This window comes from Pinus tabuliformis, chromosome 1_1 (assembly GCF_031772625.1).
Source record: "Pinus tabuliformis cultivar Carrire ecotype Pingquan chromosome 1_1, CPIR1, whole genome shotgun sequence".
NCBI classification, from domain to species: domain Eukaryota; kingdom Viridiplantae; phylum Streptophyta; class Pinopsida; order Pinales; family Pinaceae; genus Pinus; species Pinus tabuliformis.
The window spans coordinates 975,060,432-975,132,520 of NC_142297.1; the positions used below are offsets into that span (position 1 = coordinate 975,060,432).

At 39.0% G+C, this 72,089-nt stretch overlaps 1 protein-coding gene and 3 pseudogenes across 1 annotated transcript; 2 read left to right on the forward strand and 2 right to left on the reverse strand.

The window, feature by feature from the left end:
- Positions 1 to 12,880: 12,880 nt before the first annotated feature.
- Positions 12,881 to 14,872, reverse strand: LOC149217767 (uncharacterized; annotated as a pseudogene).
- Positions 14,873 to 14,961: 89 nt separating this feature from the next.
- LOC149217768 (uncharacterized) lies at positions 14,962 to 17,109 on the reverse strand (annotated as a pseudogene).
- Positions 17,110 to 17,135: 26 nt separating this feature from the next.
- Positions 17,136 to 19,583, forward strand: LOC149217769 (nuclear pore complex protein NUP107 pseudogene; annotated as a pseudogene).
- A 17,988-nt stretch (positions 19,584 to 37,571) lies between these two features.
- LOC149217770 (uncharacterized) lies at positions 37,572 to 38,376 on the forward strand. Its single transcript, XM_089391414.1, has 2 exons — positions 37,572 to 38,057; positions 38,140 to 38,376. Exons 1-2 carry the CDS (start codon positions 37,669 to 37,671, stop codon positions 38,240 to 38,242), a joined length of 492 nt encoding a protein of 163 aa, XP_089247540.1. The 5' UTR covers positions 37,572 to 37,668; the 3' UTR covers positions 38,243 to 38,376.
- Positions 38,377 to 72,089: the final 33,713 nt, after the last annotated feature.

The window sequence follows — 72,089 nt, forward strand, 5'->3', positions numbered from 1 at the left end:
CAAACAACATAGTAGAGTATGAAGCTTTGATTCTGGGCTTAAGCGCTGCTAAGGAAATGGGTATCAAAGGCTTGCAAGTGTTTGGGGATGCAAACCTCATCATTCAGCAGGTAAATAAAACATTCCAAGCAAAGCATCCAAGGCTGAAAGAATATAGGGATGAGGTATGGAGGCTTAAAGATTCTTTCAAAGTTTTCAGCATTTCTTTTATTCCAAGAATGAAAAACCAGCTTGCCAACTCCCTTGTTGTCTCTGCTAGCACGTTTGTTCCCCCTTTGCCTCCTAAATTGACATCTGAAGTTCAGGTAAAATACAAACCGTCCCTGCCAGACAATGTCAAGTATTGGAGGGTTTTTGAAGATGATGAGGAAATTAACAGGTTTTTACAAGTTGTTCAGGAATTTGCTGAAATGCACATCGACCAAGAAAATCAAAATGTGGAAGAAGTCGACCAGTCTAAGCTAAAAAGTGAAATCGGTAGAGAAAGCATCGTCCAGTTGCCCAATAATCACATACCAAAGAGATTGGTGCCTCTAGAGAAGCTTTTCGATCATAATGACGTGCCCTACAACTCGGCCAAAATAGAGAATGAGTCCACCGTTTGTAAACATAATATCGGGAGCCCAACCCATCCGAAATTCATCAATCTGTCTACTCATTTGTCTCCGCTCAGAATTCCGAGTATTGCTCCCTCATGAAGAAATTCACTGATATTTTTGCCTGGGAATACAGCAATATTAAAACCTATGACCCAGACATTATTCAGCATAGGATCCCACTGGAAAAGAACACCACCCCTTTTAAGCAGAAATTAAGACCCATCAGCCCTCTCTTACTGCCTTTGATTGAAAGAAATCAAGAAGTTGTTGGATGCCAAAATCATAATTCCCCTAAGATATTCGAAGTGGATAGCCAACCTGGTGGTGGTAGGGAAGAAAAATGGAGAAATCAGGCTTTGCGTCGACTTCATAAATCTGAAAAAAGTGCTGTAAAAAATATAATTATCGCCTGCCCAAGAGGGAACACTTGCTACAAAGAGTTTTAGGGGCTAGAGTCATGTCTTTCCTAGATGGATTTTTAGGCTGCAATCAGATTGTTGTACATCCTGAAGATCAGGGAAAGACCGCCTTCACTACTCCTTGGGGCACTTTCATGTACTCCAAGATGCCTTTCGGACTGATGAATGTTGGGGCTACCTTTCAGAGGGCCATGGACATAGCCTTCATGGGAGAGAAGGACAAGTTTGTCCTTATTTATCTTGATGACATAACAGTCTTCTCCAACAGCCACAAAGATCATTTACAACATTTGAAGAAAGTCTTTTTGAAGTGCAGACGGTTTGGAATTTCAGTCAACCCAAAGAAGTCACAGTTTGCTCTAGAAGAAGGCAAACTTCTGGGACATATTGTTTTTGTTGAAGGTGTGAAGATTGATCCAGCCAGGGTTCAAGCCATTCAGACATTGTCCATCCCAAGGTCGAAAAGGGACATCCAATCCTTCCTGGGTAAGATCAACTTTGTAAGGAGGTTCATTCCAAACTTTGCAGAGTTAGTAAAGCACATCACTTCCATGCTAAAGAAAGGATCGGAGATAAAATGGACAGCCACTTCAAGAAGCTCTTTTGAAGCCATCAAGCAAGCTATCATGGAGGCTCCCACTCTAATCAACCCAGATTACACTAAGGGGTTTTGTATCTTCTCTTTTGCCTCTTATGATACACTAGCAGCAGTCTTATTGCAGAAAAATGATGAAGGCATAGAGCACCCCATGGCCTTTTTCAGCAAAACTCTAAGGGATGTTGAACTAAGGTATGACCTTATTGAGAAGCAAGCTTATGCTTTCATAAAATCCTTGAAAGCATTCAGGATTTATATTTTGCATTCCAAAGTAGTTGCATATGTGCCCTCAGCCTCAGTGAGAGATGTCTTGAGTCAGCCAGATATTGATGGAAAGAGGGCAAAATGGATTGCAAAATTCATAGAATTTGACATAGAGGTGAAGCCCACTAAGCTTGTCAAAGGCTAGGGCTTGGCTAAGCTCATGGCCGAAGAAAATTGTAGCTTGTTAGACATAAATTTCATGGGTTTAACTTCAGATGATGAGCAAACAAGGGGAGCATCAGAAGAGCAAAAGCAGAATCAATCCATGGCTGAAAATCTAGCCACATGCGAATGGTATGCCAGCATAGTTCATTTCTTGCAGAAGTTGGAAGTTCCTCCAAGGCTTAGTTCAAGTCAAGCTCGTACCACTAGACTCAGATCAGCCAAATTCTACATTGACAAAAATTTGCTTTACTGGAAAGACCCATTAGGAATCCTCTTGAGGTGTCTAGATAAAGAACAATCTGTAGAGGTCATACACCAGTTTCATTCTAGCATCTGTGGTGGGCATCATTATTGGAAAACCATGGCTCACAAGATCTTGAGGGCTGGGTATTATTGGCCTACATTGTTCTCTTATGTGTTTTCTTTTGTAAAAGCTTGTGACAAATGTCAGAGATTTGTAGGAAGACAGCAGCTAAAATCTCTGCCCTTAAAGCCAATACATGTCAATGGTCCCTTCCAGCAGTGGGGCTTGGACTTTATAGGTGAGATTAACCCACATTCCAGTGGCCAACACAAATGGATCTTAGTAGCCACTGATTATTTCACCAAGTGGATTGAGGCTATACCCACTAAGAATGCTAATCATCAAATTGTCATAAAGTTCTTGAATGAGAATATTTTCACTAGATTTGGTTGCCCAACCAAGCTAGTCACTGATAATGCAATAGCTTTTAAGGCAAAAGAATTGATGGACATGGCTGAATCCATGGGCATTAAAGTGGTGCATTCTACCTCATATTATCCTCAAGGCAATAGTCTGGCAGAATCATCTAACAAGAGTTTGGTAAGGATAATCAAAAAACTATTAGAAGACAACAAAAAGAGCTGGGATTCCAAGTTGAAGTTTGCACTATGGGCTGACAGAGTTTCCATCAAAAAGTCCATAGCGAACTCTCCATTTAAACTGGTTTATGGCGCTGATGTTGTTTTCCCTATCCAGCTGATCCTCCCTGTGGCTAAGTTCTTGCAAGAAGAACAAGATGAAGAGAATGACTTAGTAAGAAGAATGAATAACCTAGTCGAATTACAGCAAATCAGAGAGCAGCTGGTTGAGAAGTCACAGGTCCATCAGAAGAAAATAAAAGGAACCTTTGACAGGAAGGCAAAAGTGGACAATTTCCAAGTTGGTGATTGGGTGCTCAAATGGGATGCATTGAAGGAAAAGAGAGGTAATCATGGCAAGTTTGACTCCTTATGGACTGGTCCTTTTGTCATCGCTCAAGTTCAGCGCAACAATACATTCATCCTGCACAATCTGGAAGGAGGAGACCCTTTTGGTAGCCCGGTAAACAGGCGGTTCCTAAAACTCTATTTCATTTAAGGCTCGAAAACCTTATTATTGTACATATGTTTTTTTTTTCTTTCAGTTTTTATGTTATGCTAAAATGACTCCATGCCCAATGGAACACTAGGGGAAGAATTTAATTTTGTTTTACAAGAAAGGCATTTCTCTGCAGTTCTTGAAACCTCACAGGGAGGCTTTCATCCCCAGAAGGAGCCAGTGTTAGCCTTGTTGGCAAATGGCCCAAAAAATGGATCCAAATATGCCCCAAAGTCTCCAAATTTGGTTAAAAGCATGCCAATGGATCCATATATGCTCTTGAAGCCTTCAAAAGCTTCTTAAGGACCATTCAAAGTCACCATCACATGCCAAGAGCCCTTGGAAGGGCGGAAATACACTATCGGGAGGCGAAAACACTCCAAAACCATGAAAAACCATGAAAAATAGTCCAAATCACAGCAACCGTTAGATCTGGACGATCAATGGCCCAAATCTAAGTGGCAAATCATAATCTGCACAGGCAGGTAGTGGCAATAGGTGCAAGACATCACCGATCAGTGATCGTCGATGATCGGGTCAGCACATCGCATCGGTGAATCGCAATCGGCGGAAACCAAGGGGCGAGGGCAACAGTGATCAGTGATTAAATGAGGACCGTCAATCGCGCGATCAGATCGACGACCCACATCGCATCGGCGGATCGCAGTCAGGGAGGCGAGTCAGAGGTTATCGACGCAGACAGTATGCAATGAGCGATCACGATCGACGATTCAACGTGGACCGTCGATTGCACATGCAGATCGACGGCCCACATCGCATCAGCGGATCGCAATCGGGAAAACCAAGGGGCACAGCCTTTACATGTATATGTGCGCGATGCGATAAGACCCGGACCTGATGGGTTTCAGAAGCAAAATGTATAATCTTTCACGTCTGCCAAAGCCCATTTTCAATGTATTTCGTTATATAATGAAATACAAAGGGGAACTCGGTAGCGCCGATAGCGATGAAGCCCGAACCCGAAAGGGTTCGAGAATGAAATCTATAATATTTGAAGTCCGGAGGGAGGCCTTTTTCATGTATTTCCTGTGTTTTTTCAAGTATTTCAAGGAACAAAGGGAACAAAGGGACCATGCCATTTGCGATAGGCGACAGCGACCCAAAGGGCGGACCCGATAGATATATATGCCATGTTTAAGGACTTTTGAAGTCTGAAACGTTGAAGGTTTGGCAGGATTTCTCACAGTTGCATCATTTCTCCGTTATAACAGAAAGCAGTCCCCGTTTGCATTTAGAAGATAACAGAGGCCCGAAGACCCATTCTATCACATAAACAAAGGTCGGGAAATAAATTCTGAGAGACAGAGGCCGAGAAGCAATCATGGGCATCGACAACACAGCTCAGCAAACAAACAGAATGATTGTGGGGCATCTCTGGCACGGTAGAGCTCCCAGACAGCGCAACAACTACCCAAAATATCTAAATGCGGTTATTCCTTTGTCGGAAGAGGAAAACCTTCGAGCCATGCCTGCCTATTGAGGGAATCAATCAGTTAAACAAGACAGAGGGATAGATTAAGAAACCTGAAGCCTCAAAAGGCTTAGGACCATTGTAAACAAGCTATAAATAGCTAAAAACAAGATGTAACACGAGTTCAACTTCTGGAGACTATTGAGACTTTGCTAATCAAGCTTCTCATCTTCATTCTAGCAATATATGTTTCTTTTACTATTATATGTTCAATTTCCATTTTCTCTTATGTTCCAAGCTTGCACTTGAATAGGTTGTTCATGTTTCTTCTGTGTCTAATGCCAGATAACTATCATCTTATCTCTGCGTTGATAAATTAGATTTGCAAGCTTCTTTTACTTCCTGTAGTTGGCCATTCATATGTGTTTATATATGTGTTTGCTAGTATAGTAGGTATTCTCCATCCATTCATTAAATATACAAACTATTGAGCATTAGTGGTCTACAGCCTTGTAAAGTTGAGAGTGTTCATGCATGTCTTGAGTAAAAACAGAGTTGAAATTGTTAGTTTGGCTTGATCCAAACCATCTTTCATTCCAATAGTTCAGAGAACAATATTGAAGATTATATGTTACCAGACATCTCCGAGCTGCAACCATAGGAGAGTTTCCTGGAGTGCTAACAGTGCCAAGCCTTTTGTCTCCTTTGTTCAACTGATTGGTGGAACTCTGCTAAAAACCTCGATTCATCCAACTCCATCAGTTGTTCCATTCTCTCTTTCAAAGCTGCATCATTTGTCATTTTGGTGGCCTGAGAGATAAAAATGCTCGGGACAATGAATTCTGCTGGTACTACTGCCTCTCTACCATATACCAATTGGAATGGTGTTTTCTTGTGTGTCCTCTTTACTGTCGTTCTATAAGCCCATAATGTTGCTAGTACCCATTCATCCCAATCGTCTCAGTTTGCTGACACAATTTTTGTCAGACCCCTCTCGAGTATTTTATTAAAGGCTTCAACTGTTCCACTGGCCTTGGGTGGTACGAGCTGCTTTTGTGATGTTGTACCATGAATTTATTCAAGAGAGAAGCAACAGTTTCATTAATGAAATGCGTCCCTTGATCACTGGTTAAGGTTTTTGGACATCCAAATATGGATATAATGCAATCAAATATGAATCTTGTTGTAGTATCGGTTGTATAATCCTTGACTGGATCTGCCTATGCCCATCGAGTAAGGTACTCTATAGTGGTTATGATGTATCTGGCATGGGAATGACGTGCTGGTGGCATGATATGGCCAATGAAATCTACTGCCCATTTCTAAAAGATTTGTACTATGTGAACTGGATTTAGGGGCAGTTCATCTGATGTGATGGCTTCTTGATTCTCTGAAAAACATCACAACTCTTTGCATATTCTTTAACGTCCTTGTGGATGGTAGGCTACCACAACCCAACTTGCAGTATCTTCCTTATAGTAGCTTTTCCCCCGACATGGCCTCCCGCAACCCCAGCATGACACTCCCATAGTACTTCCTGCCTTTCATGTTGAAGTAGACAGCATCGTAGAACTTGATCGAGGCCCAACTTGTATAGGTGTCTTGCATTAACTAATAATCTACCGCTCTCACTATTGTGTCACTTTTGCGTCGACGTGTATCCCTCCGGACAATATCCCATTGTTAGTAACACAACCTTCTCCTGTAAGTAGTCTGGAATGGATTCTATTATGAACAATTCAGCATCTAGAGGTTGGGCATCTAATGGTCCTTCATTTTATCCTGATTCTAACCTTGATAGATGGTCTGGTCCCACATTTAACCTTCCCAGTTTTATCACCACTTCGAAAGTGAATTCTTGGCACAATAGTAACCACTGACAAATTTTGCTCTCCAACACTGGCTTGTTCACTAGGTATTTTAAAGCTGAGTGGTCTATGAAGAACTTGAACGGTACCCCCAGCAAACAGTGCCTGAATTTTTGTAGGGAGTAAACCATTGCCAGTGCTTCCCTCTCTATTGTGTAGTTCTTCTCGGATGTTGACAGTTTCCTATTGGCAAAGTAAAATGGGTGATACATGTTTGTTTCTCTAAGTTGCACCAACACCGCTCCTAATGTTATTCCTAATGCATCAATATGTACGTGAAACTGCGTATTCCAATCTGGGCGCTTACTAATTTTTATTTCAATTTGTTGAGTGCCATTTGACAGGCCTTCGTCCACATGAAAGCTTCTGTCTTCTTCAATTGTTTCTCCATAGGAGCCGTAATTGAGGTATAATTTCAAATCAATCGACGGTAATATCATGTATGACCCAGTGATAATCGCAATTGATTTATGTTACTTGGTGGCTACATATTTACAATTGTCGCAACCTTTGTGGGATCTACACATACCCCATCTTTGCAAACAATATGGCCCAGTAATGTTCCGAATGGAATTGTAAAGATGAAAAATCTGAAGATTGAATGAGATTTGTAACTGCCTACACCTTTCAAACATGACCCGTAGTAGACTGACGTGTTTCTTTAGCAAACTGTACACCGCCAGTCGTCGATGTACACTTCTAAGAACATGTGAATATAATCTCTAAAGGTAGCTATGACAATTCATGAGGAAACCACTGACGCATTCTTCAAACCGAATGGCATTACATGATAGGTATATGACCTCCATTCTGTCATGAATGTTGTTTTCTTCTTATCTTCTTCTCCTATATGAACCTGATGAAAACATGAAAATCCATCGATGAAGGAATATGCCTCATTCCCCGCAACATTGTCTAAAACATCATCACTAAACAACATCGGGAATAGATCATGTAAACATGCATTATTAAGGCTCCTGTAATCTACACAGACTCTGATTTCCGTGGCATATTTCTCGTTCTGTATTACAATCGGGTTAATCCATTCCGCTTTGTCCACCAGGAATATAGGTCTAGCTTCTAACATTTTTTCAATCTCTTTCTTGACTTTCTCTTTCACTCTTGGGTTTAGCCTATATGGTTTGTGTTTCACTAGACGGGCATCTGGTTTCAACACGATCTTCATCTCTCTGATGTCCACTTTTATTCCTTTTAATTCAGCCACAAAGGCTACAAATAAGTCTTCGTATTAGCGCAACAGATCAAAAATCTCCCTAGTTGTCTGCTCTTCCCAATAATCTCTTATGGATGCCATCTTAGGTTTATTCTCTGAGCCAATGTTATGCTTCCGCAATTTCATTGAGAGCAAGTTTGTAGTGTCTCCTGAAGGGATTTCTTGAATATCCCATTCACCTTTCATTTCTTGAAATGTCAGGTGTCTAGGTCCTTCTAGATCATCCTCCTTTGGATCCGCATTTACTTTTCCACAAGACATATATTCTGGATACCCTACTTCATAGAAATAATGTAGGAATTTCTCTTCCCATAAATGTCCTGGAGTAAATAGGATCCTTTTAATGGCATACAAGGTTTCAGTCATGCGTCGATCACTATCTTTGAATGAGAAATTGTTGCTGAATTGGCTAGCCATGATATCCCAATATGTTGTCTGTCTACAAATTTCCTCCTGTATATACCATGCTTGTGGGATTGTACCTAAGGTATGTATGAATAAATGCACCCAGAGTTCCTTCAGTACTTTCTCTTTTTCCCATTTCTCTGTGCAGTCCTCTAAATTTTTTCTGGGATCTGAGTTTCCTCTATACTTCACCTTGTCATGCAGCAGGTCTCCTTCTTGTCTAAACCTCTCTCTCATGGCTCGCTTGATAGTCTCCCATTCATGCAAAGTGTTGCAATGCACTTTCCACCACCTTGTCCGAGGTGGCATGTAACGCAATATCTAATAGTGGGACTTTGTGATATTCTCTTATGTTTCTGTCCACTTTATTTAAAAAAGTGTCTACTAATTCAATGTCATGGAAGGTAGGATAATTTCTTACCTCTGCCCCAATCTAGTTTATCTTGCATATCTTGGTGCAACGTCTGGTATCAATCTCGTATCCTCCTTGTTTCCATGCATCCGAAGCGGCTTCTGAACCAACTTCTAAACTTTGTATGCTCCTCCAACTGACCGATCCTCCTACTATGGGATTTATGTAGTCTTCTCTTTTTCCTGTTGTTATCCTGTACAACTGATCTAACATTCCCGACTCATCTCGGTCATCCACAGGTTCCATGAACCTTAGTCCTTGATATGGATCTAGCGGTTGTATTACCTGCATTCCTTCTACTTCAAATATCATCAACTCTTTCTTTAGGTCGATGATAACATAGTTCTCGTATGCCCAGTCGATACCAAGAAGTGTTGGGTACAGGTCCTTATCACCCATTATATCAATTACTTCAAATTCAGTATAATTTTTTACCCCTGCTACATCCACTTCTACATATTCCAACCTTCCAATGGGAAAGATGCAATACTGATTCACCATCCGCAGTTGTATTGGTGAATATTTAAGTTGCAGCTTCCCCAGTGCTTCCCATGTCTTTTTGGGTAGAATATTTACATCTGACCCCAGATCTAACATTGTATCCTTAATCTGGAATCCTGCGACTTGAGCATCAATCTAGAATTCTCTACTGATTCTCTTCTTGTTTTGTCGTACCCTTCTCGAATGTCTTTCCAGTAGGTTTTCCAATATGGTTTCCCCCTTTTCTTCGTCTTCTGGTAATACTTCTTTCAAACTCCTACGCAACTCCTTTAACATTTGTTCATTATCAACAATCTGCAAAAACAGCCTAAACCATTCTTCAATTGGTCAGGTGTTACCTGTTATGTGTGAGTCATGTTTCTTGTCTCCTTTTATCTCTACTAACCCATCAAATAACTTGGCCGCTTCCTAATAGTATTGCTTTTGTTGGGTGGGGTTGTATGACCACTTTAGTGATGCTACCTGAACAATTGAAGGTTGGTCTACCATACCCCAATCATCCCCTGTCTTCTTACCCCCTATGGTAACTATATTTATATTAGTTATTGGAAGCAATTCAGCAGTTCGTGGTTCTTAATTGATCAAATTAGTCCCTCTCTATCTAGTTCTTTCTTCCCACTTTGCGATCAACTTGGGACAATCTTCAGTGGCATGTGCATCGACCCTACATTATGAACACCAAGGCCTTCTTGGGAGCGAAAAGTATCTGGAAACATGTCCCTCCTGATCACAATTGTAACACCTTACAGGTCCTCTTCCCCTTGTTCTTCCTCCTCTCATACCTCCTCGTCGTCCCCCACGACCATATTCATTGATTTTGAAGGTGGATCTATCTAGTCGCTCTGCTAAGGCGTCTAATGCTCAACATTGGTTAGTGTGGTGCATTGTTGATGTGCAGAATTCATAGTAACTATTGTTAGGTACGTTGGAATACTTTTGTAGTATTGGACATACCCACAGAAAATGTCCATAGTTCCTACAAACTTCACAGTAGTCTTGTGTGTTTTAGCCCGGGAAATCTCCTTGTGATCCCACTGCCGCAACTCCTGCTATTGGCGGGGCCCCTAATGATCTTGCAATTCCCCTTGAACTATTTGTGCCTCTCAGCCTCAGGCATTCAGTCGCCACATGGCCTTCCACCAGGCAGTGAGTACACCATACATTGGGTCTTACTGGTCGAATTGGTTGTAGGTCCTTTAATTTCTTTGTTAGACTGGTGATTTGATTTTGGAGGCCCATGATCAACGGTTCTTGTGATACCATCCCTCCTCGATACTCATGTGGGTATCCTGCCATGGATTCTATGTGTGACACTTGTTCTAAAGCATCTTGAAGAGTTCCAATCTTTTGTTGTGTCAATGGTGTTCTTGTAAGGGGTAGGAGCGCTTTGATGAACCAATCCCTCTGGTGATTGGGATCTATGGTATAGCTTAGCTTTCCAATAGAATCCTTAAACCTCAGCATCAATTTCCAACCAATATCTCCTTTTTTCTTCATCTCCCATAGTTCGAACAATCCATGTTAATCTATTTGCGACACCTTAAACTCTTGAACGAAGCCTCTCTTAATATCATCCACTGAAGGATTCTGGTTTTGTTCTACCCATTTGATAAACCATCTTAAAGATATTTCTCTTAATGTGGTCGGGAACTCGATTGACTTTACATTACCCGGTGTTTGGCGTGCTCGCCATATAGCTTCACACTGATACTAATGTTGTTCTACGTCTTCATTCGCTCTACCAGCAAACTCAAGATATATGGTAAAGGACCTTGCCATGTTGATTCAGGTGTGTGCTAGGAGCACAAATCCTTGGTTTCCAGGTTGTTGAGATCCTTGTAACCCCAGATTACTAACACTACTATTAGATGTATTACAACTTGCTTTGTATTTTTCATGCACACTGTGTACTTGTATTACTTTAATCAACTTGGCAACAATTTTGTCAGGGTTTTTTTAAAGCACCAGGGGAAGGCCAGGGTAAACACTACTCAAGCTTTGGGGATTCTGCTGCTGAACTCTAGCTGACGTATCATCTTTGGCGAACAATATTCTCATCGCATCACACATCTCACCTTCTGTCTCCTCCTCGTAGTTGTCATGAAAGCTTCCTTCTGACATCTTCCCTGCAACATGTAAGGGAGAGTCCCTATCATTCTCCTAGCTCCTATTTGTCCAGTCGACATCCCTTTCTTGTTCTACATCTTTCTCCATACTCTTTCCTTCTTTCGGGTTCCCTGACACCACTCCTACTTGGTGGGGTCCCATACGTCTTTTCTTCAGCACTTGTACCACTCTTTCCTACCACTTCTCTGCTAGTAGTACTCTCCTTTGCACCCTAATATCTCTAGCTCTTTGCAATCCTTCTATGTCCATTCCTTCAGCAGCATCTACATTTCCCCAAACGGTAGCATTCTCCCCTTAGGCCCTTCCCCCAATACTGGGGTTTTACGCTACCATAGTTTCTCTAGGTAAAGGTAACAATCCTTCTTCCACCATCAACATCTTAATCCAGAAAGGGATTTCATTCACTAGTTTCCCTCTTAACCCTAATCTGAACATTGTGTCCGCCTTTGAAAAGGACTGACAGTTTTTTGCAGCAAATTCAACTATGTACCCTTCTACAGTAGTCTGTACCCAAAAGTCTACTGCCCTCGTTAGCTCACTATCCAAGTGTCAAAGTGTTGCGAGGTCTGCGAGAACCCAATCGTGACAAGCTGACATAACTCCTTCTAGTCAACTCTTTACTTTCAGCCTCCTCAACCAGTTATACAAGTCTTATGAAAACTTACACCAGAAGATCTCATACTGATCACTCACAGCCTCTGATAGGTTGGCTTCGACAAGTAGCTTGCTCTAATATAAACCGATCTACTCTGTTATCCCACCAATCTCGAATCTCCTTCTTAAATATCCTTTACACCATATTCCAAACCAGTTCTTGAGATTTCAATGCCCGACAAAGAAACCATTTATTGGCACAAAAATGTCATTAGGGAAAGACCCTGGTTTAGGTACAAGGGGCCAACAAGGAACCGTTGTAGTCTAGGACAACACCGACATTTTCACCCTACCCCAAGGGATAAGGAGTCTCGCCTGAGGCGTAACGTGACAGAGACTAAGAAGGGTTTAAAAGGATATCAAGGATGACCCAACCATTACTCTATGTACAACTTAAAGCATACATTCATCATGAAATTATATCGTTATAGAGATCACATTCATATGAGGAAAGACCTTCAACATTAAAAACTTTTGAGCAGGCCCATAAATCACAACATTACACACAGATAATACTATGCAACTGGTCCAAGTACTCATTCATATTAATTCAACAAAAGATCCATTACAACACACATTCAACATGAAGCCATGAGAAAATACATAAAATACTGTGACCACAGAATGTTCCATATTTCAGATCGAACCCAACCATGGTCTTCCTGCCACTACTCTGTCTTCTAATCGGGTTCTTCTGTGTTCCAGACTCCCTTAGATGCCAACCTTCTTCTTCATGTTGTCTCTCATTTTATCTATTCCTCTGTTGCTTGAATTGCCAGTTTCGTTCGGATGTCTATCCCCTCAATTGTTTCTGCTTGTTCCTAACACTTTGCTGCAACTGTCCCATGATTCCATGGTCTTGCTCCCTTTCCCAGTTGTCTTTGCTGAAACTTGACCGTTGCTCCCTCCACCTGTTTTTCCCTCTTCATATTTTCAAAACTTTCAAAATTTAAAACGAAAGCCCCAACAACAATTATGAGAAATGAAGAGTTTTCAATACGAAAGACAACAAGGAAAAGTTGACAGTCACCAAGTGCAATCCACCTAACAAATATTTGAATTTTGAATAAGGAGGCAACTGAAAACACAAATTCATGAATACAATCCTTCACTGGGATAAGAAACTATGTGCTGACCAAATAATAGATACAATTGCAACAAATTCCAAGAACTTAGATTTACCTTGACCTAGTTTATTCAGCGTAGCTGACCATTGCTTTGATGATTTTTTGTAAGAAGCAAGTACTCTTTCCATCTGCAATCCAGTGGAATAAAATATCAGTAAGTAATAAGTTACCCTAAGTCATAACAAAAATAAGAAAAATAGCTTATTGGCATTAAAAGACAAGTATATGCTAGAGTTAAGAGTTAACAACAATGCCAACTTACAACATTCCTACTAGAAGAATGCATTGACAACAACACTCTCTCTAAAAGATATAAATCTACAACCTTATATTCTGGCAATGTTAGATGTGAAACTAAGGCCAAAGTCAATCAGGACTTGTTTCAAAAACATTATAATTTACAAATATCAAATATTCATTTTCCCATAACATCATATATTGCAAAGATAGTTTAACATGCTAAACATAAAAGACAAGCCAAATTATTATGTGTTATGTACTGGCATCAACTGAGAAGAATTTCCAAGCCGCTAAAGACAAGTTGTATATGCATTGAGATTGAACAGATCTAAGGAAACTTCATTTTTCTCTTAGAAATCCAAGAAAAATAGAATTAACAAATTGTGCATGTCTTTGTGGTTTGTAAACACAGATTTGCATGTAGTTAAAATGCAGTAAAGTTTGTAATTTCATTAAACAATTTTCATAGTTTAGGATAAAAAACAATGCCTACAACCGACCAAGGGAAAGATTTTTCCAATCAATGTATTCGAATTGGAAAAAAGGCATCATTCAAAATAACTTCATACCAATTGTTATTGATTAATTATCATATTTGACATTGTCAGATCACCATGCACCAAACCTCCATCATGTAAAAGTCCAACAACTCTGCCTATCTGTTGAGCAATATCTCCTATTTGTTCCTCTGTAGTTACAAAGAAATCAAGGATATTTCTTGTTTAGCTAAGACAAACATAAAATTACCGGCATAGGGGATCAAAGGAATACCAAATAAATTGGAGCTAAATCAAATTAAAAATGATTATTCCAAGCTAGCAACGACTATCCTTAAATTCACAAGATAGATCATATTGCATTTTAAAATGATTAGAAAAACATACCATAGCCAGGAAGTGATCCTGATTGCAAAAGCACTTTTTTCATAGATAGACCCTCTATATATTCAAATGTAAGGGTGTGAAGCTTATAATCCAGGGCAAAAGGAGTGGGAGTCGCAACTCCAAGATTTCTAGCCTTCGCAATGTAATGTGCTTCCTAGAATCACATTTTTATAAGGATCCCACTCACAACCACCTTAGGCATTATGCAAAATAATCTATCTCCTTATAGCCATGAAGTAAAGATAGAACAGAAACAAACTAATTTGTCTCATACACTGGGCCCATAAAGACGTTTCAAGGTCAAAGTTGAATCCAAAATGGGATGCATTTACTTCTTGGAGAAACACTCTTTAATAATGGCCCTTCTTCCTAGAAAGTTGCATTCAAATATTCTCTGCATACAAACAGTTAGACTCTGAAATAGAAAATAATACAGAAATCCAACACCCTAGAAAAACTCAAGGAAACAATAAGACAACCAGCTAATTTCACTCACAGACTATGCACCATGCTTCACCAGTTGCCCTGATGGAAACTGTTTCTCCTCACATTCAATCTCCATGAGTAATTTGTCTACAATATTTTGTGAGACAATACAAATCACCTTGATTTGAAGTGCTAGATAGATAATAGATATCTAATTTACAAGTGCTAATTTGTATTAATCCCTGCAATCACAATGCACAACTGCATGTTATATGGTAAGAAAATGATTAATAAAATGGACATCAAAAGATCATAGATGGGCCTTAGTTGTTTGCACATATGTAGGGTTCACAAAAGTTTTGTTGATATTTATACATATGGAATTCAAGAATGGAATAACCTAAGAATGTGGTCCCTAAGAAGAAGAATATCATCTTTATTCATTGTGCCAAATGATAGATAAATTTCAACAAATTCCAAGAACTATATTAAATTGCAATGATGAGAAATAAAGAGTTTTCAATACCAAAGACAACAAGGAGTTTTCAATACCAAAGACAACAAGGAGAACTTGACAGTCACCGAGTACAATCCAACTAACAAATATTTAAATTTGGAATAAGGAGGCAAGTGAAAAAATAAATTCATGAATACAGTCCTTCACTGGGATAAGAAATTATGTGCTGACGAAATAATAGATACAATTGCAACAAATTCCAGGAACTTGGATTTACCTTGACCTAGTTTATTCAACGCAGTTGACCATTGCTTTGATGATTTTTTGTAAGAAGAAAGTACTCTTTCCAACTGTAATCCAGTGGAATAAAATATTAGTTAGTAATAAGCTACCCCAAGTCATAAAAAAATTAAGAACAATATCTTATTCACATTAAAAGACAAGCATATGCCAGAGTTAAGAGTTACCAACAATGCCAACTTACAACATCCGTACTAGAAGAATGCATTGACAATAACGCTCTCTCTAAGACATATAAATATACAACCTTATCTTCTGGCAATGTAGATTCGAAACCAAGGCCAAATTCGATCAGGACCTGTTTTAAAAACGTTATAATTAAAAATATAAAATATCCATTTTTCCATAACATCATATATTTCAAAAATAGTTTAAAATGCTAAACGTAAAAGACAAGCCAAATTATTATGTGCTATGTACATGGCATCAATTGAGAAGACTTTCCAAGCCACTAAAGGCAAGTTTTATATGCATTGAGAATGAACAGATCTAAGGAAACTTACTTTTTCTTTTAGAAATCCAAGAAAAATAGGAATTAACAAACTGTGCATGTCTTTGTAGTTTGCAAACACAAAGATTTACATGTAGTTAAAATGCAGTAAAATTGATAATTCTATTAAACAATTTTCATAGTTCAGGATAAAAAACAAATCCTACAACCGACCAAGGGTAATATTTTTCCAATCAATGTATTCAGATTGGAAAAATGCATCATTGAAAATAACTTCATACCAATTGTTTGGAATCTTGATGTATTATCATATTTGATGTTGTCAGATCACCATGCACCAAACCTCCATCATGTAAAAGTTCAACAACTATGCCAATCTCTTAAGCAATACCTAATATTTGTTCCTCTGCAGTTACAAATAAATCAAAGATCTTTCTTGTTTAGCTAAGACAAACATAAAATTACTGGCATAGGTGATCAAAGGAAGACCAAGTAAATTGGAGCTAAATCAAATTAAAAATTATTATACCAAGCTAGCAATGACTATCTTTAAATTCACGTAATAGATCATATTGCATTTCAATATGACTAGAAAAACATACCATAGCCAGGAATTCATCCTGATTGCAAAAACACCTCTTTCATAGATAGACCCTTTATATATTCAAATATAAGGGTGTGAATCTCAGAATCGAGGGCAAAAAGAGTGGGAGTTTAAACTTCAATCTTTCTAGCCTTTGCCATGCAATCTGCTTCCTAGAATCACATTTTTATAAGGATCCCACTCACAACCACCTTATGCAACATGCATAATAATCTATCTTCTTATAGCCATGAAGTAAAGATAAAACAAAAACAAAACTAATTTGTCTCATACATTGAGCCCATAACGACATTTCAAGGTCAACGTTGAATCCAAAATGGGATGCCTGTACTTCTTGGAGAAACACTCTTCAATAGTGGCCCTCCTTCCCAGAAAGTTGCATTCAAATATTCTCTACATAAAGATAGTTAGACTCTGAAATAGAAAATAATACAGACATCCAACACCATAGAAAAACTCAAGGAAACAATAAGACAACCATCTAATTTCACTCACAGCCTTGGCACCTTTCTTCACCAACTGCCCTGATTGAAACTGTTTCTCCTCACATTCAATCTCCATGAGTAATTTGTCTATTGGATTACGACATGGAAAGAAAACCCATCGTATCTGTTGGCTAAATTTTGTCGGATCAAATATCATTTGGGACAAATTCAGTTTGCAAGAACAAGAGACCATTATCTAGGTGCAGAGTCTCTTCAGAAATAGGTGGTCGAATATCACTACCTATCTTCCCAAGAGAACAGATAGTGATGTGAAAATTAATAGAAGACAAGAAGGAGTAAGCCGCTCAAGATGAAAATGGGCATGGATCTTTTCATCCACATGCCCATATCCAATAATATGAATTTAGTAAATGGAAAACAATTTAATGACTTTAATGACCTCAACCATAAGATGCAAATGGACAAGGCCTGGTTACAAGCCACAAGAGCCCTTCCTTGAGAGCTCACTTCCTTGAAACCTTGATAACTTCCTTCCTTCCATTTAGCCAACATCTCTCTCGACTGGAAAGGATGGTCCAACAACTAATCTCAGTCCAATTAATGAAGGACAATGCTACCTTGGGCTTGCCTTCCTTTCCATTAATGCCAGCCTGACGGAAAGATTGATTGGGTCATTATCAGCCTTTTTTCCAGCATCCATATCTGTCCTGAGACTCTCTGAACAAGCGGTGGAACTGACTATGTATCTCATAGTACCTCAAACCTAACCCACCTAATACTAAATAATCTAATACCTCCTATAATTGAACCTTCCTAATGTCAAGACCTAATACCCTTTCTAGGAGTTTCTTTCAAGTTGCATTTTGAAAAGACTTGGGTCTCGGAGCTTGTTAGAAAGGAGGCTACTGGCAGGCATAGAGTTCTTGAAGATCGTTTGATGCTCAGACTGCTCCAATGTGCTTTTCTGAATCTGCAACATGGTCACTTCTTTGGTATTTGTTTTGAAAAGGTGCTGATTACATATATCCTTGTGTCACCATCAACCTCACAACAGGAGGCATTTTCTTTTGTTATTACGGATGTCACTGCTCAATTGTGTCTTCGGATTCTCCAATTGCTTTCAGGTCTTGCATCGAAACCTATTGATTCAGACAAGCAGGAAAAAGGATGGTATCTGGTTATCACCTCCACAAGTAAGGTTTTGGTGTCAAACATAACAAAACTAATATTGAGGAAAGAAAAGGTTTAGTAATTCCACGCTTGTTTTTCACTTGGACTTTGATGCTATGACATGTGAACAAACTAGACTTCATCCAGAAGACCAGAAACAATAACAAGCCTTATTGGAAGATGTTTGGGTTCTTATAACATCAAAGCGGGAAGGCTAAGAGAGGCATGTGAGCTTTGTCGTTCTGCTGGCTTGGCTTGGAAGGCAGGTACTTTATATGGGCTTTGATCCTTGTCCTTCAGTAGAAGCATTACGATCCACTAAACATACAATGACAAGCCATTTCACTTTCAAGTGGGTTGAGTTACCAACTAAGGCTATGGAAATGGGCTTCATTTTGTGCTTCTGAACAAATGGCTGAACAAGAAGCTTAAGATATGAGGCAGCTCTCTTTGCTGCTCAGTGTAGCAATTTGAAACGGTTGTTGCCTATTTGGATTGGGAGTCCGCATGTTGGGCTATGGTTAAGTCATGGCTTGACATTCAAGTCGATTTGGAGCAGTATCCAGCAATCCAAATTGGATAGGAATGACCCAACCCAATAGGTGATTCCAATATGCCAGGCTTATTAATACCTGATATGTGGCCACCACAAGTCATTTACAAACAACCTCGTGATCTTAACGCACTATTTCATAAGCTTCATTCAGGGGATCTAGTTCATGAGGCAGTATGTCGAGGATGCAAAGAGCAACATCGACAAATTCAGATAGCTCTTATGTTAGGGGATCTGGCGCATCTTTTGGACCTGCTATGGGCATGGATTGCTCCACCAAATGATAACAATGTCTCCAGGCCTCATGGTCATCCACAAATGATCCGATTTGGGGCACATCTGCTTGGTGTTGCTAGCCCTTCTAATGACAATTTATAAGAAGATGCTAAGGATAAGATTCAGATTGTTCTTGATCTGATACTTAATATGTCTACAATATTTCTTTTCTTAGGAGGCGTGAAGAACTTGTTGGTGTGTATGCTTCACACCTTGCACCTCATCTATGTGTGCAGCTGTATGCGCACATGATGGAGTTGAAGCTAAATGACAGTGTATACGATAAGTAGAAAATATTTCAATCGGCAATGGAGCCGGGTCATCCTTCAAAAGGCTCTGTTTTATATATCCTTGAAAGGGTACTTAGTAGGTCTCGGGTGGTGAAACCTGCTGCCCGGCGTGTTAAGATGGAAGATGGTGGAGAGCATCACCGACTGGAGAGTGTTTAGAAAGCAAACACTGTGCAGTGGCTTTGTTTCACCCCACCCTCAACAATTTATGATTCTGAGCTTATCAAGGCTGAATTGCGTGCACAGGCATTGCAGCATAGCAATATACTATCCTGGGAATTCACTTTTCTATCTGTGTAGATAATAGATAATAGATATCTATTTCACAAGTGCTAATTTGTGTTGATCCTTGCAAGCACAATGCACAACTGCATGTTATATGGTAAGAAAATGATTAATAAAATGGACATCAAAATATCATAGATGCGCCTTAGTTAATGGCACATATGTAGGGTTCACAATATTTTTGTCGATATTTATACATATAGAAGTCAGGAATGGAATAACCTAAGAATGTGGTTCCTAAGAAGAAGAATATCATCTTTATTCGTTATGCAAAATGATAGATACAATTGCAACAAATTCCAGGAACAGTCACCAAATATAATCCACCTAACAAATATTTGAATTTGGAATAAGGAGGCAAGCGAAAACATAAATTCATGAATACAGTTCTTCACTGGGATAAGAAATTATGTGTTGACCAAATAATAGATACAGTTGCAAGAAATTCCAGGAACTCAGATTTAACTTGGCCTGGTTTATTCAGCATAGCTGACCATTGCTTTGATGATTTTATTTAAGAAGCAAGTACTCTTCCCAACTGCAATCGAGTGGAATAAAATATCAGTAAGTAATAAGCCACCCCAAGTCATAACAAAAATAATCAAAATAGCTTATTGGCATTAAAAGACAAGCATATACCAGAGTTAAGAGTTAACAACAATGCCAACTTACAACATTCCTACTAGAAGAATGCATTGACAACAACACTTTCTCTAAAACATATAAATCTACAACCTTATCTTCTGGCAATGTAGATGTGAAACTAAGGCCAAAGTCGATTAGGACTTGTTTCAAAAACATTATAATTTACAAATATCAAATATTCATTTTCCCATAACATCATATATTGCAAAGATAGTTTAACATGCTAAACATAAAAAGACAAGCCAAATTATTATACGCTATGTACATGGCATCAATTGAGAAGACTTTCTAAGCCACTAAAGACAAGCTATATATGCATTGAGATTGAACTGATCTAAGGAAACGTACTTTTTCTTTTTGAAATCCAAGAAAAATAGGAATTAACAAACTGTGCATGTCTTTGTGGTTTGCAAACACAAAGATTTACATGTAGTTAAAATGCAGTAAAATTTGTAATTTCATTGAATTTTTTTCATAGTTTAGGATTAAAAACAAAGCTCTTCTGTGACTCCCTCATTCACATTTATAATTCTTTGTACCATATGAGATACCCATGATTCCAAGCATCTTGTTCTTGTGTGTAGTCGAAAGGTGCCTCCTTGTGTGATACGTATTAACTTATTTCTTATATTGAATATGAGCCATGATGGGAAGGTAGCAAAGAGGCGAATCATATGCCGGAGAATCAACATCAATCTTGAAATGATTAGAGACCAGCAAACTAATTGTAGGATGTTGAGTTCCAATGGAGGACAACTTACATTACTGAGGTTAGAAACTCTGCCATTTTTAATTTTTCAACCACATTCCAAAAATGAAAAGCCACAAGAAGAACTTCCAATTGAAATAGGGATGGAATAATTGAAAATACTTGTTGCATATTTAAGCACACTAAATATGTAGCTTTCACTTTCTCAACAATAGAAGCTGTGTAGCCTCTGTAGATTTTAAATCTCAAAGAGTCATCACCCAAACTAAACCATGTGGATTTCCTTATAATAAGAATGCAAGCTACAAGAAGAAGATCATCATCAATATAAACAAACCTCCCATCCTCTACCTTCAGAACTTCATTTACTAAGTGTTCTTCAAGTTTGTTGCATAAGGCGTGCCTCATAACAAGTTCATGTAACAGGTTAAGGCATGCTTTGTCAAAACGTTCAAGGAAGTGTTTTTTCTTAAGGAACATCTGAAGCACCAACCCCCTGCATTCTTTCATCAAAAACTGAAAGTTGTGACTGTAACATTTGTAAAAGAGCATTGACATGCTCTTTATTAAGTTGGTGACAAGCTTCTTTATAGATAGAAGAATGCCAATCTAGAGAAAAAATGGACTCTTTAAGAAATATAAGCACTTAAACAACTCCTTATAAATGTATATTGGAGTTAGAAACACTGTCATTCGTAGTGCAGGGTTGTTCATGTTCGTCAGACGTAGCTACTTGCTTACCAACCTCTGAAAATAGATCTCTAAAGAGCGCATCTTCTTCATGACACTTGCAGACTCTGCATCATTTACTCCGAGCCCATCCTTACTAGCAGTTGATCACGACTTATCCTCCCTGGGCCTTGTTTGTATTCCTTATGCATGCAAAAAACTTGCAATAGATATTAGATCCTCTAGCCAATGACCTATCTATGGAAATATAACACTTAGTTGATTCTCCTTGCTTCACTCACCAATTAAGGAAAAATGTTGTGAGCGAAGGTTAAAGGGAAAAGCAGTAGACGTTGAGTCTACAACCCTGACTTGTTTGTTCCCAATGAAGTTCTTATAGTTCTGTGATCCACTGTCCCAAGAAAATCACAAAACATTAATAATAACCTTAGGATTTTAAACCAAAGGAAGCTTCTAAATAATATTTTCTCTCTCATACCTCCACATTCTTCCATCCAAGATGTCTAATAAATAAACAAGAATAAATGTGCGTATGTTCTCAAAAATGGAATAATCTAAAACCACATCATGAACAAACTGCAAGAAGGTTTCCAAAATAAGTGAGAGATGATGATCTAGATTGTTCTCCACATCCAGAGGATCATGATTGACCATTTCAAATCTCATCTTAAACAAGCCAGGAAAAAGACTATCCAATTCACTAATATTTATCAGTAACTGGTTACTTCATACAACAGATTCTACTGGTCATTGTGATTGGGAAAATATTCGGAGATAATAAGACTATTTAGGTTCATATCAAAGATGGTGTTGATTCTTGTAGCTCCTCGGTTGCTGGTAGTTTGAATTAAATAATGAAAAATAATTTTTTTGATGCTTACACACAAAAGCTTACACGTCTAGAGGATCAAGTTGTAGTTGGACAGGAAAACCAATAGAAAGTCAGTGCCCATACAAAGACGAAAAAAATGTTTCCAGGCATGATGATGATAAGGTCCATGAGGAGGATATATGCTATGGAGACATAGGGGCATCTAATCAGAAAGTAGATACCATAGGCAAGAATCATTGAATAGTAGAAAAGGTACATGAGCTTATTAAAATTTGTGCCATCCGGCAACCACAATGTAACTGATGCAAATAGATATGTGGAATATCCAAGTATAAAACTCAACTTTTCAACAAATAAATATGTTAGGTTTTGACTCTCCCTTTCAGAAAATACTTCCAAGCATGTTTGTTTTGAACTTAAAAAAGATTATAAACTAATAGTTCTAAGTGACTCAGAGAAAGAAAATGTGGATGATGGAAACATTGGTTACTCTCTTGTTTTGCAATTTTCTAGTTTGGATACTTTGGGTCAATATGTATAGTGCCATTCAATTCCTGTGAAGCTTTGTAGGAGGCATGATAGTTTGATTGCAATGGCATTACTTTACCATACTAGTTGTAAAGAATAATTTCACTTTACACTAATTTTAATCTACAATGATATGGAAATGGCATTTTCATGTGTCTAATGCATTGCAAGTAAACAGGAAAACTGCTTCATTTGACGCTTGAGTAAAACTATACCTGCATTGGTACCTTGTTTCATCTCTGAATTTGTTATTTCTTCCTCTTCTAACAATTCTTTAGTAACAGGTTGTAAATGTTCATCAAGGGCTCCAACTTCATGCAACCTTTTGCATGCCTCCAAGCATACAAGTTGCCTGACAGAAGAAAGTTTCTCATTTGGAGAACTAATGACCTCCTGAAAAGGTGCATTTTGTGGCAATTTCAATATGCATTCATAGTAGTTGTCCTCCCCTGCTACTTTTCTCAGTATAAACTTAGGTCTAGGTGAGTAATATCTACACCAACAAGCACAAAATTAGTACATTTCCAAAACCTTACATTAAATAGACCATAGTCACAAAAATGGTGATTTAAATCACCAAACCACTCAAAAGATGACAAATAAACAACAAACTATACACAAGTTCACCGTCCATAATCCTTAACAAAATCACAAGCGAATCCATAAGAAATTTTAACTGAGATGTCATGTGGTTTCCATTAATTTTAGGCAAGGATTATGATACACTAGATGGTTTTGGGTTGTGCTGGTGATCTACGACTACTTCCAGTTCTAGTGCTATCAGACAACGAAACACATATTTTTTGCAAAACACCTATTGGGGAGGAAGAAACTGCAATGTCATTACTATGACTCATACTATTGTTATTTTTTTGGTTGTATCTTGGATTGTGTTCCCATCCATCCCGAAGAATCATTTTTGCACTCACTAGTAGATTGAAGAACCTCTAGCAATAGGGCACCTACTTAACTCTCCCATGTAATGGGTATCCAATTTCTATGGTGATGCCTCTCCTCATCATTATGTTTCCTACTCCAAGACCCATATGAGTATCATCATCATCATGGTCTCTAGACATAGATAATTTTAGAGGGGAAAGTGATAACTTGCCACGAGGGAGCTTCAATTTGTTGCAGAAAAATATGAGGCCAATGGCTTATCTTCTACGAAATAAAAGTTACCTTTACTTCCAACAATGAGTGTATGGAACTCAAAATAACAAAATGCTCTTTTATGGGAATTGCATTATCGGAATGATGAGTCAACTACAAAATTATTGAAAAGAACTTAAGGTCTTCCATTAATTTGAGCCATATTTGGTATTATGATGTGGTATCAGTGTGTAGGGTATGTATTGTAGATATTTTAACTACAACTCATGTATAGGAATTTATTATTTTATGTTTAAGACAAGCATAGATAATGTTACAAAACATTTCTATGTAAGTTGTTAACATGTGACAGAAATAAAATGGCTCCAATGTAAACCTACTTTTATTTTTGTATCAATAAGCAAGTAATCATTCTCATGAGAAGGAAAGTAATGATGTTTACTCCTCTTATTGATTTGTGATTCTATCCTATTATCAAATTAGATCATTTTGGAAATAATATAGTTTTAACATCCTTAGGAATTGACCCCTGGATCGGATGTGGAAACATGCATAGACTATCAGGACAGCTCCTAGCACATCTAAGGGACCAAGGTGCTACACATGTTGCTCATATTGCAGACCAAGAAAACTCCAGCTTTCTCCACCAGGCCTGGAGGACTTCACGAGACCTCCATATTCCGGTTCCATGGAGACAAGAATGGGAGGCATTCACAGAGGCTCTCACACAAGCTCATATCAGAATTACAGAGGGGGAAGACGAGATTGTCTGGGCTCTAGCCAAAAATGGTACATACTCCCCAAAGGAGGGATACCTACAGCTGATGCACACCTTTCAGCCAGACAATGCACAGCAATGGTGGAAAGCAATTTGGCACCTCAAGGCAGCACCAAGAACGAGACTCCTCATGTGGGCTATACTCTTCAATAAAATTCCAACGGGGGCAAACTTGAAGAAGAGATCCTTCTATGGACCTTTCTGGTGCCATTTATGCAGAAGGAATGATGAAGATACATAACATCTCTTCCTCACCTGTCCGGTAGTAAAAGAACAATGGTCTGCTCTCCTTTCTCACTCCCCCTCCCTCCATCAATGGCATGGCCTGACAATCTTCGAGGCCTGGACAAACTGGCAGGAACAGCACTCTGGAAAAAACAAGAATATCCCTCTCCTCATGTGCTGGTCAATCTGGATAGCTAGGAACCGTGCAATTTTTGAACAGAAACCTCCCCTCTGGCCGGTCATTATTGCCCACATTTTTGCAGACCTTGCCCTCATACCTGAAGATCCTCCTCCACCCCCCCCTCGGACCATAACCCCTGAACTCATAGACAAATCCTTCCCCTGGGCATACTTTGATGGCTCTGCCCAAGAGGAAAACTGTGGGGGGGGAGCACTCCTCTATCTGAGAGAGAATCACTATTACATGATACAAATTCCCCTGGGAAGAGGCACAAACAATTATGCTGAACTCTCCACTGCAAAAAACCTCATTTTTTTTGCACTTGAGAAAGGCTGTACAAAACTTCAACTGTTTGGAGATTCAAAGATTGTTTGTAATTGGCTCACCAGAAAATCATCTTGCACTGCTTTCTCTTTGAGACACATACTGGATGAGGCACTCAGACTAACAGATGCATTTGAATTATTTGACTGTCGCCATATATACAGGGAGCGCAACTCTCGGGCGGACTACCTTTCCAAGCAAGCAGCACAGAGGCAAGAAGCGGACTGGTTAATACAAGAAGATCTGGATGGAACCTTCTTTCAACACTATCACAGACCCTTTGATGACTACCAGGCTCAAAGGGATGCTCATAACTGAAAGGGGTCCCAACATGCTCAAAATACTGTTTTTTTCATGTCTTTTATATATAAACTGTTGTATATGATCAGTAACCGACCATGGCGGACAAACATAGCTATTTACTTTTTGTTGTTATTTTTTGGGCAGTGAGCTACAGCTACACTGCAAATGAATCCTGAATGTGTTTATCTCTCTCTGTTGATCATCTTTGATATATACCTCTCCAAACTCCCTGCGTGGACAAACAGTTTGGGGAGAAGAATGCTTTCATGATAGTTTATCTGTTTCAGTTTTTTTGGAACAATTAATAGTCTCTTTCAGAGGCCCTGAGAGGCAACCAGCCTCAGTATGCATATGCTCAGCATCTACAGAATGTAATTTCTCTTGACTTAATAGAAATTACGACTTTTTCTACGGGAAAAAAAAAAAATATAGTTTTAACATCAATTTTCAAATTGCTTAGATATTCGACAAGCTATTTTTGAAAAGAATGAGTGGACTCTTATGTGTGATACCTCCTCTGTATGGTGTATTTTGTGCATGGGGATGTTTATCATGTGATAAAATTTAGCATTGGAAGGTCCTCTGGGGCCAATAAACTGTATTGTGGCATAATGAGGCTAGTTCTTATGTCCCAAGGTAGAGTTTACAAATTTATAATCTTTCATGGTAGCCAAAGATACCTAATTTCTAACCTAATTCTTCTAATCATCTCAGAAGATGTTGAAAGAGAAACAAATACACCCACATATAAACATTCAGTTTTTTTTATCATACTGGCTTCTTTTTGTCATGATTGAGCAAGTGTGCCCTACCCATATCTAGGGGTTATCACAAATTGTAGTCAGCTTTATAATGCTTAAATTAGAAGATTTGGGATAAAGAAGCTATGAGTGGACTGTATCTATTCTGCCAAAGTTACCCAGGACATGCATGTGGCCTCAACTTCAATCACAATCACAAGCACAAGTGGCCCAGAAGGAGAAAACATGTCACTGGGGAGACTTGAACCCTAGCCAGGGGTGGTCTATACTGACACCCTACTTTCATTGACCAGGAAAGCCCCCATTGACAACATTTAAATGTTTTTTATTACTACACAATCATGGATTCTAATTTTTTTATAATTTCCTTTCTTCCAAACATTAAAACATATCAAGGCCTTGTTCTGCTGTGGGTAATCCAAGTACCGGTCCTGTCAATAATGGTCTGGATGGAGTATCTGATGTTTCTCTCCTAGATTTTAATAACTAGGGAAAGGATGTGAGAATTCCAAACAATAGATTGTTAGCTCAAGAGTTGAAGGGGATACCAGTGTCTGGAAGTGTTTCACCATGAATAGTAGTACACAAATAGAGTCACAAACAACATATTGTTAGCTCAATATTTCAAGGGGATACCAATATCTAGAAGTGTTTCACCCTGAATAGTAGTGCACAAACTTTATGAATCTTGTTCTCCATCTAATGTCCCAAGGGACAGATCAACGTGATCCTTATTATATAACATGTCAATAACTATAAGGCCCTATGATGAATCAATATAATGTATGTGTCTTGTAGAGATATCTGAGAACAACGTAGAACTGTAAGATAGAAATGACACTGCAATAGACCTACCAAAAGGTTTTGGAAAAGCATGCCCATACTCAACCCAACACTAAAATGTAGACTCTCTATTTAGAACTATTCAACCATATCTCATAGGTTAACACATACTTTGTGTGCATCTAGCCTCCAATCAACTTGATACTAGACAAAAAAGGTTTTGTTTGTCACCAGAATAGCAATGAATATTTAAAAATCACCAAGTTTCATTCACAATATTGAAACCTATAAGTGTGTTATATTATAGTATGCAAAATTTCAGCTAAAACAATAACCATTGAGAAAGCATCATAGTTTGATGCCAAAAAAAGCATCACTCAAAAACAACATAAAATAGCACCCTTGCTGAATCCTTCCTAACTTCAACAATTCCATGTTTTCCTTTGTTGGGAAAAATTTATAAGGTTCTCCACTTGGTCAACATCTAAAACTGAATCATCTAGAGCTAGAATTGCACTCTGTAGTCCAAAGATAGTGGTTAGAAATCAAGAAAATTCCAATAAAGTGTAGGAAAGAAGAAAAAATTATGTGTAGTATGTACCATTTGCTGAAGGGATCATCCATCACTTTCTCTAATCCATCTTGTTGAAAGAGAATGAGAGAAATTTTATAAAATCACAAACAAGGTTGGTTTGTAAAATAAAATAATTATGATAGGTAGCTAAAGCTACATGTATAAATATAGAAATTCCCATGAACTGCAGTGAAACTTGGTAATGCCTAATCTAAGGTTTTTTTCTAAGGTTGTCGATGTTTGAAAATAAAATACATCTAAATTTTGGTACCAATGAAAGATGAATTTAAAGCATCACATGATTATGACTTGCTCTCAAGCTCAATTGTGTAGTAATGTCCCACAGTTAATGGTAACAATGTTTTATGCATGTAAATGTTTCAAGAAGGAAAATCATGTTATTGTTCAACACGAAGAATATTTCACACAATAATTTGAACAAAATGGCTTTATTCTTGTCCTTCATAAAATATATCTACTAAATAAAGTTTATATGTTTATTTTAACCATAAATCTTCCCGCCACATCAGGCAATTGTAGCTTGACCTTGGTGAGCACAATTTCACAGGTATGGTCCCTTTCAACTTGCATCCAACCATAAAAAGGTTTTCTATGTGGGCCACAAGGAATAAACAACACATAACTCCACATCATTTTTCCAAATACTTACCTTTTACTTTTGTTGTTGAAATTTAAAGAGAAAATACCATTACAATAAAGTATAACAATATTGAAGGAGATTTTTTGGTTTTTTTTTTTTTTTATCGAGACCTAGAGCGCTACCATGAAGCCCTAGCCTGCACTTCGGCGCCTCTGCGCCCTTGATCCCTCTGCTCTACGGCCCATGGCTTTGGGCCCTCTGCCCTCCTGCGTCGTTCCTGCATTCCCCTCTTGAATTCCTACGTCTCTATGCGCTCGTCTGCTGCTGGGCGGGGCTAGTAAGTCGGGCTCACCCCCATGGAGGTCCTGGGCTCGCCCCAGGCAGGCCCTCCCCCCCGCCTTCTTCTGCCAAAGCCTTCTCTCGGCTCTTGGCCGGTTTGCTGCAGAAGAAAAAGAGTGAAGTAGCCAAGTTTGTCAAGAGGCTTGAAGACATTCCTGAAATTTCCCTGCCGCCAGAGACTCCGATTCAAGTCGCCCTCTCCTTGGCTGAGCAGGCTCTCGTTGGCCAGTTCACCGGTCTATGGCCTTCTCCTAAGACCACTAAGACCTGGGTCAACAAGAACTGGGCTCCTCTGATCAAGAGCAGCGTCACCTCTTACTTCTTAGGACGAGGGTTCTTCCTCTTCGAATTCACCTCAAAGGATGACAAGGACCTGATCTTTCAGAATGGCCCCTATTTCATGGGCCCCTAGGGCCTGTATCTCAACAGATGGATGCCGGATTTCGACCCTGCAGTCGATGTTCCCACGGCATCCCTGTGTGGGTTAGACTCCCTAACCTTCCAGTGCATTGTTGGAACTGGGACTCGTTGAAGCACATCGGAAACGCCCTTGGGAAATTCATAGATCAGGCAAACAACAAAGATCAATATGACTATGCCCATATCTGCGTAGAAGTAGATCTAGAGGTGGGTCTCCCGGAAGCCATCAAAATCAAAGTAGGAAACTGGACTCATTTGCAAAAGCTAGATTACGAGCAATTACCTTTCAAATGTCGAAAGTGCCATGTCTACGGTCACTTCGCCAAAGGATGCCCAACCAATGTGGAACCAGACAAGGGTAAAGAAGAAGGTTGGAACCAGGTCAAGCGCGCCAGGAAAACCCAAAAGCAGGTTGGTCCAAACGGAAGAGGTCCCCTCCAGGCCCCTCCTCAGCAACCCCCTTCCAGAATGGATCAAGAAAATAAATTCGCCCCTCTAAGCTCGCAAATAGAGGAACCACAGGATCCAGACAACCAAAAATCAACCCCACCCTCTAAAGGTACCCCCTCTTCTCCCAAGGGGGCAAGCCTTGCTGAGAGTTCCAAAGGAAATACTGTTGAAGCAGAGGAAGATGAGCATGAATCGGATGGCTCGGAGGAAGAAGGGGAAATAGGAGAATCCCAAGCTTCGATAAGGAGATCCACAAGACGCTGCAAAACAGATCGGGAAAAAAGAGAGCAGGAAACTTTCAAATATAAGCTCCAAGGCAGCCAACCAACCCTTGAGAAGTTGTTAGCATCGAAAACAAAGATGGCGAGAAACTAGCCCCAAGGCTCCAAGGGAGACAACCAGAAATACAAATGATGAAGATAGTCTCCTGGAACTGTAGAGGTATGGGGAGCAAAATCAAAGAAGAAGCCATCAGAAGTTTAATAAGAACAGAAGCTCCTGACATACTCCTCATCTAGGAGACCAAGCTGGAAGACTCTGTCTTCCTTCAGGCTAGTAAGAAACTCTGGAACAAATGTGAGGCGAAAGCAATCTCTGCCCGTGGGGCTTCCGGTGGGTTGGGCACTCTTTGGAACGCTAGCAAATTCTCAATCATTTCTGAGACCCTCAACACTCACTGGCTGCTCTTAAAACTGCAGCATCTAGACTCAAAAGAGATTATTAGTCTCTTCAACGTGTACATCCCTGTGAACGCTGGGGAAAAAAGGCCTGTTGGGAATCCATAAGAAACCAAGCAGTTCTCGTTAATCTAGAGAATACCATCATTGCAGGAGATCTAAACCTCACTCTCTTATCAGCAGACAAGAGAGGAGGTAGCATTGTTCGAGATCCAGCAAGGGAATGGGCAGAGGACCTTATGCAGGACTGGGATCTGCTAGACATCAAGCCAATCTCTGGTAAGTATACTTGGTCTAATAAAAGAATTGGTCCTGGCCACATTGTTGCCAGATTGGACAAATTCTTACTTCAAAGTTCTTTTCTTCTGCTTGGATTAGAGGCTAGAGTTCATATTCTCCCATGCAGCACTTCTGATCATAAACCCATCAAGCTGGAACTGGTGTTTCAGCTTGACCTTGGACCAATTCCCTTCAGATTTAGCCCGCTTTGGGCTAAGGAATCAGACTTCATGCAATTAGTTAAGGGCATCTGGATGCAGCTGGTCAAAGGCTCACCCTTTTTCGTCTGGGAGGAGAAGCTCAGAAGAGTGAAAAGGGCTTTGAAAATTTGGGCCAAATCTCTGCCCAATCCAGCCAATGAAAGGAAAAAAACTCCAATGCACTCTGGAAAATCATCATCTCCATGCTGAAACAGCTGACATAACAAAAGAGATTCTAGACAAAGAAGCCCAGCTCCAGCAAAACTATCACAAGGCTTGTCTAGCTGAGGAAGAGTACTGGAGACTTAAGTCTCGTAGCCTTTGGCTCAAAGCAGGTGACAGGAACTCTTCCTTCTTCCACAAACAAGCTCAGGCAAGGAAATGTTCCAACTCCATTTCTGAAATCAAAGATGGCCCCATCATTCACAAAGACAACGCAAGCATCAAAAAATCTGCCTCCCTTCACTTTAAAAACCTGTATAGTGAAGATATAAATTTGGATCAAAACTCTGATATGATGGACGTGGTCCCCTCCCTGATTACTGATGAAATGAATCACCTTCTTGAAGCTAAAGTCACCAAGAACGAAGTCAAGGATGCCCTCTTTGCCATGGACCCAGACAAAGCCCCTGGGCCGGATGGCTTTTCAGCCAGATTTCTCCAATCTTGCTAGTCGATTGTGGAAAAAGATTTGTACAAAATGGTTATTAAGTCCCAAGCTTGCCAGAAAATCGGAGGCAGCACGAACTCTGCTTTTCTTGCTCTCATCCCCAAAGAGAAAGGAGCCAACACCTTCAACAGGTTTCACCTGATTTCGCTATGTAATATTGGCTACAAACTAATTACCAAAGTCATCGCTAACATACTCAAGCTCATCCTCCCCAAAGTCATTCCGGAAAGCCAAGGAGGATTCATTCAAGGTAGACAGATAGTGGACAATTTCATTCTGGTCCAAGAGGCAATTCACTCAAGCCTGAGTCGCAATGAAAAAGGTATGGTTGTCAAACTTGATTTAGCAAATGCTTTTGATAGAGTTAAGCATAATTTTCTGCTGAAAGTCTTACATAAGCTTGGATTTGGGGAGAAATTTATAAATTGGATCCGGGCCTACATTTCGGAGCCTTGGATTGCTCCAATAGTAAATGGAAAAGCTGTTGACTTCTTCAAAGCCACGAGAGGGCTCAGGCAAGGGTGCCCTCTCTCACCCCTTCTATTTGTTCTTCAAGCCTCTGTCCTCAGTTTTTATTTAGACAAAAAAAATGATGGATCAGGAAATTGCTGGGCTTTGTATAGCAAGAGGTGTTAAAAACATAAATCATGCCCTCTTTGTGGATGACAACTTGTTATTGGGAGCTGCCTCTGTGCTTATAGCCTCCAGATTTAAAGGAGTTCTGGACGAATTTTGTTTGGTTTCGGGAAGCAGACTAAACAATGGCAAATGCCATATCTATTGCTGGAACACCACTTCCAGCTTGCTCAATTCCATTTCCAGAACCTTTGGTTTCGCAGCCTCCTCAAACTAGACTTCCTTCAAGTACTTAGGCCTACCTGTATTTCTTAAAAGAGCCTTCAGCAGAGATTGGCTCCCTCAATTGGAGAAATTCAAGATCAAAATGCTTGCCTGGGGCTTTTCCTAGCTTGACATTGCTGGTAAATCTGTTCTCATAAAATCAGTCGTTAACAGTCTTCCCTTATTTCAGTTTTCTGTCCTTCTCGCCCCCACTGGCATCCTCAGAAAAATGGAGGAGATCATTCGAAAAAAAAATTGGAAGGGGGGCAAGCAAAATGAGAATAAGATTTTGTTAGTCAACTGGGAATCCATCTCCAAACCGCTCTTGGAAGGAGGCTTGAACTTTAAAAATCTTGGATATCATAATATTGCAATGGGAGCTAAGCTCATCTGGAGAATTATTGCACCTAACCCTGGCTGGGCACAATTAGCTCTTTGGAAAAAATACTTCAAAGGCTAGCGCTCCCGCTGTCTAGATCACCCTCTGCTGCTCCCTAATTCGCCCTTTCTGAAGCTCTGCAACAAAGCCTTTCCACTTATTAATGCTCATGCCTTTTGGGTTCCCGGCAATGGAAAAAGGATCAACCTTTGGACAGACAAAATTATGAACAATGAGCCGCTGGGAGACTGTCGCTCTCTCTAAGCGATGCGCAGATGGATGAACGATGCTGGATTGCGTTCCCTGTGGGACATTTCAGTCTAGCAAGACTCACGTTGGGCTGGCTGGAACCTTGAAATGCCCCCAGATTTGTCTATGGAACGAGAGGTCCTGCTCTCCAAGCTTCACGGATTTGCTCCAACGCGGATGCGAAGCAGGGATTCAAGAGTTTGGGGTGTGTAGGCTGGTGGTTATTCCGTTGCTCAAGGATACGCCAAGCTGTGTGAGCGCCCCCATGTGGCCACGAATCCAGAGCCGTGGAAAGGGATATGGCATTATCCCTCCTTACCAAAAATCGACTTCTTCAACTCGCTGTTATGCCACTCCAAAATTTTGACAGACGATAATCTTCAGAAGCGAGGTTTCCACGGCCCTTCAAGGTGCAAACTTTGCAAGGTAAACCAGGAAAGCGTTTCTCATCTAATGCTTGAATGTTCCTTCACTTTGCAGATTTGGATCGAGCTACTAGAACCTTTGAGTTCCAGCTTCGCCTTGCCTTCCTTCATTCCTGATTTTTTTGATAAATGGCTACAAAGGTATCCTGGTCCTCCTCCAAAAAACAAAATTATCAGAGCTGCTTGGTCTTTTCTCCCTAAAATTATCTGTTGGCAGGTTTGGCTTGAGCGAAACAGAAGGATTTTCAAAAACTGCGAACAAGACGCCAAGCTAGTGGTAGTTAAAATTAAATGCCAGTTAAAAGAGTGCCTGAGAGACCATAAAGATGACTTAAGTCTCAGCCAGCAAGATATAAATTGGGGTTCCTCTCTCGATCTTCAGTTCCAAAAAATTGCAAAGAGTATCTCCCTCCCAAAAGTATGGCAAATAAGGGCTACAGCAGAAGAGTTCCAGGGATGGATTGCAAACCATCAGAGACACTTTCTATTTTTTGATGGGGCTGCAAAGGGAAATCCTGGAAGAGCTAAAGCTGGAGGAGTCATTTTCAAACCAGCTGGCTTTAGGATCCACAGTTTTGCCTAGGGTTTGGGCATCGCTTCCAGCATTCAAGCTAAGGCTTTAGCTCTTTTCCAAGGACTCAAGATTCTGAAAGTGCTAAACATCAGGGAGGCTAATGTTATTAGAGACTCTTAGGTTATCATTAACACTATGGTGACTCATTCTAAGCCAATGGACCTAAGGCTAGTAAGGCTGATTCACAGAATTACAAACCTTGGAGACTCTTTCCAAAATTTGAATTTCTATCACGTGTTGAGAGCCAATAATAAGGAGGCAGACACCGAAGCTAACAAAGCAGCTCTTCTTACGGTTGGAGCCCTGCTCAGAGGTGAACAAGAAATATGGGAACCGATTCCTTAATTTAGAAAGTTGTCATGTTTTATTGCCTACTATTAAATCAATTTGTTTATATCCAGAATCTTGGGAAAATCTCGGAAATTGACTGCATAATAGCAGCTAAATAGAGATGTGAGCTAAACATAAATGTCACGGTCTTGCAAGGTTGTACAACACTTCTGGAATTAGACTCACGTTTTGTAATCTACTCTTTGGCATTAAGGCCAAGTTTCTAATATATCCACTACCCGTTTCTGTAAAAATAAAAAATAAAAATAAAAAACTATAACAATATCCTTTAATTTGGGAATGTGGAATTGGCACAAGATAACACAATAGAAATTGAACTCTACAAAACTTCCTAGTAAATGAAAAAATCCATTACTAGATTTACTCTATCCACTTTTGACCCAAGTGAAGCTCGACACCCAATTTATTTATCCCCTGAACCACTATGACATGAAGTCGGTAATGTGGTGGAAAAAAAGACACTCAATTTCTGAGATGTCAAACTCAGGTGCCGTGAAAATACATGCAGGAAACATTCAAATTACATATGTTTCTAATGGCTTGAAATGGATGAACAATTTGGGTGAAAAAGTTTGCTGCAAGATGGTAGAATCTCAATTTGCACAATCTGAGTGAAACTACCTATTTTCTTCATCATACACATCCGCCCATAAGTTGCTTGACATTGCCTTTTTCACTTCCCCAAATGCAGTGGTTTCAAAGTTATTCTTCTTGGTGTTGTGGAAGGTGTTGATCCAACTCTAGTTGCAAATCCTACACTCTTTACCCCCATTCTAGACATTGTGTTGGTTCCCTTCCCTTGGATACTGAGTTTAGGAGGAGTCGAAGCATTAACTAGTGCTTTCCCAGCTAGAAATTTTTATTGTACAGGTTGACCTCCATGAACCCCAATAGAAGGTGGAGGAGGGGGGGATCCTCGACTACCTATAGGTGGTGGAGCTCCTTCACCACTTGGAGGAGGTGGAGGTGGAGGCGAGGCCCTGTTACCCCTAGGAGGAGGAAGAGGCTGAGATGGGCCCCCTTTACCCCCAGGAGGAGGGGGAGGCGGAGGTGGCGCTCTCTTACCCCAGAAGAGGAGGTGGAGCCCCCTTAGCCCAAAAAGGAGGATGTGGAGGTGGAGGCGGAGTTGGAACCCCTTTATCTACAAGAGGAGGAGGAGTGGGTGGAGTTACGTGAACCCCAACTAGTGGAGGAGGAGGAGGTGGTGGGGATGGTGCTCCCTTACTTGGAGGAGGAGGAGGAGGAGGAGGAGAAGTTGGATGTCCCATACCACTAAGAGGAGGAGAAGTGGGAGGGAGGGAGTGGAGGCAAACCTTGTCTTCCTAGAGGTAGTGTTGGTGTAGGGGATGGTGGCTCTTGAGAATGATTAGGTTTTGGGGATGATACATTTGAGCATGTTGAAAGACGTTCAAATGCAGAAAATTCAGTAGATTGTGGGATTAAAGGAGAAACTACAAACACTACTACTGCACTCTGATATTTAGATTGATATTCTGCAGTTTCTTCTGATGTGACAGGTAGTCCAAGAGCCCTAGGTGCACTACGGAATCTTGATTATTGTGTAGTTGGAGGAGTAGTTGGAAATAAAGGTTGTTTTGCCATCAACAGTGAAGGGGAATTCAATTAGAAAGGTAGACTCCAATTAAAAAGAACATTTTGAGGCTAAAAATTAAAAACCTTGTTCCTTATAATGATGCTCAACTAGTTGAATATCGAGTTTCTAGGATTTTATATCAATGAGTACTTTCTTGTTGTACAAGAAATCTTAATCTTGTTGGACTTGTTTTAGTGTTAAATCTAGATTGGAAAGGGGCACTCCCTTGCTCGCCAAGAAACTTCCTTCTAGTTACTCTTTTCAAGAAAAATTCTGATAAGGAAGAGGTCGTTTTCATGGGACCTTCTTTAAGAAACTATGATGGTTTATTTTTCCCCAATATAGGCACTTATCTCCAGAGTCCAGATGCATATTTATGTCCTTATCAAATCCTTTTGGTGACCTATTTGTCATGTAGAGGAGCAATCAATCATGAGGTTTGTTTCATCTTTTTAGAACATACACACCTTGTTTTGGATGTTACATGCTGGTATTAAGGGTCTATTGTCTTTAGAGGGTTAATTTCAGAGCTTTTAATGAGCACTGAGGAGCCTTCATGAGATTGGTTATTTAATATTGCAGATTACTTCCAGTTTTTGAGGAAGTCATGTGACCAATTGGTGCCTATTTTGGGAAGGTTGTTCATTTTGATTGGAGGTATTTCCAAAGCACAGGCCCATCCCAGGGACATGGGAAACATTGGGGGCACTCTCTAGTCCCCATGAAACACTACTACTTTTTGCTAATACAAACCAATTTTCTTAAGGGATGTATGCATGAGATTTCATTTGGTATTTACTGTATTTATCATCATTCTTTCCAGATTAATCAAAGCACTTTTCATGAGGATTTTTAATGGATGTCACTTATCTTTATGCTCTTGTGACTGATTTCCACTGTTTTTCTTCTGTGGACGCTCCTATTTGCACCCTTTAAAACTCTACAAACAAAGGAGCTATAGAAAACTCAAATCAAACCCTAACATGATAAATAACAATGACCATAACAATAGACTGTAAAGATAATTTTTCTTCTTCCAATGACTTGTGTATGGGTTCCCTTATCAGGCCATTTTCCCTAATATTTACACATGTCATCCAGTGAGTTTCGAACCATTTCTAAGCCAACAAATTTCATTGTAAATCATTTCACATACATTTAAAGAAGATGAAATGAAAAGTATAATAATACAAAAAGCAAAGCCTAGAAAAGAATTAAGAATGAACTCACTCAATGCCATGGAACAACCATGGAAGTCCTTGAGTGTCGTTGTTGATCCACTGACATCCTTTTTCTTTGACATGCTTCCTCTATTCCAGATGTTTGAAAAGCGAAAATGGATGTTACGTAATTTTTTTTGGCGGGTTTCAATTTATTTCTTCTTTGACATCATTCCCATGTTTGAGATTTTTAAAAATGAAAATCAATAGGGGAGGGTCGCCAATACATGTGCGCCCTCCCCGCCACGTCATAATACCACGCGTCAACCCACATGGCTCCGGTACGACACCTGTCCACCGTGGAGCTGGCCGTGTGGGCTATCACCTCGAACATTAAAACACCTCCTTCGCGCCATTTACTAGGTTGGTCTGGGCTCATTTCGACGATGTTCCATTTTCCCTTTGTCTTTCTGCTCGGGGCCGGTAGTTGGGCGAAGCCCCCCGCCGAAGATGGCGCGGGACGGCCCTATAACCTGCGCGCATGGTGGTTAGAACGTGTGCTGGGGGAATGGTGTGTTCGGTTGACAGGGTTTGTATTGTTGCGCGCAGAGTCGTTTATTCGTGTGCTGGTGCGAAGGTTTGATGGAGTTTCTGGGTTTCTGGCTGGGACAGCGGTTCTGCTTTTCTTGTGCTTTTCCGCCTGGATTTCTTGGTCGTTCTGGAATGCAAGCTGTTTAACATGGAATGCCGGTTGTTTAGCGTTTCTCTGGTGGTGGTCTTATCAGGCGATTTTGTTGTTTGGGGAGGAGTCGGTCGCCATTCTACTGAGCTTGAGGTAACATAGCATTTTTAGGGTTTAGCTCTGCTGTTTTTGTGATCTCTAATGGCTTCTAATGGCTTTTTTCTTCCTGTTGCAGGTGTTGCAGGTGTGGAAAAGGACGTTGCAGGTGTGGAGAAGGTCTGGCGAGCTGTGGGGAAGGTGGGGGAGGTCGGCGACCATCCATGGCCTGTAACCGGTAGGATTTTTAATCCTACCAGCTTTACTCTGTGTTTTTCAACACAAGCATCTCTAACAGGATATTTTGTGAACTTTCTATGGCATTTTATGGCAGTATTTTGAGCAATTTTTTGAGGGTTTAGGGTTTTAGGCATTCTATGGCATTTTTGCTGTTTTAGGGTTTAGGGTTTTAGGCATTCTATGGCATTCTGTTTTTGCTGTTTTAGCCTGTTTTAGCCTGTTTTAGCCCTCAAAACGCTCTGTAGCTGCTCTCCCCTGACTTGCATAGCTGGCCCCGAGCAGAAAGACAAAGGGAAAATGGAACATCGCCGAAATGAGCCCAGACCAACTTTCGAAACTCTCTGTAGTTGCTCTCAATTGCCTTGTTACTGTGTTTGCTTTATAGATAAAAACGCTGCATTTTTATTGTCCCTGCTATTGTATCTTTTTCATTTGGCATATGAGGGTTTCTCTTTTCTTTCATAGAGTTCTGAGTGCTCTGCTTCGTGCTATTGTTTGTTTTATATTCGACTGCTCGGAGGGGAAGGCTCTTCTAAAGCCTCACTAAACCCTTACGAAGCTTCTTCGCAGACTTGCTACTCAGGTTGCTCTCTGGGCTACAGTGTTGTATGGAAGCCGTGGACATTTGTATGGACTTTGTATGGAAGCCGTGGACATTTTACGACCTTAATCACAGTTATACTGTTAATTTATTTATGGTTTCTTGAAGTCATAACTGTTATCTTGTTTCCTTCTATGAAAGTCTTATTCCGAATTTTACACACAAGTTGCATTCTCTATTATTTAAATTGACTTGGGCTACAGTGTTGTATGGAAGCCGTGGACATTTGTATGGACATTTGTATGGAAGCCGTGGACATTTTACGGCCTTAATCACAGTTATACTGTTAATTTATTTATGGTTTCTTGAAGTCATAACTGTTAGCTTGTTTCCTTCTATGAAAGTCTTATTCCGAATTTTACACACAAGTTGCATTCTCTATTATTTAAATTGACTTCTCTGGATACTGTTTGAACGCTACTATTCTTGATTTACTCATTGTAGAATATTATGATTTCCTTATGCTGTAAAACCTTGCATAGTGCTAAGTTTTTGAGATCGTTTTCACTTGTGACGGTGCATCTCTATTTGAAGGTTATTTTGTTTTTACAGCTGATGAGTTTATAAGTTAAGAAATGGGTAGGGTTTACTGTTTTATGAACAAAGCTTCTACTCTTTTATTTCCTTTTAATATCGCTCAGCTTTTACTAGCAAACTTTATAGGATTAAATCCTTGTCAGGGTTTTGTTAGAGTTTCCTTGTCAGGGTTTTGTTAGAGTTGAAATGCCCGATAATGCATGCAGAGAGATTGACCGTTCTTCATGAAGAAATAGGTTCGATATCTTCTTGAGTCGGAGTGTTGGTGTTTTCAACTTGTAACTCCAGTGTCTCTCAGTAGTTATGTCTTCGGTCAGGTCTTGAGTGGGCATATCAATTTGGAACAATTTCTGTTTTTTACACCTATGACCTGGAGCATATTTTTCATCACAATTATAGGAGAGTCCATTTCTTTGGTGGTCTGCCATTTGTGTTGGAGACAACCTTTGTACTTCCAAGGGATGTGTAGGAATTGTGCTAAGTTGGAATATTTGATTCTGCAAACAGATTTCTATGCACTTTTGAAACTTTTCTTCCTAGTTGCTTGGGGAACAGGGATATAAGGAGTGCAGAGCTATCAGGAGAGGAGAATGTGTTGATAATAGTGATATATTTGTAGGGTGCTGGTGTCCATTGTAGCTGTTGAATTGTCTAGATTATGTACCTCTGAATGTAAATTTCTTGTAATATGTGAAAAGAATATTGAATCAAAACCCTCCTTGACCCGTATATAGCACATGACCTACTGAAATTTTAAATTTATGGAGTCGGTATAATCTCTATCCCAAAAAACATAATTATTGTTGCTTAGTTGCCATGCATTAGATACTGTGAACACTCTTATCAAGAGCCAATTCAATCCCTTTAAGAATGGCATGTGCTTCTGCCTGATTGTTGATCTTTCCTAAGGTTCATTCAAATTTTAAACTTTATTTATCTCCAGCGTTGATGAGAAGACCCACAATTGCAGTTACCCTGGATTTCCTTTCGGTACACTGATTTCCTTCGAATCTCTCTTATTTTTGCAATGCCTAGTTTTGTGCAGGGAAGTTTAAATTACAGGAAAGCTTAACATGCTGTAGATTTTGAGCTCTGAAGCAATTTTGTGGGATTTTTGTATACCTACTGCTTTGGAATTTCCTTCTTACATGTATTAGAGGCAATTCATAATTTTTCTGTACCGTAATACACTGTTATAGATCAATATTAACTCCAGAACTCATAAGTGTAAAAAGGGATCTAAAGAAACAGAGACATGATTCTCTTGATGCTTAAAAGATCCCATCTTAAGATGGGTCTACGCTGGTTTATATTTTGTAGATTTATAAATTATTGTAATTTTATTTTTATTTAGTTTTTATAATAATTTAGCTATTTTTAATTTTCCATTTTTACTCCAATTCTTTTTTCCCCCTCTAAGAAGGTTGTTGTAACTTTGCGTCAATTATAACAATTCATTAGTTAACCAAACAATTGTCATATGTGAATCACTCATATTGTCAAACAATTGATCTACTCATGAAGGAAAATGAAAAAGGTGAATAGGTGCTTAGAAAAGAATTAATGACTAAGCCACAATTCTTCATATAGCTGATTAGGTTACTGTGCACCCAAATTTCTCTATCTTTTGGAAAGTTGATGTAACAAGATGGAACAATATGATTCTCATAGTTGTTCATCAACTGATTTGATTAATTTAGATACTTCCATCATTTTTACTGGCACATATAAAAACACATGCTCTCTATAAGTTGGGCATACTCCACGGTGGACAGGTGTCGTACCGGAGCCATGTGGGTTGACGCGTGGTAAACTGACGTGGCGGGGAGGGCGCACATGTATTGGCAACCCTTCCCTAGGTGATTGATAAAAATCATAACTATGTTCTTTATTGTATTTCTAGTTTCCAGCAATGTAAAGTTCTTATTCATTCTAATTCAATCAATAACATGCTAAGTATAGAGTTCCTTACTACTAGTGCCTCGTACATTAGAAGCGAGCAGGAGGTGTTTCTAATTGTGAGTGTAGACTTCTATTCAGTGTTAAGTGATTGTAAACTTGCCCAGCACTGTCATCACATTATAACGGTCCACTTATTGGAGCCATAAGTGAGTTTAGAGCTTTGTACAGTGCGCACAGAATAACTTATAGAAATAGTTTTATCATAATTAATATTTTACAGAAAGACATATTCCATTGAAAATTTCTTATCAACACACAGTTAGGTTGCCACAAGAAATCACTACTAGGTTGTAAGCCAAAATGTTGCTGTGCCAAGAAAAAGATACAATCCATCCAAAATCCACATCATAATGTGGTTAGAACCGAAAACATATGACACCCCTATTCTTTATGGCCCTGAGAATCTTGAGTGCCAAAACTCCCTGAGTTACCTTCTTGAGCCAGGTAGGTTGGCCTACCAGTCAAGGGCTGATTAGGAAATGGTTGATTGTTGCCATATGATTGATTCCAATTTGCAGCTTCCAACCATGGAGGTATTGAGTACCCATACCTCACATTTGCACTACTGACCCCTGCATTAAGTGGAGGTGTGTAATGAGCATACAGAGAATTGACACCAGCTCTGGTAGGAACAAGGCAAGTGGGTAAACCCTCGGTTTGATAGTGGGGCACTTGAATGTTTATGAGATCTTGGAATAATGGTGTATTATCTGCAATGGAGTCCAATGAGTTTGAAATAATCCTAGTTTCATCAGCTATTCTTGTATCGTTGATCATCCCTTGTTCCTTTTCAAGAATTTGTTGTGCCTTTCGTTTTTCCTTTTCCTGTCTTGCCATTTGCTTTTGTTGGTCCTTAACTTGCCTTGCTTTATCTCTTTCAATCCTTTCTTCTGCTCGCTGTTGTGCTGCAACAATCCTTGCTGCCTTCTTCTCCTTGACCATATCCTTCTTTTTCTGTTTTAATTCTTGCATTTCAAGTTTCTTTTTTTCTGACTCAACTAATAGGTTTATATAGTCCTCTGAGGTGAGTAGCTGTGAGCTTCGGCCCAGACGAAGACTACCTGGTGCACCTTGCGTTTTTCTCATTGATACTCTCTCTACTGGTAGCTTTAGGAACCGTCCAAGTGTCTTCTCCACCCCTTCCACCTGCATGTCATTGCTTGGTACTTCCCTTTCAGAATCTGTTGGAACTGATTGAACCATATCATTATCTTCATTTGATGCCTCATTATGTCCTTCATCTTCTTCCATTGATCTATTGTCCACAAAAAAATGAACAATTTCACTGTTCAATTCTGCTGGTTGTGAGGGCATGTTCATGCTTTCTTCATTGGTTGCTGAGACACTATGTGCATTCAAATTGATCATTGCTTCTGCTAGCCATGAAGGTGGGGTTACTTGGCTTGGCAATGTCAATTGGTCATTGTCAACTGCATGTTCAACAATATCATTAGCAATATCAGCGACAGGAATTTGATGTTCTTGAGTTGGTGGAACAATCTCCATGTTACTAGGAATTTGTTCATTGTTATATTGTGTTTCACATACAGTTTCATCATCTTCAGCATATAACTGTCCTTGAGACATGGAAATCATATTACCAGCTGCAACAACATCATCTTGGTCATCTACTTCTTGCACTTCAACACATGTTTGGACATTCCCTTCTTCCTGACCATCCACATGAAACGCTTGGCTACAACCAGTATCATGCATAAGAGCATCATAGTTCAGTGGCCAGATTCCTGTCCTCCTAAAGCCAGCCTTGATATTTGATGGTGTCAAAGCCCTTTTAAAAGATTTACTTGCAAGCTCTGCTAGCTCAAACCTTTTCACCTCAACCCCTGGATTCTTTGCCATCCATGCAGCACGCTCCGACCTGAAATAGTTCTTGAAAGGGCCAAACACACTAACATCAAGGGGTTGCAGCCTATGAGTGGTATGAGCGGGCAATGTCAATAGGTCGATGCCTAAATTGTTTGCTTCCTCAATTGTTTGTACAGCCATGTGGCTCCCATGGCCATCTAATATCAAAAGGTGTCTGTTATTAGGCGAGACGCCACCTGGTACCGATGCAGCAAAGTGAAAAAGCCAACTTAGAAATAGTTCTTTAGTCATCCATGCATGGGGTTGTGCAGCCATGCATGCACCTGGTTCACAGTTCTGTATATATTTTTTCAGTTGATTTTTACCTTTGAATAGATAAAATCCTGGGATTGAAGTACCAATTGCATTAACACAACATAAAATAGTTATCCACTCCCTGCTCTTGGGCAAAATCTTTGGCACATTTCGGCTCCCTCTCTTGGCAATTACCCGCATGCCACAATTCCTCCCTGCCTGTAAACCTGTTTCATCATAGTTCCATATATGGTCTGCTCCATAAGAATGTTTATCATAAGCACTAGAAAGTGTGTCATAGAATTTTTGCACAACTGCAGGGCGCAAATTTAATGCTCTGTCTCTGTCAAGGCCCTCAGCAGTACGCAATACAAGTTCTGGATGCCTTTTTTTAAACCCAAACCACCATGATTTACCAGGAAACCCATCTTTGAATGGGTTTGGCCTCCCTTGACAGATTTGAGCAACTGTTGATTTGAGTTGTATCAACTCTAGCCCATGTCCCAGTTGGGCCATCTCTTTACACCACTCAACCACCTCGGCCTCCTCATCCTCAGTCATAACTGTAAGAGGCCCTCTACGTTTTGTATGAGTCAGTCCATTTATCCAATAATGTATTGACGAGGGAGGAATACCATGTTTTTTTGCAGATGCCCGAACTGAGTATCCATTAAACTCTATGTCGTCAATTGCAACTAACATTTGTTCTTTTGTCCATCCTCTTATAGCACTGATCTTTTTAGTTGAGCTTGCCCCTTGGACTGTTGTTGATGGTGGTTCTGTGGCTGATGGTGTGTTAGCATCAGCGGGTGTCACATGGTCATCTTCAACAATGTTCCCTGGTGCATTGCTGGCATCGACATCAGCTGGACTGTCATCATCAGACGATGTGCATCGCAGCTGCGCACCCCTTGTCACTCTCCTGCCACTTCTCCTTGTACGAGCAGAGTAACTTCCTTTTGCCATAGATGCAACAACCTGTAAAATTATTGCATGCATTTAGACATTAGAATATATGTTAAATTATGCTTTATTACTTCTGCAAAAATTACTTTTCCTCTATTACAGGAAATTATCAAAACATTTTGGATACAGAGCTTGTTACAGGAAATTATCAAATGTGAAGGAGATACGTGCTACTAAAATAGTTACACTTCCTCCATACAAATATGTTATTTTCCATTTTTATTAGGCTAAAAAGAAGTGTGGGTGGGGAACTGATTGTCAGTTTTCTCACTCAGAAGAAGAACTTCAAAAGGGTCAGCAAGTATTTTCTATTTTTGGTCAGAAACTAGAAACAATTTATGGCAATGCAATAAGTTCCAACATTTATGACGAGGTAAATAATTATAAAATCAAGTTGTCCATGCATTATGAGAAAAAGGGAACCTATTCAAATGGGTTGAAGTGCAAATTTTCCCATGGACACAATGAGCTTAGGCCTTTAGGTCACAGATTCATGCAACAATTTGTCCTAACAAAGCATTTTTTTTCAACGTTGTCAAAGAAAGACTCAATTTGTTGATTTTGTCCTGATAGAGCATTTGTTTTCAGCTGTCAAAGAAAGATTCAGTTTTTTGATATTTAACAAGGATCGAATTTGTAACTTTTTTGGCCATGAATATTTCACTGAGATTGTGTGTTGAATTTCAATTTGATAAGAGATGAAATATTTCAGAACAAATATTATTCTATAGTTGCTAACAATTTGAGGATATTTAATGCTATTCCTAATTTGCTCTACATTTTTGGAATTAAAAAATCTTGGTCTTTGATTCCTTCTACTTGTTTACCCATGATCAAATTCTATTACCAATTGAAAATTATGTTACCCACATTTTTCATTTTTTCAGTAAGGACAAAACATTTTGGATACAGAGCTTGTTACATTATGATTCTATGGTCTCCCAGGTGTCATAGACAATTGGTTTTACTTCAGTTTAATTGAGTTTCATTGCAGTCATTTATTTTTTATATTTTTTCATATAATTTATTTACTTATTTTGAATATTGTGAAGAACAATCTCTGCTCCAAGATTTCTCTCCATTATCTGTGACTTAATTTACAGTGCTGAATTATGTAAATCCCCATTCCTTTGGTCCAACTTTTACAACTCCGTATGGCTCGGGCTCTCCATACCCTAAGGTCTCGAGCTCAACGAGGTGAAAAGATATGAAGGCCAATAAGACTGTCATCTGCTATGTTACTTATAATTGTGTTTTCTCATTATCTAAAATCTTACAGTCATCTAATCCAATAAAGAGAAATGGTCATCTGCTCGGGCTTCAATTCTAAGAAACCATTCCCCAGTTCTATGGTCCATTCATCAGTAGTATAAATTCACTTATTTGCAGTCTTTCGACTCAATATCAAAATGTTTGCTTTCTCAATAGCTTCATGCTTCTGAAAATATGTGAAAAATATGTGAAAAATTACTAAGTTTATCAGAGTCATTAAAGTTACAATTCGTTTTTGTTCTATGTTTTAACTCATCCATGTTCACTTGGATCTTGTCACTTCTGAATTGCCCAAAATCGGATGGTTCACACTAGGAGTACAGTTTGACATCGGCTGGCATTCTTTCTTTTACAATAACCTTTCCTTCTTTCTGACAGGAGGTCTTATAATAATATAGTTGTCGACCAGTAAAGTAAGTCAAGCAAGCCAGTTCGGTAGCTGTCCAACGGGCAAAGGCTTCTTTCTTTAGAGTGCTGCCCGCCCCCTTCTTCATTCATTCATTTAGGCCCGACTAGGAGTGGATCCAGGGAACCTGGCTCGGGAACAGCTTCTTACTAGTAGGGGCTAATCACAGTAAGAGAGTCCGATCTCTGAAATAGAGCTTAGTCTCTCCCCATAGTAGTATACTAGTAAAAGGCGTAGATTATGACTTGATCCAATAGAGTCAGAACACCTTTATATCTAAAAGAAATGGTGCTCGATGAAACGATCCAGATTCCACACTATGCTGTGGGCTGGGGGGAGAGCTGCTCTGCGAAGCTAGGCGTTCAGTGTTCTTATGGAGGAACCATAGAACCCAAGCCATAATAATCGCTCAATTCCTGTAAGCTAAGGTTCAAGGTTCAATTCCTGTTAGGTAAACAAGCTATCGCTCAATTCCTGTAAGCTAAGGTTCAAGGTTCAATTCCTGTTAGGTAAACAAGCTATGACTACAGTACTAGCACGACATACGTGACATTTGGACATACGTAACATTTGTGATATGTAAGTTGTAATCCCTATGAAGTTGATGATCGAATAATTCGTGTAAGCTAACCTTCAATTCCTGTAAGGTAAGCAACCTGTGACATTGATGCTAGAACACATACATAAACTCTGTATAAAAAAGGTTAACTGTAACTGTATAGGTTAACTGTCACCACCCTATGGACAGAACTGTAATGTAAGAAATCTGATAAATGAATGGAAAGAACTGTAATGTAAGAAATCTGATAAATGAAAACAATGAAAACAGAACTGTAAGAAGAATGAGTTGTAATTCATATATCTGATAAATGAAAACAATGAAAACAGAACTGTAAGAAGAATGAGTTGTAATTCATATATCTGATAAATGAAAACAATGAAAACAGAACTGTAAGAAGAATGAGTTGTAATTCATATAACTGACTTGAATATATTGGCTACTGTTTTGTGATGTTGTCTTGAAGTTTGCTGAATAGTTTGAAAGCATAAGATGCAACTTCAACAGTGGGTGGACTTCTTTTATAGTTTTGGGGACTTGATTTTAATTGGTGGACATGGATGCACATGGATTGCAATGGCTTCATTTTGAATGTGTGGTATGGATTTAATTTGCTGTGATCTAATGGTTGGGAATTGTTTATTTGTTGATCCATGTGCTTTGATCTGTTTTAATGAGAAATAGAGTGAGTTGGGTGTCATTTATTGCAGTTATTGGTTCTGGGTGTCATTTATTGAACAAAGTGGATTTAATTGTTATTGGGTTGGGTGTCATTTATTGAACAAATTGGATTTAATTGTTATTGGGTTGGGTGTCATTTATTGAACATAGGGTGTTTAGTTGTTGAACAACACAACAGTTATGGCTGACATACATTCCTTTTGTTATGTGCAGGTAGGCATATTTATTTGGGATGCAAAGTTCCAGTTCTGATGAGTGGGGGTTGAAGTGACTGCTGTTTATTTTTTCTGGAATAGTCCAGTTTGGAAGCTTTTATGGCTCTAGCTGTTTTCTACTTGGGTCAATATGTTTTGCAGTATTAAATAGTTAAATACTATTTATGGACAGTTGTGGGCCCAGTCAATATATGGGTGATTTTTGGACATAATTTAAAACTTATTTATACATAATGTTATTTATTTCTGTTTAAATTTTGGTTTCAAAAGTCTTAATCACTGGTGGTTTGGTGGGACCAGTATTATATCAACTACTGGTCCCTGCACAACATTAGGAATCTCTTAATTTTAATTTTGTAATTTTTTTAAAATGTGTATCTCGTTATTCATACGAATCAATATGTGAAAATATATACTATGTGATTTTTTTTCCGGGTTTCAATTTGATTTCTTCATTTTTTTATTTTTTTTTTTAAATTTGTATCTTACATTGCATTGGAATCAAAGATAAGGTCTCATCTTCAATAACTTCTTTTTTATAAACATTAATTATATTTCTTCACTTATGTGAGCATCTCTTGATACAACATGCTAAATGGATTATTCAAGCTCATAAGAAGCTCAACATGCTAAATGGATTATTCAAGCTCATAAGAAGCTCATTATTACTGGGAGAGTGATATTAATTCTGATCAAGAGCACATCGACATTAAAAAAAATTGCACATTGAGAATGCATAGTGTAACTTAACATTCAAATCTAAAGAGACAAAATTAATATTCTCACTCCTGAATAAGTTAGATTAAATTTAGTGATATTTATATTAATTTTATTGAGTTACAAACTCTAATTTTTTACTTTTTTTTGTAAGCTACGGTGGATCCTTTTTTCTATTTATAAAGCAAGTTGTACCATATACAAAATATGGGTGGCCTCAACTTGCCCAAATGGGAAACCAAGTCTGTTGGCCACCTGAAACTGTTATATGCCATCCAGTAGTAAAATTTAACAAGTCTTTCTACCCAAGCTAGATACACTTCACAACTAGAAACATAGTTTAAGGTTTGAACATACATATTAAGACAAGAAAAGTAAAGGCTATCCGCTAAAAAGTTCGGCAAAACCTGGAAAGTAAAATACTAGTCCTTGTTATCATCCTTCTCAGAATCCACGATGGCCGGTGCTGCAGCAGAGTCACCCGGCACCGGAGACAGCTCCATAATTCTTTTCTAGATCCTATCCGGCTTACTGTCTTGCATAAAAAGCAGAATTTGCATGTTCTTCATATCTTTTTTGAGGTTGGGCATGCCTCGGGCAATTTCTGCCATCTCCCCTGCCACCTGTTCCAGAGCTCTAGCTAACAGTCGCATCATGACCCAATATATGTGCAAGGTTTGCTTAAATTGAGACATCTTGCCCCTAGTATTCCCAGGGTCAAGGACGAGTTCCCCCCATTCTTCCATTTCTGGTTCAGAGTCTTCCTCCATTATGTTGTCCTCCATCTCCTGAATCAACTTGCAGATGTCGGCATCTGTTCCTACTTTATATGCTCTAGTTGCCTCATTGACCACCACCTCGATGGGTTTCCTACCCTTTCTGGGCTCTGTAGTCTCTGAGGTGCTAGGTTCTTTTGCTGCCTGGCTCGAGCGCCCTTGACCCCCGTGGCCCCTGCCTCTGCCTAGGCGAGCCATCGCGTCGTTATCAAACTCTTGTTTACAGTTATCAACGTAAAACATTAGATCAGGAAAATCTTCACCCTTCCATTCCTTCAGCATCTCTTTCGTTCTAAAAATTCCCACCCAGCTCAGCCCGTCCCCGTCACTCTGGAGTGTCATGGCTCGCTCCCACCACAGTCTGAGGAAAGAGGTCGTGCAGTCTAACCTCCATTCCTCCCGAGAATTCCCATCCTTAGCTTCCCAGGGCCAACCCTTTATCATATATTTTCACTAACTGGTCACACTTATGCCCTGGCTCCTAATATGCAGCGGTTCTAGGTTGTCTCTCTGCCCCTCATCCATGTCCTTCGGCTTACCCTTTCGTAGCCCCTTCCCAAAGTTCTCTAGCTCGCCACCCTCGCTCGACATACTATAATTCTCAGTGGGAATTACAAGAAAGAAATGCGAGGAAACATACCCAGATTCAATATGCTCAGCCAAAGAAGCTCCCCACGTCTGCGTTGCCCTACTCCCGACTTCCCTGTTCCGCGATCTGTTCATTCTCCAAACTCTTACCATCGTCACATATCCCTTCACACCTACCTTATGTCCCATCCTTCTGTCGTTGCCATTCTTGCCACCCTCTCTCCTCATAATCACGGTGCCTAGTGCCACTTCTCTTGTTGGGTTGTCCCATGGTCATGCAGGACACCACCACGCCCTGTTGTACAAGCATGTGGGCAGTGGTCGGTAATCCTAGCCGTCCTCTCCCCCTGTCTGTCATTATGCCTATGCACGTCCACTTCATCACCCCGATCGAGGGGAGTTACAAACTATAATATTAAGTTAATAATTATAAATATATATTTTTATGTATGTATCTTTAATTATTAATCTTATATAACTATAATAAATTAATAGGTGAATTTTTTAATTATAATTTAATTTGATTAATAAAAATTTGGATTATGAATTATGTAGTGGGTGTGAGGAGGTGATCCTTTGTTTAGGTGGATAAATTGAGAAATCTTATTCATTAAGCCTAGACATTACTTCGAACAATCAAGCAGAATGGTATGCCCCATGGAAAGTAATAAAGTTAGCTAAAAGTATTTCAATCCATAAGTTAATCATTATCGAGGACTCAAACAATGTTATTCGACATTTGAATATGAGAATTAGTCTAACATATCTGAGACTTCTCCTTATCCATCGAAGGATAAATCTATGTTTCAATTCATTTTTCAAGCCCATGTTTGATAAATAATGTATTTGACTCATTTGTAAGCCCACTCCCATTTTGGATAATCTGTGAGCCTTTGAATTTAATGCCCTATGAATATGATCAAAGGATATAACCCTGAAAATTCTAATCAACTCCATAACTCTAATCATCCACCAATCCAATAAAGAAGTGTTTAAGGAAGTATAATTTTTAAGCCAACCTATAGTGACCTTTGAATCCCCTATCACTTATAAGTTTACATTGTTGAAGTGACACAATTAAAATGACTAACATACACGACTAATTTGTATTATTGTAGCACTTGTTAGGTAGTCATATTTTTGTTCCTAGACTAAATTTGTCATTCATGTTCGTCATTTTTAATTGTATTACTTATTATCTAGTCATATATTTTAACCGAGAACTAAAGTAGTCATTTATGTTAGTCATTTTTAGTTTGGTCACTTAAGATTGCTCAATTTTGGTAGTATTTCACCTGGAAAAATTGCAGTGAACAACTTTTTAAGTCACCTAGTCACTAATTTCTCATTTTCTACTAGTGGTAGCTGAGTTTATCAATGTAGGAAGTTCTAAACAACTAATGTTGTGTACGAATTTTTTCACAGGAAGTTCTTGTTGAGAAATCTAGGGCATAGAGATTAGGTGATTTCTCTTTTATTAGTAACTGCTTGTGAGTACTTTTTACTTCTTTAGATTAAGATCTTCTTTTAAATAGGTTATTAGTGTTCTTCTTCATCAAACAAATACCAATATAAAAACCATAAAGAGACGAGAGACAAAATATAGGCTGTCATCCATGGCCAAAAACTCTCACTCTTTGAGAGAAAAACCTAAACAAATTCTTCTTCTTATAGAGATTCCAATTGACGAATACCATGACCAAGACCCTTTACCTATTTTCCACTCCAAGTCCAAGACACAAACCTCTCTTGATGAAGTACTTCTTCCTTGAGTCAACAGTAGTCAACCTTCTGCTTTCTCCTTCTTCTCAGCTTCTCTTTAACTTCAGCTGCTTCACACCTTTACTAGTTACAGTCTCCTTGAAATAGGCCCTATTTTCAAGGTGATTACTTCTAGCTTCCCTCGCCTTCCTCTTCTCTTGAGTTTCTTCCAAGTTGGATACCTTATTAGGGCTAGTTCTTTGTGCAAAAAGTATCTTTTAGTTCCTTCGTATGTGTATCTTCAAAATAGACCCAAAATAGATATAAGAGATTCCCAAAAATAACTTCACTCTTCTTTCCATCTTTATGCTAGCTAGGGGCTTTCCTTTCCGACCTTCGCAATTCTGGTTAACTTCAGACCTATACCTCATACTTTAGACTGTGATGACCAAAAATATGCCTTTGAAATGAACCCAATCACTCCTATTTATAGTTATTTGCCTCTGTAATTAGACGACATAAGTGTATGTGAGCCGATATGTCCTTTGGAGGAGTTAATTAATTCAATATTGAAGCCGACTTGCAGGAGTGGTCTAGTGCCTGTATTGGAGGGATTTTATACTAATTTAATGACTCATACAAATGTGTAACATGCCCAAGGGGGTCCTACATACATGACATTGACTCAATCTGACTTTATGACCAATCTTAAGGACTCATAATAGGAGTCATACTAAAAATAAAATTCCTTTCTCATGAAACCCATGAGACAAGAATTACAATAATACTTTTATTTTTTTTCTTTTCATCAATTACATAAAATCACAATTACACATGTCATTATGAAGACCGAACCTAGTTGCTTTTTAACACTCCCTCTTAAATAGGGAGGTATTCATAATGGTACTTGGTCATTCTCAATCTGAAGAATTTCTCATAAGAAGAGTGATAATGGTAACCCATCTATATAACATCATATCAACCAACGTTGTCACATAACAAGGCCTTGACTAACAAATCTATCTCTCCACAAGATCTAAGCACAATGTTGGTGAGACCAATGATGTATAAACACCCTCATAAATGTCTCTCTTAGAGCATACCCCACTCGGGTTCTCAATGTGTGTTCCACTAGGACTATTCTTATCTTGGATTCCCAATCCTCAAAGAATATTAGTCCTCAATGAATACCCTTATCTTGGATTCCCTAATACATCCTCAAAGAGAATTCCTTCTTCCCAAGTGAAGACAAGAATTATGTGTATATCTCTCCCTATTAATTAGGGAGGACATATATATTCCAATAAAGGAATGTACTCATTCCTATAGAAAGAATGTAGCTAAGCTCCCTCTTGTCTTAGGAATTTCCAAGTTTCTTCCTAGTAAGAAACTTGTATCTAGGTTCCCTCTTAATTAGGGTCCTACAACAACTCCTTAGTTGGAGATGATGGGACAAACAACTGATTGAAGAAATCCTCCTCACCATGTCATGAACTTATTTTCATTATTTAGGAGTCTTCATGTTTGGGACTTATACATAGGGCACCGACCATCCATCATTTTCATCCATGAGTCATCCATGTCATCATCAAAAGTGACCCATCAGTCCATATCTGGCCTTCCTTTATGCCATGATGCTTTCTTGATGCCATGTTTACTTAAGGATATTTCATCCTGCTACATGTAAATTGATGGTGGAAGATATCCATAGATATTCCCTTGGAAACCCTGCATAAACCCATCCATATATTCAAAAATAAGGGAATGAAAATTAAAATCAACATTACCTTTGTGATGGTATTTCATCGTGACATCTTCTAGTTTGCGTTAGCATCTTGCATATATATCGACACATATCCCATATATATATATATATATATATATATATATATATATATATATATATATATATATATATATATATATATATATATTGTCAAAGGTCTCTTTCTTTTTCAGACTCCATCACAGTCTTCATATCTTCCATGGAGATATCCTAGTCAAGTTTTCTTGGTCTTTCGGATGTTGATTTCCTTTACCATGGTTTCATATTTCGTGATCTCTTCATTCATTTCTTCACAGATTTCATTCCGAGGAGCTTCCATTCAGAGTTCCTCAATTGTAGTCAACCACCTCATACTTCATATGAGGACATATTATGTTGATTTCATCTAGTGAATGTGTGATCCATGCATTCCTACATCCCTTTGAGGGAGGAGATCCTTTCTTTTGGCTATGCTCTTAAGATAGAGCACTGGTTCATGATACTTGCAACCATATGACATGACTTCAATAATATCAAATGTAAGAATACATACCTCATTTTTCCTTTATATCATCCAGACTTCCTATAGAAACTTCCTTGATTGAAAGAGCTTCAATCCCTTGATCTACTTCACTTTTATGTCATCATACCATCATCCCATGAATTCCAGAAATTTGGAGTTCTTGATGAAACACTTGCTTTCCCTCATGATCAGTGAACCTTTTAATGAAGATTCCATTAGAGAATATTGAGGATCTAAAGTATCCCCATCAACATATATTTCCATTTGACAGATGTATGATGAACCTTGTACTAGATGACCTTGCCACTCGAGTTTTCAATGAGATTCCCAAGAGCTATATACTTGACTTCCATATATTCTAACTGTCTTTCATGCTTCTCTATGATTATGTTTATCTTTTGCTTCATTTGTACGTTTACCATGATGCCTTCTTACTAAGATGCATTCAACCATGGCAGAGGTCTTTCATCTTTTACTTTCTCCATGCTATCCATATATATTATGAGTAGTGTCTAAGGGTTCATATAGTTCCCTTCTTTCATCACTCATTTCAAAATATTAGCCCATCCATCTTTTATTTCTTGCATCTACAACACTGAATTAAGGCTTCTATGATCCATATCAAATTTTTGAAGATTCTTCGGCGAAAATCACATAGAGAAACATTTGTCGACGCGTTTCGAAACAACCAGTGTGGTTCATCGTCAGGACAAGTTAAATGAGCAGATCTCGCTTTGCACATTAAATAGACAGGGCAGAATATCCCATGACCCAATTTTCCAGACAAGATAACGACTAAAATGACAACAGCTAGATTTGACCGGGAAACGGCTAGTTTGACTTTGATAAGGGGTAAAGACTCTATTTATTTAAAAAGGTTAATACGGTTATAAATGTAAGTAGACCATTATATATAAATTACCATAAATTAAATTTATTATTATTTTTTTTTCATTTTTTTTTTAATTTTAATTTTTATTATTATTTTTTTTAATAGAGTGATCTATAAATAGTTAATTAAATTTTAATTAAAAGGACTTATATAAATATATAATAAAATAAATTAACTTAAAATAGTTAGAATAAGTAAAACACAAAAACTGTATTAAATTAGAATTGTTAGATATCCAAATTCTTATATGCATATTAGTTAGTTATAAAAATTAGAATAAAATAAAATAAATTCTATATTCATAGTCCAAAAAGTTTTAAAAATTATTAGAAATTAATTAGTGATCTATTTAAATAGTATGTTAGTTTTTAAATAATTATAAAATAGGTTAACATAAATTAGATTCAAAAATTAATTACTTTCAAGAGTGTTTTTTTTTTTTTTTTTAAGAAATATTTTAATACCTTTTTATCAATTAAAATATAATTAATTTTATATTCAAAGTCAAAGATATATATATATATATATATATATATATATATATATAGAATATAAATATCAAGTGTTAAAAATATTATAATATTAGAAATTAATCCATATTTAATTTAAATCATATATTAATTGATTATAGAATAGATTAATTTTAATTTAATTTTATTAATTAGTTGAGTTTAAATTAATCATCAAGGAGATTTTAAATGAATAAAATACTAGAGAATTCAAGCGTCAGAGAAAAATATTACCATAAAAATTAATTAAAAGCTTATTGAAGGGAGGGGGAAAAGGAAGAGAACTACTAGGAGGATAGGGCTGGTACCCAGCAACTACTGATCTTCCAGCCATCTTCTCTATTGAGATTGTTTGGCCTTTTCTCAATCTCAAGGGCTTCTCTAAACTTCCGATGATGGAATTGCGACACTCTAGCAATCACACTAGCTTCCTCAATGCAGACATGATGATTGGTTTTCTCCACATGCTCCGCTAAAGCAGAAGACTTGGTTCTCATATGCTTAAGGTTAGCTGCGTGCTCACTAATCCTTTGATTAATGGAGCGACCAGTCTCACCAATATAGGGGGTCCCACATGAACAAGGAATAATATAAACCCCTTTCATGTCTTTGGGATCAATAGGATCCTTCACAGATCTGAGGGACGTACGAATGGTGTTAAGAGGTCTAAATGTTGTGGGCACATTATGCTTCTTAAGAATCCTCGCAATCTTGTCCGGACACTGAAGTTGTACACTTTCAGCTCCCCCTAAGTCTGTTATGTCTGTGCTGTGCTGCATCTGAGTACATTGTGCGGTGCCACATCTTTCTGACTGAACTTCCTTCTTCTTCCATATCTTCAAGCGTGATGATGACGTTTTCTCCTTTTGATATGGTGCCCATACTTTGATCTTGCATTCCTTTGCTATATGTCCAAGCTTGTTACATGCATAACATCTTACCTGTTTCATATTCCTTCTGTAGCAATCAACAGCTTTGTGACCAAACATATTGCAAGCAAAGCAATATCCATTAAAGTATCTGGAATGTGATGATCTTTCTGCATGATGGTCTTGAACCCTTCTTCTTCTACATCTAGCTGCAACATGTCCAAGATTATGACATACATAACATTCAACATTATTCATAGGAGGAGTAAAAGATTTTCTTTGAAGGACTTCTTTCCTTGCTTGATGATGAGATTGACCTTCCATCTCCTTTTTGAGCATTTCAGATTTTGCATTAGAGTCCCTTGTCTTACTAGATTCACCTTCAACAATTTCATGAAAACCAAGACCAGTCTTGATAGCAGGAGACCTTTGACTACTAAGAATATCATCCAAGGCTTTAGTACTATCTTGAAATCGTAACAGTTTATCCTTTTCTTCTAATTTACCTTTCAAGATATTTACCTCAACTTGAAGTTGTTCTTCCTTTTCTAGACATTGCTTCTTCATGTCTTCTTCAGCTTTCCTTCCTTCTTCCAACTGATGCCTCAATTCAAGAACTTCGTTTTCTTGTTTTTGGAGTAGATACTTATTCTACTTCTTTGATTCTTCAAGATCTTCCTTTAGTAAGAGGATCATAGCTTCAAGTCTTTCATAATAACTGGATCTATCTCTGAGTTTCTTGATGATTGAGCTCCTTTCATTGACTTCATTTCTTAATGATGTCACTTCACCCTGCAACTTTTGACATTGATTTTCCTTGTCCTTGAGTAACTTTCTTACCTTGTTTCCTTCCTCTAATTGAGCTTTTAGTTTGGTAACTTCTTCTTTGAAAGCACATTCCCTTTTGTTCAATAGATCTTGTTGATCTTTAATTTTGTCTGTAAGCCTTCACTATCACTTTCATCATCTTCACATGGATGGAAACCAGAGGATACCCAATTCATACCTGATAAATCTTGTTCATCTTCATTCTGAAGAGATTCTGAACCTGAAGTGCTTCTTCCACATAATCCCCAATCGATTCTCCCACTGTCATAGTTCTTCTGAGATGTCTTCTTCTGCTTAGGCGCTTTCTTCTTAAGCTTCTTTCCCATTGTTCCACGGATCTCCTTCAAGCGATCAAGCTTCTACCAAAGGACCTGCTCTGATACCAATTGTTGGAAATAATACTGAGAGGGGGGGGGGGGTGAATCAGTATTATCAGATCAATAAAACTTTTTCGTTTCCATACTTAGATACATATACGCTACTTCATTCAAGGGAACCTGCGTGTATACCCAACTGTGTCTAAAGCAACAAGCGTATATCCAAAATACTTATGATTCAGTTAATCCATTAAATGTTGATCTTTAGTTAGTGCATCAGAACTTCATTAACCATATGAACAGTAATCAGATGCAGTAAAACAGAACAGATCATCACACACAAGAAGCACACATGAACACCATGATATAAGGTGGAAACCCAGTGTGGGTGAAAACCACCTGCTGCAATTCATCTCTATCTTCTTTCAATAAGATACTTCATTTTACAATATTTTGTACTGGTGCAGTCCTTTACCAGTACGCAGGCTTCTACCTGCAGAGGGCTACAACCCTCTCTCGTTTTCTAGACTCTCCTGTATGGGAGCTACAACCCCCTTAGCTCTTGTACTAGCTGATCCATTTACTAGTACGTAGGTGCCTGCCTACTGAATGCTCCAATCTTCACTCGTTCTCCAGCTGCTACCAGAAGGGAGCTACTACCCCCTTTACTCTTGAACTAGCTGATGTACTAGTACATAGGCGCCGGCCTACAATCTCCTTTCATCCTCCAGGGACCACATTTCATACATTTTCAGACTGGATACTCCTGAAGCACAACACTATAATCTAAAGGCCACGTTTCATCAAATTTTCATACTAGACCCATAAATATCATTGAAGCACAAAACACTCAATACTGGCATCATCAATCTCTGAATCACTGAAACACTGAGACCCTATCAACGACCCAGTCACCAGAACACAGAGAACTCTTCAACAACAATCAGACCCAACTGCAAAAACATCAAACTTCAAAATGTATACGCTACTACGATGAATCAAACCTGCGTACATACGCGCTTTTTCCAGGGACAACCCGCGTACAGATCTAAAAATATTTCTTATAACTTTGCAGCTATACCAGACATCAGTCATACTCATAATATTTATAGAACATTACATGCATCAGTATGCAGATCTAGAATAAGCATAATCAACCATAGAAAGATAGTTCATTTCAAACCATTTGATCCCGATCTCTCCTTAGATCTTGTTCTCCATCAACCGGTGAGATCCCTCCTTAGCTCAGATCAAGCAAAGCATCATCAACCCATAACCTGCATACTGGATCTCATCCTTCGTCAGATATTCAAGACTTTTCAATACATCTTGCCTAATGATCTTCTTCTCCTTTTATAGTCTAAGGCCTTGCTCAATACCATGGTCCAAAACCATAACAAACCAATACCATGGACCCAATACTTGGGGTCAACACATTTGACGAGATACTATGGTCCAAAACCATAAGTTCAAATACCAAGGACTAACTACCACAGACCAAAAGTAATTTCTCCAACATATACACGCTTTTACTTGCATGAAAGTGCGTGTATACACATACGCGCCTTTGTAACGTCTAACCTGCGTGTATACGCGGCTTGGTCACGATGAACCTGCGTATATATATTTTTCTCTTCATTCTTGTAGTTTGATCATCAAATCCTTGCTGTTGACTTGCTACACTATGATCTGTCATCTGTGTGATTTTCCATCAAGGACAACACTTGTCTCATAATGCCAACATACAATGCTCACACAAGGTGCTGGTTGGTTTTGAAATCTGTGACATTTCTCTCACAATTTCCTTTTTACTGATTCTGACAAGGTTTTCAAAGTTTATGTGTCCCATTCATCTATGCTAGAGGAAACTTTCATCCTCTTTTTACAGGAAACAACCTTTTTTTATAGTCTCATCCAACGTGTATATGTCATTCAGAGTCCTAGCTGCAGTTTCCACCAACTTGCTAGATTTATATCTCCTTATTTCACATTTGTTTAAATCAAATAGCATCGTGTGTCCTTGATCACACATTTTACTCACACTCAACAAACTATGATTCGTATTTTCTGAGTAGCACATATTTTGTTGTCGCATCCTTGCCTCTAAGCTTAATTGTTCATATTCGTATAACATTTGCAGATCCATCATTTCTAAAATATATTGTTCCATAATTTCATTCCTTTAGAGATAATTTTGTTTTAGTCTCCAGTCATATGTGTTGAGTATCCACCATTAATATACTATACATTATTCTTTCTTTGAGCTTTTAGAGAAATTGTGTAACTTTTCTTTTTCTTCTTCCAAACCTTTGGAGGAACATTTTGATTTCATTTTGATTCCCTTAGAGGAGTGGTTAATGTTGGTATGTGTTATATTCTTTCCATGAGTATATGCAGGGTCTGTTATGTTGCATCGGGTGCAGTGGGGCAGTAGCCCCCTTGCATGGGGTACAGGGCATCGCCTCGAGATTTTTTTTTTTTATGCGGACCCAAGGATGGTGAGTGGACCTACCCATGGTTTTGCGCATGGTTTTCACACATGGTATTGGGCATGATGGTTTTTTCCCATGGTATTTTGTAGATCTGGTCAAGGGAACTATAATTATATTCTAATTTAAGGTTGATGGATTTTATGAATGCCACAACATTTCAATATATGAATTGTAACATCAAAAAGAATAAAATGAAAAATCAATCTATTTGGGCCCGGTTTGGGTTCCAAGAGAAAATATTTGTGCATATTTTATGTTCTCCTCATTGTTTATTTTTCCGTTTTAAGAATTCATTTGCACTAAATTTTTGTGTAGAGTTAAAATATACATTCAGAATCAGAGCCCATAATCGAAGCAGAAGTGTGGTGGGCCCATATATCAATAATAGTTGGCGAACCCAAGGATGGGGGATGAACCCAAGGATGGTCGGTGGACCTACCTATGGTTTTACACATGGTTTTGGGCATGATGGTTTTTCCCATGATATTTTATAGATATGGTCAAGGGAACTATTATTATATTCTAATCCAGGGTTAATGGATTGGGGTTTATGAATTCTTCGTCATATATATATATATATATATATATATATATATATATATATATATATATATATATATATATATATATATATATATATATATATATATATATATATATATATATATGTACTGTAACATTGAAAGGAATATAATGAAAATCAATCTGGTTTTCCCAATTTGGGTTCAAGGAGAAAATATCTGTGTATACTTTATGTTCTCGCCATTGTTTATTTTTCCATTTTAAGAATTCATTTTAAGGTAATTTATGTAGAGGGTTAAAACCTACATTTGGTATCATAGTATTTTCAGCTTCAAGGGGATGCCTTTGCTGTTGAGGGGTTTTGCTCGAGTCTGTGGTAAACCCCTGTTACAGTGGGATATATGCAAGATCGATTCTTGTGGTAAAAGGAGATGGGGAATAGTGGAAAGATAGAGATAGAGAATTTCAATGGACAAAATTTTGAGTTGTGGAAGCTCAAGATGGAGGATTTGTTGGGGAACAAAGATAAATGGATCAATGTAGATCCAAGTACGACAACAGCGAGAATTTTGGCAAAATACTGGGCAAAGTTAGATCAAAAGGCGAAGAGAACAATACGATTGTGTCTCTCAGATTGAATATTGTTGAATGTATCGGGGGAAGCTAAAACAGAGAATATGTGGGAGAAGTTAGGGACTTTGTATCATTCTATGTCTCTGGTGAACAAACTGCTCCTATGGAAAAAGCTATATAACCTGAGGATGAAGGATGGAGACTTGGTGATAGAGAAGCTAAACACCTTTAATACTATGGTAAGTAATTTGTCGTATGTTGATATTAAAATTTTAGATGAGATAAGTGCATCAATCTGTTGTGTTCTCTACCATGCTCATGGTATAGTCTAGCTGTTGCTATAGGTAGAAATACAAGTAAGTCCTGAGGTGGGAGATCTAAATCTAGAGGGAGATCTAAATCTCCAAGAAAACCTGTAAAGGTATGTTGGCGATGTGGAAATGAGGGGCACTACAAAAAGGATTGTAAATCTAAATCTCCCAAGAAAGGAAAGGGATCCAATGATGCTCCTTCAGTAGAGGTGAAAACCACTTCATATGAAAGTGGGGATGTGTACTTGGCTTCTTCTTCAAGTACACATGTAGATCATGAGGCATGGTTGATTGAATTAGGTGTGTCCTTTCACTTCACTCCACATAGGGAGTGGTTCTATGAGTATGAGAAATATGATAGTGGTGATGTCTTCCTAGGGGATGATAGGAAGGCCATAATCATAGGACATGGAAAATTAAAGTTGAATTTTCTGGGTGGAAGGATTAAAACACTTACTCGTGTTTTGCACATTCCTATATTAGTTAGAAATCTAATTTTTGTAAGCAATATGGATGATGCAGGTGTAAAAAATAGTGTTCAAGAAAGATACCTGCAAGATGGTTTAGGGAGCACTGGTATTGATGCAAAGTGTTCTTATTGGAGCTATGTAAAATATTATAGGTAACATTCTTATTGATGGGTGCAACAATTCTGTGGTTCGTGAAAGTGGAGTTGAAAATCTAGTGGTCTCTGGAGAAAAGACTATGTTGTGGCATCAAAGACTTGGACATATTAGAGATAAGGGACTTCAAATACTGCATGGTAATGGTATGGTAGAAGGTATGTCTAATTTCTCTCTGGATTTCAATTTCTATGAACATTGTGTATATGGGAAGCATAATCATGTGAGTTTACCCTTTGATACAAAGAGGGCAAAAGGGATATTGGAGTTGGTGCACAGTGGTGTGTTTGGACCTATGTCAGTTCCATCATTGGGTAAATTTGTGTACCATGTCTCATTTATAGATGAATTCTCGAGGAATACACAGATATATTTCCTCAGTAGGAAATATGAAGTCTTTGGAAGGTTTAAATAATTTAAGGCTCTAGTGGAAAATCATATAGAGAAGATGATCAAGTGTTACACAGTATTTTTTCACCAACCCCACATTCCCTAATCCCGGACACTGTCGGTTTGTGTTATTGACATCTACTTTGTGTCATGTTGCAAAATATGTGTCAATGTCTTCCTTGTCATATCAGGAAGAATACCTCAGTTCATTACTCCTGGAGCAGACCCTTTTTAACCTTTGTTTTTGGGTCGTTGAGGGTCATCAGTTATTTCACCCGCAAAGATGGCCAAGATTGAACTAAGCCTAGCGATGTCGTCACTCTGTCCCTGTGTTTCACTCGCGACGAGCTACTTTTGGTGAGTGTGTTTTAACAAGTTTTCAATGGTCGGTCCTAGGGTTGGTTGTTGGATCAGTTGAGCTCGACTCTCTCCTTTGGGATGGTTGTTCCACCTTTTTTGCAACATCCCAAAGGGATAATCTCTTTCTCCCATCTCTTATGGAGGCTCCTCCTCCTATAAATTTCTCCTTCATGATTGACATCTGCTGGTGGCAGCGATTAGTTGAAGTTGAAGTTAGAGAGAGTAGCTTTTAGAGTTTGGAAGTAGCCTCTTATATAACTTAGCCTGGGATAGTTTTATGTGGATTTGGCTTGGTTGTATGAGTGTTCTAGCATCATAATTTTTCCTTTTGGGTAGGAGAGAGAGTTATTCATCCTCTTGGGAGAAAGTTCATGAGTGAATACTTGCAGAGACATGCTGACAGGACCTTTCAAGGAGACCTACAACGTCAAGGCATGGTTGTACGTTTTATTTCAATTCATATTAATACAAATCAAAGGTTTATTTCCTATATCTTATGTCAAAATTGCATATTGATAGCTTGAAGTTCCTCGAGCCTTTGAGTAGATCATTTGTTGTATTCTATTATATTTGTTGTTGTTCTCTGTATGTTGTTTCAGGTACAAAAGTGATTAGAATGATAGCTGGAGCAACATAACGGGAACTTCATCAAATGGGGATTTGAAGGTAGGCCTTCATGACATTAACTATCTAAGGGAATTTACTTTGATATTGTTCTTGTTGTGACTAGACCCACTCTAGGGCTAGAGGGGTTGCCTCTGTCCGTAGAGGGAACTTGCCTGCATCACAAGTTGGCGACCATACTGGGGATCTGTGTCTTTTGTCTCTTGATTTGATTTTTCTTTGCTTGTTTATTGTCTCCTTTACTTTTTGAGTGGATTTCTCCATATTGTGAGTTGTTTGACTACTCCTAGTAGTCTTCCCTCTATCACAAGTGATAGGTCTGACCTTTCCTCAGATGATTTTTTATCTTTTTCCTTTGATTTGGGGTCGTCGCCTTTTATTTTATGACATTTGCGACGATGGTCGTGTCTGCTCTATTTAGTTAGTTGTGCCTTCTACTGTTTGGCACGATTAAATCACCTCATAGTCACGAAGGGCTCTGAAATAGGCTTGGCGCTATTGACTGGTGTACTTCTGTGATCACGTTGCAAAGTTGCTAGTTAGGAGGGTGCGACTTTTCATTGTCGGCGCATGTTGTCAATTTGACGCTTGCGAAGATTCCTATAGGTTTCAATTTTGAAGTTTTGTTTGCTGATTGGCCAGTGCGTCCTATCCTTCTGAGCTTTTCTTTTGCCTATTTGTTGTGTGTCAAATTGTTGTTTGCTAGGATACTTGACTCTTGGTTTCATTCCCTTGAGACTTCTCCTTTTGAACTATGTGACCTGTTCACCTTAGGGTTTCTTGAAGCATTAGCTTTTTCTTGGGTTACTTGTTCATTTGGACCTTTGAGTTGTGTTTGAAACGATCCCTTGCTTTGTTTGAAGCTTTTCCTTATTGATTGTTCTTTCATCTTCCTGATTGGTATGTGACGTTTGGTTATCAAAACTTTTAAGTCTTGTTTGTTTGGTTTCTTTCCATCACTTTGGCATAGATCACATTACTTCTCGGTCAGTTAGAAAGCTTTCAAGTTTTTGCAAAAAGAAACATATTCTTTGTTCTAAATTTTTGATTAGTTTCTGAGTGGAATGTGTCTCTTTACTTATTGAATGATTTCATTCGAAAAGGACTTAAAACTAGCATTGTTTTGAGTTTTGCATTCGGTTGCTTGTCATCTATTCGAAAAAACAAAATATCGCATTCATTTTGCATTAGGAAATGAGAACAATCTTTTGCATTAGTAAATTCTTGACATTTAGAAGTTGAAAAGCAAAGGATGTATTTTTCATTTTCTTAATTGGATTGCTTGCAAGTTAGTGAAAGATAGAATCATTTCTCTTTCCTCTTGACTGGTTTTCTTGCAAAATAACGAAAAGTACCATTCTTGCATTTTCTTTCTTGTTGCTTTGATTGATTTGAAATGAACCTCTCACTTTTCTTTAGTTAGTTGTTCATTGAAAAGGAATGGTTTCTTTACTCATTTAGTTGCATTCTAGGAGTTTTTGAAGATACATTCGGTAGGGCCTTGAAACTGAGATCTAATTCAAGATAAACTGCTAAAATTTATCGAATTAATCTAAAAACACATTGGAGCTTAACACTCATATATATAAATGTCTAGGCTAGAGACGTGTTCTGACATCTTTAAACCTAATGGATTTTGTTTTCACTAAGGTTGGGTGATTCCTCCTTTTGTGATTCGATAAGTACTAGTATGGACTTGTGCTCCCTGTACCGTCACATATATGATGGGAGACCCCACTAGGTTGCAATCCTGTTATCCATAGGAAGTTGACTTTGCTACCTTACGAATCGTAACGCATCGATAACAACATTCGGGAAGATGAGCTGCCGTATGCGAAGTCCTTGGTCATTTCTATTTCATTTTACTACCAAGGTGTATATGCAGTTTTACGATTTGTTTGGTAAACCTTTTGCCTAGAGTTCTAGAGTAGTCACTTTCATTCCTTTTTGACTCTTTAAAAGTAAAAGGATCATCTGAGCACTTGTCCTTTCAGGCTCATTAAAATTCGAAGGAGACTAGAGTCATATTTTCCCCTTTTTCTCGACTCTATAAGCATGAAAAGGCAAAGTTTTGTTTCGGTGTCATAAAATTTATTTGCCCACGATAACATCCTACCTGTTAATTTTGGCCAAAACATGAGTAATATCATTTAACATAATTTACGACCCTCTTAATTAATCTTCTCTCCTGGTCTTTTGAGTTTAGGCCATCCTAGCAGACTCATCTGTTCTGTCATCTTTACCAAGTGGAGAAGAGCCTTCTTTCCCTGTCTCTTCTGAGGTATCATCTTTTAGTGGTGCTCTTGCTATTGTTCTAAGTGTTCAGCCTCTTGCCTCTCGAGCTCCGAGTAAGGAACCTTTTGATATCAATTGGACTCCTCCCAAGGTTTGTGGATTTTTGGACGAAGATCCTCCTACTCCCCCAAGTGTTTCAGTTCATATGGCCTCTTCTGACATGGATGAATCAGTCCTGTTAGTAGTCAGGAGAGCCTTGTGTCCACTGGTGAATATCAGTTTCCTCTAGAAGTTTTCCCTTTCCACACCTCTCAAGATGCTTCATTACTGCTTGGCTATCGCACTTTGGTTGAAATGGTTGGTGCTACATATCTACACCAGAGCTCTGTATGGTCTCATACAACGGTTCTGACTTTAGGGCCGTTCATGTCTACTCAATCTTCCGCGACTTCCATTCCTCAGATGCAGGTTACATTTGTTACATTTGTTTCATCGATGCCCACCATTTGTGTGGCGTCTTCTACTCCTCTTTTTAGTGTGGTTACCGCATCCTCGGTGGTCACTGCTGTTATTGGGATATCTCCCGGACCCGTTGTTAGTGGTCCTTCACCTCTTGCATTCGGAGTTAGTCAACCTACGGGTAATGCACCTATCTCCTCGAACCCCATTCCGAGGGGATTGTCATATGATCAATATCTGTTTGCTCTTCGAAATCCGACTTATAACCCTATAGGTTCTCAACAAATGTCCATTCCGCACAATCCTCTGCACTATTACGATCACCGTGGAGCTCATATTTATCATGTTGGACCTCTTCCTTGGACAGCTATAATCGATAGTCAAATTCCACCTTTGGTTTCTTGGAATCAAACTTCTTATCAAGGCTCACAAGGACAACCCTTTTAGGGACAACCTTTTGCCTCAATAGGACAATCTTATGGTCAGCAGGGAAAACCTTTGGGCTTGCAAGGAAAACCCTTTTAGGGACAATCTTTAGCCCAAATAGGTCCATCCTTTGTTTATCCAAGAAAACCTCCTTTATCTCAAGGACAACCTTCTGGTCAGTTAAGCTAGCCTCAGTTCCAACAAGGCCAATCTGCTACTCAACAAGGACAACCTTTTGATCAGGTCAATCCAACTATTAGTTAACCTAGTGTTCAAATGCAATATGGACCTCAAGCTCAAGCTGGTCCCCAAGCTCAACCTGGTCCCCAGGCTCAACCCGGTCCCTAGGCTCAGTTTGGATTCCAAGCTCAACCTATTCATCAGGTACAACCTAGGCCACCGGCGCAGTCTGGGCCTCAGTTTCAATTTTGTCCTCAAGTACCTCAGCAACTCCAAGGGAAACCTCAGGGTAATCCATATCAGGACTATCAACAACCTCATGGTAATCCATATCAAAATTTTCAGTAGCCATATGCTGTCCCTGTTGGTCAAACTAGTAATCAATGGTTTGCTGGGGGTCAAAATCCAAGTCAACAACAAGGGTATGGTTTAAATCCGCCAAACTTTAACCCTTATCCTCCGGGACAAAATCCATGGGGGCAACAAGGCCTTGGTTGGAATCCTAACGTTGGTCCTTATCAAAGACCCATGATGTCTTTCAATCCTTAGTCACCTTTCCTTGCAACTTTGGAACTGCCCGATGTGTCAAAGTTGACAAATGATCCTATACTTCATAATCCATATTGGCCACCTGTTCCAACCAAGATCCTTGGTGACTGTCCTAATTTTGAAGGCAAGTCCGGAGAAGACCCCCAGGCACATGTTATGACTTATCACCTTTGGTGTTCATCCAATTCCTGGCTTGACGATTCTATTCGTCTCCATCTTTTCCAAAGGACTCTTACTGGTTCTGCTGCAAAGTGGTACATTGAACTCTCTCATGGGACTTTCCAATATTTTAACTCTCTTGCGATGGCATTCCTCACGCATTTTCAGTTACTAATTCGCTACGAAACAAGAACGCATCTTCTTACCTCTCTGAAACAGGACACGACTACCCACATCTTTGATCATATTCATGAATGGAGAAGGCGTCACCATTTGATCAAGTTTTGGATTCTTGATCACCTATTGACTGATTGGTTCATTGCCTCTTTTGTCAGTCCAATAGCCAATGATATTACTATGGGGGCATGTGTTACTGAAGAGCAAACCATCATGCATGTTCAATATCTTGATTTGGTATATTCCCAATCTGACACGCTTTAAGATGTCTTTCCCAATGCTCCGTCGCCTGGAACTTCTAAAGCCTTACCGACACCTTCTGTCGATGGTGTTATTGGTTCCATCGCTTAGTCTTATTGAAAGTCTTCCATGACTGCTACGAAGCAGAAATCCACTGCTCCTACTGAAACTGCTTCTCAGTATCCATCTAATCCTGGGAATACATCAGAAGTTAACCCCGTGTAGTCCACCATGGCAGAGAAGACTTAGAAGGGTAAGAAGAAAGGGAAAGGTAAAAATAATTCTGACACGCCAAAGAAAGAACCTCCTAAGAATCCTATTGATGATGGTTCTAAACACAAGCCTAAGTATCCTTGTCTTATCTGTGATGAGGATCACTTCACTAAGGACTATCCTTGACAGTCTGAGGTAAGTCGTTTGCTTAAGGGGACTTCGGGGATTCCTGTTGTGCTTAAAGAACCTTTTCCTTCCCAGCAAACTCAAATGGTGGACCAACTTCAATGCTCTTCCTCATCTGGTTCCGAGGTATTTATGGCCGGGACTATTCCTATTCACGTGTCTAATGGATTGAAAGATTACTCCACCGGCTGGGAAAGAACCTGAAGTCCCTTCTAGTGTTCCCCCATCCAGTTCTAGCCCTCTTCATATTGAAAGACCTAGTAATGAGTCTGTCATTCGACTACCCGCTAAAGGAATTCTCCAGAAATCCTCCTATAATCCCAATGCTTGTGCCGCACAACACTATAGTATTGTCGAAGATCTAGCCCAAGCTCATTCGGCTATGTCTGCGTTGGAGGTTCTCAAGAGTTGTCCTCCCCAACGGAATTCATTACTATCCGCCATCGGTGGAAAAGATCTAGCTGATTCAAAGTTGATTACTTTCGATTTTGAAAATCATGTGCTGTGTTTGCCTCACCAGATCGCTTTTCTCATCCAGGTTGTTATTAACTCAAAGACTATTCATCATACTATTATCGATGAAGGAGACTCGAATTACATCATGTGTGTTTGTTTTTGGAAAGCCATTGGTTCTCCATCTTTGAGTCAATCTCCGAATACCCTGGAGGCATTTGATGGAAGAGATTCTTGTCCGTTTGGTATTCTCCCAAGCTTGCCTATCACCTTGGAAGGCAAGATGGTCAACGTCAAAGTAGAGGTTGTCAACGCCAATCTAACTTACAACCTTCTACTGGGTCGAAGTTGGATGTATGGTATGCATGCCATTGCTTCTTCACTATTCAGCATACTTCTTTTTCCTCATCAGGGGAAAATTGTTATGGTCGATTAGTTTTCCTTCTTTGCTTCCTCTTCCTCGGAAGGCAATGTTCCATATGTGGAGCATACTAGTATTCCTTATGAGAGTGTGGGTGTCAGGCTCTTTAAATCTCCTGCCCTCATGGGATTTTTCCCCTCCCACCTCCTAATGTCGCCTTCATCAATATGATCCCTATTAACCCTGATCCTTGGGTGATTCCTCCCCTCGATCAGGTAGATTCTTGGGGTGAGGTTATGCCATTAAGCCCTGCTGAGCTTAACTATGTTGAAATTGTCTCAGCTTCGACTTCTTCTTCTAGCTCTACTCCTTCGAGTAGATCTCTTGACACGTATGTGCAATCCCCTTGGCTTGGAGATGTTAATTCTCCTGATCCTTTATGTGAGACGTTTCTTTCTGATGAGACTCATCAACTTGCTTCATTGGTCATTGAGGCACAAAAAAAGCGAGTGAAAGCTCACTTCGAATAGATGGTCAACCCACGTTCCTTCATTGAAGGGGATTTAGTCCTGTTGTATGATCAAGCTCATGATAAGCTAGGGGCAGGAAAATTTGAACCTTTGTGGCATGGGCCCTACATTGTAAAACGTGTTTTGCAAAAAGTTGCCTATGAGCTGATTGATTATGAAGGAAATCCTTTAGATAAGCCCCGAAACGGGCTTTATCTCAAGAAGTATTATGCATGAGTCTTTCGTGCATTAGGTGTGTTTTCACTTTTACATGTTTGGCTTGGTGTGTAAGTGTTTTTTTCTTATTGTGTCCTTTTGCTTCTTGTGCAGATGTCTGTGGCACCTTATGTCAGTTTCGCTGATGGTGCCTGTCGCAGTACTCGGAGTCTTTCCTCTGCAGCATGGGTTATCTATAGCCCAACAGGTGAGTTGGTATATCTTCAAGGTGTTTGTCTAGGATGTACTACGAACAATGTTGCTGAATATAGTGCAGTTATTGAGCTATTGACTGAGGTTGTTGCCCTCAATATTCGTGCCTTGATCGTAAATCTAGATTCACAGCTTGTTGTTCTTCAGCTCAACGGGCGTTATTCCGTCAGAAACCCTCAGATTTTAAGGTTGTATTTACGTGTTCATTTACTGGAAAGGAATTTTGATTACATTACATATCAACATATTCCTAGAAGACTGAATACATTAACAGACGCATTGGAAAATCATGTGTTAGATAGACATTTGTGAAATTTGTAAAAGTAAACATTGAGACATAATAAGTTGATAAAGCAGAACATAGGTATGTATATATATCATGTGTTGCACATCATAGTGCCCAAAAAATATGTGTTCAGATTACATCATGAGACAACATGTCTCTCAAAATTGCATAAAATAAACCTAGGGGTCTAATCTGCGTGATGATCTCTATTGCACACCACTGCTTGGACAACACGTCTCAGTAGTCGGTGGATCCTGTTCGACACCCTTGCTGTGTGTCACTAGTACTGCTGAGGGACATCCTCGAATCCCGCATAATCTGGAATCCCCTCTGTCAAGCCCTCCAGGTCACGGGCGATCTCATCCTCCATGTCTCCGCCAGGAGGGGGCATCTCGAACTCCCTCTCGACTCTCCGAGCGATGGGAGACATGCCTACAGGTCTTTTAGGTCCAACATCCGCAAGATTGAAAACTAATGATCACAACATATATAAAAACAATTTTTTTACAGAAAATCTTTACAAATAAAAAATGAGTTTGTTACCTCTCTCATCCCAGTGTTCCCTAGGAGGGAGTAATATGTCTGGATCACCTCTAAAGTTGGTCCCAACATATGGCCAGTCCTCCACCACAATGAGTTGGTGATCTAACCACTCGAAGAACTCCGATCTCCACGACATGTGTTGATTTCCGCCTCCTCGAGGCATCAACATAGCCCAACGGGTGATCCGTGGCTCCCGTGGTGATGTCCTAGCCACGACCATTTCCTGTCTCTGAAAAATAGGGAGCTGTTCTAGGATGAACGGTATGAGGATTGAACCATATCTGAATTGTTTAGTATCACCTTGTCTGCATTTTCTTAGTTTCCTTTTGATGTTGTCCGATACCACCTCTGCCCAGTTGAATATGGTGGGGTTTAAGAAATTTTCTGCCAGCAGAAGTTGGGTCTTGGTGGCCTCATGCGGGACCTAAGAAACAGCCACCCTAGTAATGGTGGATAGGAGGACTCGTAGTGACAGGTCAGCTACTGTTTCAATATTTAGCTTTCCTCCTTTATCTGATTTTTGAGCCTCAGGACACATTCTTCCAATGAGCATGTCCATAGTCTCTCCTATAATGCGAGTCCCTGTCATTCGGGGTCTTTCTCCTCTCCGTGATAGTCCTGTCAGAAAATAGATGTCAATGGAATCAATCTCTAGTTCCTATCCACGGATGTTTAATCTCCCTTTGTTTGGATCCCATGCTCCAATGAGATATTGGAGTAGATTAGGCTATGCTCTTAGGGCCGACACAATAAAGAACTTTAAGAGCCCGCAATTCCTTATAACATCTAAGCAATTTCAATCTCCTAGGGCTAACTCATCATCATTGATGTGTTCTCGCTCTTTCCATTCAATTACCATGATTTCTTCCTGTAAACACACAGACATTTAATTGTAAGTGCCATGATTTTGTTTAAAACCCCTTGAATTTGATTAAACTATGAAGAATTTTTGTTCTCGGTGCTCGTCGTGCCTATTTGTAAAACAGGTGCGACGAGCCGGAATCTGTTGTTCGAAAAATTTGAGCTCTTCATGACCGTTTGGTGTACATTCACGACAAGCTTATTTTCTCGCCTTTGGAAATTCCAGCTCTTCGCGGTCCCAAGCTGAGAACCCGCGATGGCCGTCGCGGACATTTCCATCAAAAAATTCCTCTAAATCATGGCTAAAATCATAAAAAAGACAAGATACATTTTATCTAAAATGCAGGGCCAAAGATGTGGTATCTACCTGGAACAGACAGATTTGCAAATGAGCTCCTGGATCTCCTCCAATCGATCTCCAAAAATCGCAAGTGTACAAGGGTAAAATTTCTTCACTCCAAGGTAAAAGTGAAAAGTAAATTGTTTTTTACCAATTGGCCCTTTTATAAATTTTTTTTGGGAAAATTAGGGTTTTAGGTCTATTTTTGAATATTTTATGCATATTTATGTCAAAAACATATCTTACTCTTGCTTCTTGTGAAACGACAGGTTCCAAATACTCTGGTGATGATGATTTACGAGTTGTATTTTATACTTTTTTCAGACTCGGTAAAAACACGAGAAAGTCACTGTTGGAGTCATCTTTAAGCTCTTTTTTGACTCTCGAAACATGAAAAGATTGCCGAGCTCTTGTCACTTTAAACTCATTAAAGGCTACGAAGCGTCATCTACCTAGTATAAGTTTACCCCTTTTACGGACTGGGATAGATTACTTACGAAAAATGTATACGTTGATCTGTCATGGTCAATAGGTTCCCTTGGG

Excerpts from the sequence above, each read along its gene's own strand:
- LOC149217770 (XM_089391414.1), top strand. The coding sequence starts at position 37,669 with ATGTTCCATTTTCCCTTTGTCTTTCTGCTCGGGGCCGGTAGTTGGGCG. Across the intron at positions 38,058-38,139 it reads GCCATTCTACTGAGCTTGAG|GTGTTGCAGGTGTGGAAAAG; the intron begins GTAACATAGCAT and ends TTCCTGTTGCAG.